At 40.3% G+C, this 60,948-nt stretch overlaps 1 protein-coding gene across 1 annotated transcript; it reads left to right on the top strand.

Annotated features, from left to right (window-relative positions):
• The first annotated feature begins 5,120 nt into the window (after positions 1 to 5,120).
• On the top strand, positions 5,121 to 40,514 carry CMPK1 (cytidine/uridine monophosphate kinase 1). The gene is made up of 6 exons (XM_040231226.1): positions 5,121 to 5,424; positions 32,009 to 32,155; positions 35,864 to 36,016; positions 37,309 to 37,385; positions 37,622 to 37,718; positions 39,429 to 40,514. The coding sequence occupies exons 1-6, from the start codon at positions 5,254 to 5,256 to the stop codon at positions 39,468 to 39,470; spliced, it is 687 nt and encodes a 228-aa protein (XP_040087160.1). The 5' UTR covers positions 5,121 to 5,253; the 3' UTR covers positions 39,471 to 40,514.
• Positions 40,515 to 60,948: the final 20,434 nt, after the last annotated feature.

Here is a 60,948-nt window from a genome sequence, read left to right as displayed (position 1 = left end):
TTTTTCCATCTGCAAAATGACAGCACTAACTTTGTTATGTGAACTTTATAAGGCAAGGCTGATATTCAGCCAACACACAACTGGTAAGATTGTGTTGGTGGTTAAAAGTTAATTATTTCCATGTGAGTTGGATATAGCTACTTCCCTGAGAACTTGGGACACCCAGGACTTCCTCATGATCCTACAACTAGAGGACTGATGCCTGGCATAGCAAATCCTGGCACAGAAATCGCAACAAATATTCTGATTTTATTAATTATTGAAAAGTCTGAATGTCATCCAAAAACTAAGTAATATAAGTGAAATGCTTGGCACATAGTGGATATTCAATACATATTAATTGAATGTATTTAATCTATGGATTCAATCTATGGATTTAGGTAGGGAATAGCTTCTACTAGGTGATAGCCATTTATTCAATATATACTCATTGGCACATATTCTTATTGGGGGTCTGATTGTTTGCATCAAGGGGGAACTCACTGAATCTCTGCCACCTCCAAAGATTAAGAGCACTGATATAAGGCTAAAGCAAAATGAATTCTTTGGGGACAAATTCAGGACTAAGGTGCTAAGAGTTAGACCTTTCACTGCGGACAAGCAGACAGGTTAAATGTTTGAGCATCAGAGTAGCAGAGTGTCTTTTATGAATGCTTGCCCCCTTGGCTTGGCTCCATGGGACCACCTGTAATAAACAGGTGTTTTGGAAAACCTCTTCCATGTGTCTCCTCTCTACCCATAGCACTACTCACACTGAACACTCTGGTCACCAGATGTGTGTGACATTTGGGCTGGGGGCAGGGTTCCCATACCAAATATTCCTTGTAATTCAGGGTTTGTTACATAGCAAAAGATAACCAGAGCAGGCCCAAAGAGACAACAAATAATAAATTGTTTTCTGCCTAGCCTTGTTCTATCTGGAAAACCCTTGGTAGAGATGCGTATCTAGGTTTCACTTTTTTAATTTCTTCTTTAATTTTCCTTAGTTGCCTAACATGGTTGGCAGGAGATGGGCAAGGTGCAAGATACTAAGTACTGAGCCCTTGTAGTCAAATTCTCCAGGGAGTCAAAGAAAAGTTACTACAAATTGCTATAAGTATACAATTAAGTTTTACACCCAGACTCCTTCCTATGTGGAATCCTTAGTTCTGGTGGTCTCTATCATGACAGCTAGAAAGATTATCTTTTTGTCTCTTTCCTAATGTATGTAAAAAGGGCACAAGGCCTTCATCAAAACACAAAGAATAGCTTCCTAGACTCTTTTCCATAGATCCCATCCCTTTAACATCTTTCAACTCTGGCAATTATACCAGATGAGATAGAGAAAAGTCATGCCCAAAGGAAAAGAGGCACATTTGCTTCAATATGGCCTTTTTTTGTACTCCTACCACCTCTTAATAATATGACCAGTCATTCTTATTTTCAGCTGACATATATCCTACGTCCTCCTCCCTGGCAGGTGGAAGATTAGGAGACTTCCTCTGAGCTTGAATTGGACTTTTACCACCAGGCTTTCTGCCAGGCCAGAGCGCAGCAACTATAGCCTGTGGGCACCTGTTTTGGTATAGACTTACACGCTAGCAGTGGTTTTTACATTTTTAAATGGATTTAAAAAATGAGAGAATAACATTTTGAGACAAGTACAAACTGTATGAAATTCAAATTCGTGTCCATTAAAAACAGTTTTTTGGAACATTATCACATTCATTTGTTTATGTATGATCTGAGGCTGCTTTTTACTATAATGGCAAAGTTGTGTAGCTAAATGGAGATGCTATGCCACCCAAGACCTAAAATATTTATTGTCTGGCTTTTTACAGAAAAAGTTCACAGATCCTTATGCTAAGTACCAGGACATACCTTCAAGAGGCACAGTAGCTGCAATTGGATAACTGTCCTTCTTCTCATCAAAAAACTAAACACAGGAGGTCATCTATACCAAGGCTTTCATTTCACCCTTCTCTCCATTTCCTAGTTGGAAGATGAAAAACTGAAGTTCCAAGATTAGCAGGAGTTTCCTAAGGTTACAGTGATTTATTGGTAGCATAGAGACTAAAACTTAGGTCTCCCTATTCTAAGTCAGATGCCCTTGCCTATTAATCTTCCTTGAGTCCTAATATTTACTGTACTAAGTGGGAAAAGATCTTGGACCAGGAACGTACTTTGTTACCTGTCACCATATGGTAACATGAAGACTTTGGACTTAGGAACTCTACCGTTCCTTTCAGCCTTGATGTTCTCTGCTTTTAAAGGAGATAATGCTGACACTATAGCAACAACAACGAAAACGTCAAGCTGAATTCCAGCTCCTGCTGCTTACTGGCCAGCTGTCTTCAGACAACTTTTGGCTTTGGTTTCATTTGCAAAATGAGTATAATAGTAACATCTATATTATTAAATCAATAAGGTAGTAACTATGATAGGGCTCAATAAACAAGGGGGAAACAAGGGGCTGGAGGGAGAAGGGATTAGAGAGGCAAAGAAAAAGGGTGGAAAGAAGAAATGGAAAAGAGAAGTAGATGCGGAGAAGGAGAGGAAGTCAGAAATGGGAAAAGAAGGGCAGGAGGATTGGAAAGAAGTAAAAAAAAAAAAGTGGATGAGATGGGGGGAAAGATGAAAAGAGGCTGAAAATAGTGTATGAGGGAAGAGGAAAAGGGTTGTACAGGGAGAAGGAGAGTGGTGGTAGCCAGACAGAAAGCTGTGCCACCATCCTCCCTTCCTGTCTGTATCCCTTCCTGGCACTCTGCCCTCAACAACTTAATTTCACTCTTGTAGTCTCTCTTCAAGCCAGTACTATCTCACTTAAACTTCTACCTGGATGATAAATTGAACACCCTGGCCTCTCAGTTCTAACAGGGTGTGTATCTGCTTCAGTCTTCCACTCCCATGGGCTCATCTCAGATCTCAGCAGCAGCCGAAACTCACAACCTCTGGTACTTCAGTTCCAAACATTCCACTCAGATCACCAGCTCATGTGCTCACGTACTCCACTGCCACCATTCTTTGACATCAGTACTTCTAGTATCTTGACCCCTTCCCTGGCTCCCCTCCACTTCTCCACTGTTAGCCCTCACATGCCACCATTTGCTTTTCTGCCTGATTCTGATTCTGCATGTGCTGTGCTGGTGCAGTTGCTCAGTTGTATCCAACTCTACGACCCCATGGACTGTAGCCTGCCAGGCTCCTGGGTCCATGGGGATTCTCCAGGTAAGAATTACTGGAGTGGGTAGCCTATCACTTCTCCAAGGGAACTTCGTGACCCAGGAATTGATCCGGGGTCTCCTGCATTGTAGGCGGATTCTTCATCTGAGCTACCAGGGAAGTCCTTGATTCTGCATAAACCATCATAAACATTCTCTTGCAAACATTCCCTTAGTCTTCTCTCTCTCTGTTTTACTTGCCTGGCAAAACCCCAATCCTGGATTAGCCCAACTGTTTGCCTGCCCTTCTCTCTGCCTGTACCTGAATAGTCTAATATCTTTAATGATTTTAAATCCATGATCTCAAAAAACAAATGGCTCTTAATACTTCCCAGAAGTCCTACTGATTAGTTTTCTTTAGAAAAAACACATTTTCCATTATCAAAGATGTCTATTTCATACCTTTTCTCTCCTCAGATATCCCTTCCCCTTCCCCTCAGGTAATATTGCCCTTTCATTACAAGAAAAAGAAAGTTATCAGACAGGAACCCTTCCTACCTTCAAATCTTCCTGCAACTCTACTCTTCTTGTTATTCCTGTTACAAATGAACATCTTCCTATCTAGGACTTTTAAGTCATCTAAGGTCCACCAGGTGTCTTAGATGTGTCCAAGTCCTTTGGACTTGCTCATCTGATTTTTCTTCTCAAGGGGTTACCTCTCTTTCTTTCAAATCATTCCTAGCCCCTTAAGTATGAGCTCGAGTATAGCATTGACCAGTAGAACTTTTTGTGATGACAGGGTTGGTATGTACGCTGTTTAATACAATTTCCACTAAACAAACACATGTGATTACTGAGCTGTTAAAATGTTGTTATTATAACTGAGGAACTGAAGTTTTAATTATTTTTAATGTAATTAATTTAAATAGCCATATGTGGCTAAGGGCTACCATATTAGACAGCATGGGTCCTATCGCCCATCCTAAATAAACTTTGTCTTGACCCTTATTTTCTCTATTATTTTCATTTACTCATCTCCTATCCACTCCATTTTCAATCAGGCTTCAAATTAGATATAATGTATGATTTGCTTGGGGCAGAACTCTTTGTAAGTCCCCCTGTTGCCAAATGCAGTTTTATCTGTCCTCATTTGTGCTTAACACAATGTTTACTACTACACCACGACAATCCCACCCCAAACACTCTCTTTGCTGGAACAACGTATTCTGGTTTTCTTCTTACCTTTCTGGCTCTGCTTTCTTGGGTTCCTCCTCCTCTCTCCAACACTTAAAGGTCTATTCACTAAGACTCATTCATTGAACTCTCTTTCTTCTCGAAAATTTTTCCTAATGCAAGGGGCAGGGAAATGGAGTTATAGTTAGAAGGACTTCCCACTGCAATTAGAATATAATTCAAACTCCTTTCCTTAACCAAAGAGCCTGACTGACCCGTCATCAGCCAAAACTCTTCCACCTTTCATTCCCTCCCTCGTTTCACGTAGCATTGATCTTATGGGCCTTTCAACTGCTCTCACAGTTGAAAGTCTTAGGGGTTTTGCAAAAACTTGCCTTTTTTCTCTTTGTGGGACACTCTATCTCAGTGTTTGCCTAGCTTTGCTCATTCCTATCCTTACGTCTTGGCTTATATATCATCTCTTCAGAAGTCTGACTACCATAATTACATTCATCTCTTGTTATTCCTCCGTTTGGTTCCTTCAAAGCCAATATTGCTATTTGCATTTATTTACTCGTGTTAATTTGTTCAGGTCGGCTGCCTACCCTCTGGAATTTAAACTTGCGAGCAGATACAATGGATCGTGCTCTCCCGCAGGCCATGTGCCAGGCGCCAGCACAGGCCCTACATGAGCTGGCTCAACACCCGCGGTCAGAACGAATGAATGAGCCCTCAGAGGGGCGGGGAGGACTCGGGCGCGGCCGACGAAAGAGCAGCGGAAGCCCCGCCTCTTCCGGCCGCAGCGCGGACGCCTCGGCAGCCACGGCGGCGGGGCCGCGGCGGGCGCCGGCTCGGCCCGCCCTCTTCTCCGCGCCCCGCCCCGCGCCAACGCCGGCCCGGCTGCTGTCAGCTCTCTCAGCGTCCGACCCAGCCGCGGTGCATGCTTAACGGCTGTGGCCGCCGGCTGCTGCACGTCCTAGGCCTTAGCTTTCCGCTGCTGACCGGCCGGCCACTTTTCCTCTTCCCGCATCGCTTCATGAAGCCGCAGGTCGTGTTCGTTCTCGGCGGTCCCGGCGCCGGCAAGGGGACCCAGTGCGCCCGCATCGTTGAGGTGAGGCCCGGGCAGCCGGCAGGCTCCCTGGGCTTGACCGGACACCAGGCTGGCCCGTCCCGCCGCGCGCGGCTGTCTGCGCCCCCCACCCCACCTCCGAACCGCGGACTACGAGTCCCGGCGGCCGGTGCACCGCGGATTGGGCGGTGGTCGAGGGTCCGCCGGCGCGCTGCATGTCGGGACTGGTAGTCCACGTCCGCCCGCCCCGGGGGCGCCCAGAAAGGAAGGGGATCGCTTGGGGTTGCTTTGTTCCTGCACCCCTCTTCCCTTACATTTTGGGGGCCAAGTTCGTCTCGAGAGTCGGCTGGGAGAGGGATCCCGGGAGGGTCCGCTTCCGTGGACCCCGAGCGCCTAAAAGGTCAGAGTACCACTGGTTGTGGGCGGGTGGCGGCTGTGTCGATTTGGGTTAGAGATCGGGGTGTGCCCACAGCTACCTCAGGAGAGACCGGTTTTTTCAGCCCTCCCCTTCCCACAGGTCCTCTGACCTCTAAACAGGTAACCAAACTGGTCTTTACTCTAGAAAGGAGCCCCGGGCGACGGGGCTTTAGGTGTTCTGGGATCTGCTGCTTGCTTTTTCTGAACCCGTTATGGTTAGTACCCAGCCCTAAAGCCCAACCCGGTTTCGTGAGGTTGGAAAAGCGTGGAGCATGAGATGAAACTTCAACCTCTGGCCCGGCTGCCAACTCACGCCTAGTCTGTGGCCAGGTCACTTCCTCTCTCCGAGTCTCCGTTGTCCCCACTAGAATATTAGAGGCTGTGCACGCAGATTTAAACTCAATATGAAATGCCTCCCAACTCTAAAATGGTGTTATTCTCCCCCTCTCCCACAAAGTGTGATAAGGTTACCGGTTCAATTCCGTTAACAATTTTCGAATAGATAACGCGATTAGCTGCAGTGTGGGTGAAAGACTTCCTGGAGTATCCGGGGAATGTTTGGGAGAGGAGGAAGACAAGAGATACCTAGAAACAGAAGAGGGACCAGTTGTTCTGAAAAACACCAGAGAATTCTTGTGAAACTCAGACCAAAAAGATTTTGACCCAGCACTTCTAGAATTATTCCCTCCTCTGTTCCAGGATATGGCTTTTATTCAGTTCGGTTGAGTTGCTCAGTCGTGTCCATGGACTGCAGCACGCGGGCCTTCCCTGTCCATCACCAACTGCCCGAGCTTGCTCAAACTCATGGCTTTTATAAGCTTTGGGATTTTACTCCTCTCTCAGGTTCATACAACCCACTCCTGTACTATATTTTATTCTCTAAAGACCATCCAGAAATAGTCGGATGGTAACATAAATATCTTCATTATGTGTTTTATAGCTGTATTGATAATTGTTGATCAGTTGTAGGAATATAAGTGGAACTAAATCAACCAAGAAATAGATAAAAAAAATTTTTTTCTGCTTATTTTTGTTGGTTCTTTTCACTTTTTAAAAGACATGACAATTTATTTCAAGTTTTTGTTGTACGTATGAAATAACTCACATGTAAATGGCATGATAGGGGAAGGAGAAAAGACTATTTTTGTTTGTTTTTGTTTTAATTTTTACTGGAGTATAGTTGGTTTACAGTGTTGTGACAGTTTCAGGTGTAGAGCAAAGTGAATCAGTTTTACATGAAGGACTGATGCTGAAGCTGCAACTCCAGTATTTTGGCCACCTGATGTGAAGAACCGACTCACTGGAAAAGACCCTGATGCTGGGAAAGATTGAAGGCAGGAAAAGGGGACGACAGAGGATGAGATGGTTGGATGGCATCACCGACACGATGGTCATGAGTTTGAGTAGGCTCCGGGAGTTGGTGATGGACAGGGAGGCCTGGCATGCTGCAGTCCATGGGGTGGCAAAGAGTCAGACACGACTGAGCAACTGAACTAATACATATATCCACCTATTTAAAGATTCTTTTCCCATACAGGTCATCACAGAGTATTGAGTAGAGTTTCCTGTAGTATACAGTAGGTCCCTGTTGGATATCTGTTCTCTAGACGTTAGTGTATAGCTCAGTTGCTCAGTCCTGTCTGACTCTTTGCGACCCCATGGACTGTAGCCCACCAGGCTCCTCTGTCCATGGGGATTCTCCAGGCAAGAATACTGGAGTGGGTTGCCATGCCCTCCTCCAGGGGATCTTCCCAACCCAGGTCTCCCATATTGCAGGCTGATTCTTTACTGTCTGAGCCACCAGGGAAGCCCAAGAATACTGGAATGGGTAGCCTATCCCTCCCTTCTCTAGGGAATCTTCCCGAACCAAGAATCGAACCAGGGTCTTCTGCGTTGTAAGTAGATTCTTTACCAGCTGAGCTACCAGGGAAGCATTCTATACACAGTAGTGTGTGTAATGTCAATCCTAATATCTCAGTTTATCCCTCCCTCATTCCCTTCCCCATTGGTAAGTTTTTTTCTATATCTGTGACTCTCTGTTTTGTACCAAATTTTTTAGATTCCACATGTAAGTGATATCATATGATTCTTGTTTTTCTCTGACTTACTTCACTCAGTATGACAGTTTCTAGGTCCATTCATGCTGTGGCAAATGGCACTGTTTCGTTCTTTATTATGGCGGAGCAATTCATTCTTTATGGCGGAGCAATACTGCATTGTATATATGTCGCATCTTTGTCATCCATTCCTCTGTCTTTGAAAGGTTAGGTTACTTCCATATCCTGGTGATTGTAAATAGTGCTGCAGTAAACGTTGAGGTGCATGTGTTTCTGAATCGTGGTTCTCTCCAGATGGGCCCAGGAGTGGGACTGCTGGATCATATGGAAGCTTTATTTTTAGTTTTTTGAGGAGCTTCCATACTGTTCTCCATAGTGGCTGTACCAGATTCCATTTCACCAACAATGAAGGAGGATTCCCTTTTCTCCACACCATCTCCGGCATTTATTGTTTGTAGATTTATTGATGATGGCCATTCTGACTGGTGTGAGGTGACACCTCATTGTAGCTTTGATTTACGTTTCTCTAACAATTTGTAATGATGTAGTGATGCCTTTTAGCCATCTGATGTTTTCTTTGGAGAAATGTCTGTTTAGATCTTCTACCCATTGTTTGATTGGAATTCTTGGGTTTTCTTGATATTGAGCTCCATGAGCTATTTGTATATTTAGGAGATTAATCCCTTGTTACTGTGTTTGCAAATATTTTCTCGAATTCTGATGAGCCATTTACTAGAATCAAACAAATGTAACTATTCCATTTACTATCACTTTAGTCCCAAAGAAATTGTTACTTTTAGCTCGGTTCCTCTGTAAAAAGGGAGAAGTAATATCTATCTGGTATGGCATTTGTGAATATAAAATGAGATAAAATATCTGGTATAAATAGATGCAGATTATTTTTTCCCTCTATTTTAGAGTTCCTGTTCTTAATTTATGAGATTGGTTATTTTTACTTTGAAGTACACTGTAGTATTACTTTTAAAAATTGGTTTATGATTGATGTATTTGAAAGCATTTAAGTATTTTGTTTCTGACTCATTATGTGACTTTAAGTGTCCACACCCAAGCTAATGATATCCATATTACTCCACTGGATTAAACATTATCTCTACATTCTGTAACTAGTATTTATTCTCTACTCTGTTTGATAATGGCTGGCAAGATTTTAAACCTGTTAAGAATTAGAAGATTTACATGATGAAATATGTTCTACAATATATTATCCTATTCTTTAAAATTTCAACAATTATATGAACTTAAACTCTTTTAAACTGTTACTTTTTATTCCAAATAGTTTATAATTTAGTAATTGCTGTCTTCTAGCAGATTAAACAATGGAATGCCTATGGTCAGTCCAGTCAGAGGTTTTTTGTTTTTGTTTTTTCTTTTGTGAGTCTATTGCATTTTGACTCTGCTTTATTATACAGGCAAATGTAAGCTGAATCCCAAACAATGTAATTTTTGGAACTAATTATTTTTCTGTAGGGAAAAAGTTATATAATAAAGGTTGAAGTCCCCAACTATCATGCCATTGCTAATTCAGCTCACAGGGTACCTGAAATGTGGCTGAAATAGAATTATTCCTTTGGGAAAATTAAATTAATTTCCAACTCAAGCCATCAGAAGTACTTCTTTGGGCCCTGGCCACAGAACCTGAGACTGTCTGGCTCTGTAATGTCCTGGGACTTTGGAATTGTGGTTGTGTCACAATTGTGACCCAATTGTGGTTGTTTTTCTGGCTGTGAATTCTACCTCTGCTTCTTGCTCTCCCAGACCTTGAGGAAGAAAAGGCAAATCTGATACAGTATCTTCTGAAAGTGTTGTGAACTGGGAAGGAAAGATTGGAAGGAGGCTTTGAGGTTAAATTTTGCCCATTTATTTGAACTGATCTTTTTCAGTTTTATTTTATAACATTGTTTCAAGTCTGTTTTCTCATCCTCATTTTGTTTATGAAGATTAATCATTTCCTAAATCAGTACAATCAAGACTCAGGTTCTCAGAGTGGAGTTATTATTATTGTGACTAAAGGGGACAACAGAGGATGAGATTCTTGGATAGCATCACCGACTCAATGGACATGAGTTTGAGCAAACTCCAGAAGATGGTGAAGCACAGGGAAGCCTGGTATGTGGCAGTCCATGGGGTCACAGAGAGTGGGACATGACTTAAAGACTGAAGAAGAACAACAAAAATCTGATGTTAGGATACCATGTCATTTTTTAATTTTTTAAATTAAGCTTTGTTTGTATTGTTTTGGCCCAAGAAAAATCATGATGCTATAACCTAAACTTGTCTAAAAACAGTAACCACAATTTTGCATCTGTTAGCTAAGATGTTTAAATCTACTGTCTTTTAAGGATGGTGAACATTTTGGTTAAATGAACAAATTATGCTAAAGCTTATATTCATGCCAAATTCCTTTATGAAGCACCCCAGAAGCATTTTTATCATGTTCTGTGTTATAATTTCCTCCAGGACCTCTATGAGTAGTTTATATTTTGTATTCTACATGCTGATCAGTTCAGTCGCTCAGTTGTGTCTGACTCTTTGCGACCCCATGGACTGCAGCACGTCAGGCCTCCCTGTCCATCACCCACTCCCAGAGTTGACTCAAACTTATGTCCATTGAGTCGGTGATGCCATCTAACCATCTCATCCTCTGTCGTCCACTTCTCCTCCTGCCTTCGTCTTTCTCAGCATCAGGGTCTTTTCCATTGAGTCAGTTCTTTACATCAGGTGGCCAAAGTATAGGAGCTTCAGCTTCAACATCAGTCCTTCCAATGAATATTCAAGGTTGATTTCCAGGATTGACTGGCTTAATCTCCTTGCTTTCCAGGGGACTCTCAAGAATCTTTTTCCAACACCACAATTCGAAAGCATCAATTCTTCGGCGCTCAGCTTTCCTTACGGTCCAGCGTCTCACATCACATATGTATGTGACTACTGGAAAAACCATAGCTTTGACTATATGGACTTTTGTTGGCAAAGTAATGTGTCTGCTTTTCAGTATGCTGTCTAGGTTTGTCATAGCTTTTCTTCCAAGGAGCAAGTGTCTTTTAATTTCATGGCTGCAGTCACCACCTGCAGTGATTTTGAAGCCCAAGAAAAGAAAGTCTGACACTGTTTCCATTGTTTCCTGCTGTACTTAGAAAGTTTTGGGTGATACTGACTTTTAAGTATGCATTATAGAAATCAGAAACTCTATTTTATTTATCTTTTTGTCTCTAGTGTTGAACATTGTGCCTGGTACATAATAGATGCTTAGTAAGTGTTCTTTGAATGAACAGTTATATAGCACACCAGTTTGTCTTGAGGATGTAAAAAATTTAAAACTCAGTCCCCAGGGGGCGCCCAAGTAGCAGTGCTTCCAGTTTCAGGACCATAAGTGTTTGATTGAAACCTCTTTCTCTGATTTCTCCTGTAACACTTCAGTTTACTCTCAGTGAGAAAATGGTATAGTTGTAAGAATCTGATGAGCATTCTAAAATTTTCAAACTCCTGATTATGAATCCCCAAAGCGAACTATTACTCATTAAAGAAACTAGGAAGATTCACTGTACAACTAGATTTTAAGTTGGTTTATTTAAAGTAAAGTTTAAATCATCTCTAGAGAGTCCATAGAATCCTCAACTCTCCCAGATCAGTGTCATCTCATTAAAGGTAACTGTAATGTGGAGTTTCTGTTGTCCTTAAGAATTTGGAGGAGGGAGAGTATGTTCAGATTATTTACTGTTCTTACTTTTGAAAACTTTTTTTTTTCTGTTTTAAGTTACAATTGTAATACATAGTTGTTGATGACTCTAACCTGAGGTCACCAGTGTTAACTGTCTGGTATTAACTCTTTCTCAATATTTTTACAAGTAAAAGTGCATATGTTTACCTTTTTTACCTCCAAGTGGGATTATTCTATTTTTTATGGACTGTATCATGGCTCTCCTCTTAGGTCTCTACACATAGACTTAACTCATTTTTATCAGTAGCTACAGAACAGTCTGTAATGTGGATGTTACGGTAGCATAGTTGTACCATTCCCCCACTATTGCTAGACATTTAGCATATTTTTCAGGAATTATTTTGCTGTTGCAAATAGTGCTTCAGTAAACTTCCTTGTGAAGATAATATTGCATATGGATGCTTTTATTTTTGCAAGCAAGATTCCTAAAAGTAGGATTGCTAAGTCAGAAGATAAATGCATTTTAATTTTAATTGATAATAGTTTGATTGCTTTTCAAAAACATTGTACTTAATTACATTTCTACAGGGGTGTATTGATTTTTTTTTTTTTTTACTAGCACTGGATAGTTATCAGTCATTTTAATTTTTGCACATTTGTTAATCTCTTCCTCAGAGTTTTCCTGAATAACTCATTTTTTTCTCAAGAAGTCCATTAAGGTGAAAGGCATAATTAGACTTAAAAAAAATTTCCCTGTACTTGTCATTTATTCAGAAAACAGTCTTTGCGAGCTGGGCACTATGATAGTTGCTAAGGTGAATAAGGCACGGACCCTGCTGTCAAAAGTTTACAATGAGCTGGGAGACATGAAAGTTAAACAGTGACTACTACAGGAAAGGAGTGGTAAATCCTATGATGGAAAGAAACCAAATAGACCGTTTAGATAAGGGACATTTAAATTACAGTTCATTTGGTCAGGGAAAGCTTCCTTGGGTCAGTGAATATGTATGAGCTGACTTTTGAAGGACAGCAGGAAAGAAGCAGCCAGGAGATGTGTTGTAGTGGAGAACACTTAAAGCAGAGTTACCCTTGCACAGAGGAGTTGGAGCTTTCAATTCTGAGAAAAGCCTAAGGAGAGTAAATCGATGCAAGTGAGACTGTCCCAGAAAACACTTCCTAAACTCAAACTATTTGCTCTGTGTTGGGAGATACCAACCTCTAGGGGCTCTTAATTTAGAGTGAAGATAGACATGTGCTTAATATAATTTCATGAGAAAGGATATGAAATATTTTTGCAAATATTAAAGTTTAACAAATTGTTTTAAAATTGCTTATTGGGAGTTTCCTGGTGACCTAGTGGTTAGGATTCTGGACTTTCCACTGCTGTAGCCTGGTTTCAGTCTCTGGCCAGGGAATTGAGATCCCTCAAGCCATGCAGTGTGGCCAAAAACAAAACAAACAAAAAATGATTTGTCTTTTAGTTTTGCCTCCCAAACTAGATTGTAACGTCTTCAAGGATAGGGACCCTGTCTTTTGCTGCTGCTCATTCTACTGCATGGTGTTTGAAAAGCCTACTTATTCTTCAGTTCTTAGCGTAATACGAAGATTCCCAAACATTCACAGTTCATAGTGTTCTTCGTGTCTCCATACTTTTTTTCACAAACACATTAGTTCAAAATAAATATATTTATTAAGTAATTATATTAATTAATTATATTTATCTAGTAATTAGATCCAAACAATGCTTAAGTATTTTCTAACAATCTAGTAGCTGTTTAAAGAAAAAGTACATATAAGCTAAAAGAAAAAGTAGCAGCTTTATTTCATTGTCAGTCACTTACTGATGGGATGTAAATGGCTGTTAGGCACTGCCCAGTTTCTCATACCTTGGAATCAGATTGGCCACTTCCATCCTCATTTCCTTTTCCACTTTAATTTTTATGTGGTACTTATTTTTATTACAGCAACTGCCCACCAAAAAGTCAGCATCACAAAGATGTGTCTTCAAAAAGAATATGCATGATCTAAGGTTGAAATTGTGAGCTACCCTGAGCTAATAGTTCACATGATATCTAATAGATGTTCAGTATTGCTCTATTTCCCTTAAAAATGTAAATCCAGGGCACTCTTATGAATTCGCTACAATGCTCCAGGGCACTGTGGCATACAGTTTGGGAACCTTGAGCTAAAAATGACTTCCTCAGTGAAACTAGCCCTCACATTTTTAGACTAGGTCAGATTTCTCAATTATGTGCTCTATCAGTTGTAATTCTTTTGTCCTTTATGATAGTTACCAGTTTTTAATTATGTTGTCCTTTATAACATTTATCAGTTTGCAGACCACCTTTAACTTTATGATTATTGGATTGTCTCCTCCATTAGACCTTAAGCTCCATAAAGATGAGAGCCTTAAGATTTCTAAATTTACTCTCACATCTTTAGTGTATAGTACAATGTCTGGCATAAATTGATGCTCAATAAACATTTGTTAAGTAGATTTTGAAGCCAGTCATAAAAGATTTTTGCCATTTTGTAAGTTACTTAAATTTTTGGCTCTTTGGTTTTCTCCTCTGGACATTTGTGATACTAATCTACTCTATAGGGTGATTATGAGGATTAACCAAGAGAATCCATGTAGTAAAATGTCTGGCACAGGGCCTACTTTGTGTTAGTCACTTCTCCTAACGTGGGCATCTCTCTCCTTTCCTGTTCTGTGCTTGCCTATCCATAGTCAACGAAGGAGATGTCTTGAGCAGTGTAAGTAGCTACACTTTGGTTGGCATTCTTAGTTGTTAGACTGAAGAAAAATGGACTTGAAAGGGCATGAACAAATGTCAGACTGTCATCCTAGTGTATTGTGCACTAGGCAGGATGTAGAGTTCAGACTTGAGAGTTAGACTGTCTAGGTGTGAATCTTTATTATAACACATGCTATGTGTGAGATCTTAGCAAAGGTTTAGTTTCTGTGCCTCAATTTCCTCATTGGTAAAATGGGAATAATAATAATATATACTATCTACCTCAGAATGGTTCGTGAGGAGTATATGAGCTAATGTATATAAAGTACTTAGAGCAGTGCCTGGTACATGGTAAGTCCTTTATAAATATGTTTATTATTATCATCCTCATTTTACTTTTCCTGTGTTAATTTTACCTGCTCTTCTGCCACCCCTACTGCTTCAACCTTCTTTTGATTGCTTAAGATTTTTTTCCCTCGTAATTTATTCCTTCCTACTTTGGAAGCTATACAGTCTCTTTTTAGTGGTTACACTAGAAATTTTAAGCACACATATTATTTAACTTAAGTCTAATATTAATATTTTTACTATTCTCTAAACAATATACCTTAGGACACTAGACTCTATTTTCTATCTTATTCTGTTTTCTCTTTTTTTTAGGATTTTAATTCTATATTAACTTTTTTTTTAATCCCTTCTAATGACCTGTTAATGTTTTATACAGATGTTTGTTTGGAATAATATGCATAATTATAATAATAATAAATTGTTATAATAAAAAATACATACCACTTTCTTTATTAACCATTTATTTTTGCACCTCAGACCTTCTTACTGAGATCATTTTCTTTCTTGAAGTATATCCTTTAGAAGTTTCTTTAATCAGTATAGGCTTGTGGTTAGGAAATTTTGCTGTTTTCTCTGCATGGTAGGTTCTTTTTTCCTAGGTCAAGCACCGAGGGTACCATGGTTCAGAGGTCCTGACTTTATGTGAAATTCATTGATCCAACCTCCAGTCCTACTTAGGCTCAGCCTTTGTCTCTTCTCCCTTCTTTGTGGCCTATTAAATCCTAGGCTCCAGCCCCTTGTGATTTGGGGATGGGGACGTCCCCAGGGCAGCCACAAATCCAGCACTCTCTCATTCGTCTGGACTTGTGCTTTCTTGATTTATATGAAGTTGAATTAGTCTTTTAATTTTTGGCCAGCTCAGTCATGCTTTGAAAGGTAGTAATAGTAAAATTATATGTTAATAACTACATGAGTGTGCTGTGCTCGGAGGGATTCTGAATGAATATTCCAGCCCCATCAAAATTAGACACCTCTACCTAAGTCTGCCCTAGCTCAGAACACCTCTTTAGTTCTGGTTGTTCCGGTATCCTTAATCCCACTGAAATATACTTCATTTACATCCTTCTGGTTAGTTTTTAGTGACGGCAGTCGATTAAACCCCACATTCTAGTTAAGATGCTAATAGGAGAGGACTGCAATCTGAAAGCTCTCCGAAAGTCACAAAGGAATGCAGTATTTTTTTTCTTTTTATAGGATTATAGTATTTGTAATGGTGTCCTTCTGAATTGAAATTCAGAGCATTTCGGAGAAACCTCTCTTGTAGTGAGACTTTTAGACCAGATAAGAGAAAAAGGGTGGAAGCAGGGGTTATTGTTCAGTCTCTAGGTCATGTCCTACTCTTTGCCACCCCATGGACTGCAGCACTAGGCTTCCCTGTCCTTCACTATGTCCCTGAGTTTGCTCAAACTCACGTCCATTGAGTCAGTGACATCATCCAGCCATCTCATCCTCTGTCACCCCCTTCTCCTCTTGCCCTCAGTTTTTCCCAGCATCAGGGTCTTTTCCAATGAGTTGGTCCTTCGCATCAGGTGGCCAAAGTATTAGAGCTTCAGCTTTGGCATCAGTCCTTCCAATGAATATGCAGGGTCGATTTCCTTTAAGATTCACTGATTTGATCTTCTTGCAGCCCAGCAGACTCTCAAGAGTCTTCTCCAACACCACAGCTTGAAAGCATCATTTCTTCAGCGTTCAGCCTTCCTTATGGTCCAACTCCTACATCCTTACATGACTACTAGAAAAGCCATAGCAGGGAGGTTTCCAGGGGATGACGGTCTTATTCTTTGTGTCATGTTAACTTGATCACACTGACTCTTCTTAGCTTTAAAGCCCAGTTACCATATGAAAATGTATTTACTCTAACATTTCAGTTAAATTAAGAACATATTTACAGACTAAACATGTGATAAGAGCATTTAGAATTTAATAGAGAACAGGTGTGACTGGACATACTGTTTGCTGACAGTTTGCTGCTGCTTGTTGAACTTTGGTAAAGGAAGAAGCCCCAGTTACTATGTTCCATTCTCAGAAACTTTGAGGGACTGGGCCCCCCAAAAATACAGGGTTCCATGCTTGGTTTCCATCAGCCATCTCCAGAAGTCCAGTAAGCTGGTTCTATTCATCTTTAAGTTATATTCTATACCAACAAGCAATTAAATATGCTCAATTTGGGACTACACAAAAAGACTCCTTCCTTGCTCATTTTTTGTTTGGAACTTCCATGACGTATTAGTCGTTGGTGTTTGTCCCTGGAAAGTTCTGTGTATTTAATTTGGCCTATAGGACTTACCTTTATAATTAAGTATAGTTTAGGCAGATATTGATAATAACATGAATTTTTTCCTCTTGGTGTCTACTGGGAGTAAAGAGAGCCCAGATATTATGTGATTGGGAATTGACTTGATGGCTAATTTAGTTTTTTATTTTTAAAATAATTTTCATTTATTTATTTTTGGCTAATCTGGGTCTTCATGGCTTTGCATGTACTTTCTCTAGTTGTGGTGAGCCGGGACTACTCTTCGCTGCGGAGCACGGGCTCTAGGTATGGATTTCAGTAATTGCAGCTCCCAGGCTCTAGGGCTCAGTGGTTGTGGCACACAGGCTCAGTTGCTCCAAAGCATGTTAAGTCCTCCTGGACCAGGAATCCAACCCATGTCCCCTGCCTTGGTAGGCAGATTCTTATCCACTATGTTACTAGGGAAGTCCTAATTTAGGTTTTTAAATTGGAAATTTTTATTTGCTACTTATTGAATGATTATTGGATGAGGCAAGTGGAAATGGTGTCAAGAGTGGGAAAAGGCAAGAATGAAGCAAATGAAGCAAGTTTGGTCAGAGTCTGGCTGAGTGGTGGGTCAGATATGCCTGACTCTGTGTGTGGATAAAGTTCCTGATCTCATCTCCCTGCTAGGATACAACAAAATGATAAAGTCCATCAACCTGAAGTCTCCATTTTAGTTTCCACTAGCAGATTCTGCGTAAAAGGCAATGGCAACCCACTCCAGTACTCTTGCCTGGAAAATCCCATGGGCGGAGGAGCCTGGTAGGCTGCAGTCCATGGGGTCGTGAAGAGTCAGACACGACTGAGCGACTTCACTTTCACTTTTCACTTTCCTGCATTGGAGAAGGAAATGGCAACCCACTCCAGTGTTCTTGCCTGGAGAATCCCAGGGACGGGGGAGCCTGGTGGGCTGCCGTCTCTGGGGTCGCACAGAGTCGGACATGACTAAAGCGACTTAGCAGCAGCAGCAGCAGCAGATTCTGACGTGCAAAGGCCACAGTAGCTTGATGGCAAGATTCTGTCTCCTTGTCTGTCACCTAGGAATTACCTCAGAGGTCCACTGTGGCGTAATAGTCACTGAAAGTCACAAGACCTGGGTTCAAGTGCCAGTTTCTGCTAATTAGCAAGTCAGCTTATCTCAGTTTCTCCTTTTGTAAAATGAAGAGTTTGAAAGTAGATGGTCTGGACAGCCAGCCCTAAAACAGATCTGTATACCGAGACTTCAGTGTTAGATAGTAGTCCTGTAATCTTATGTAGTCACATTCAGGAGGTATATTATTCAGTCACTATGAGTAGGTATATATTCTTTGCCATTGTATGCTATATGATTGGGAGCCCAAGGAATTGTACTTAATAAATTCCCACAATTTGTACTTAATAAATTGTACTTAATAAATTCCTTTTTTTTTTTAAAAAAGTTCATATTTACATAGAACTTCAGAATGGTAACAAAGTATGTGTAAAGGTGAGAAAAGGAATAGCTTTTTGAAATGGAACAATTGTGTATGCATGAATTTTTTAATTAAAAATATTTAAGAAATGGGATGTTGAGCCAACTTTCTTACAATATAGCATAGTATTAGAAAGAATGTAGACTTTGAAATCAAACGTTGGCTCAAATCTCAGTCTGACACTTATGGCCATATTGCTTAACTTTTCTGATTCTGTGTCTTCATTTGTAAAGTGATGATATTAATGCCAGCTTCACTGGGTTGTTATAAAGATGAAATACCATAATGCTTCTACTGTGTTCAGCACAGTACATGGCCCTCAGTAAAATGTGTAAAGAGTAACATTATTTTAGAAAGGGCCTGTGGTAAAGAGATCAAAGAGTAATTTAGATTAAAGTAGTTTGAGGAAGCATTGTATTCCCATTGTTTACTATGGCATAAGGAAATGATTACCCACACTAGTCAGTTTACAGATTTTTTAAAACTCAAGGTGGTATTTTAGTGTCTACCAAATATGAAAGGTCTTTCTACTTAGAGAAAATATTTGGAGTTAGCTTAGATTTAAAAATCCTAGAATGGGAAAAGCTTATAGTATAAATGCTCTTTATATTCAAAATAGGTTACTCGATGCCAAATGGAGCAAATGACCTAATGATTGGGTGTCATAAGCTAAGCCTGTATATATACCTTAACCATCCTCTTATTAACGATGCAAGTGCTTTTACTTTTGGTTACTTTTTAATTATACAAATAGTACACATACATTATAGAAAAATTAGAAAATACAGATGAGTAAAACAACAGTGTAAAAATCACCAGTAATCTTACCACCCAGAAAAGACCACCATTAATGAATATTTTGGGACATATATTTCCAGAGATTTTATTTTTTTTTAGTAGGCTGATACTCTAGAAACCTGCTTTTTACTTATAATATCACAAGCATATTATCATATTAATCAATGTACTTTTACCACATAATCTATATGATGATATCATATTCTATAGATTACCTACATTATTTAATTAATTGGTTCTTTGTTTTAGAAATTTTATTTCTGATTTTTCAGAAATCATATTCTGTGTTTTTTAAAAAATAACTTGGAAATATAATTTACATACCACACAACTCATGCACTTAAAGTGTACAATTCAAAGGTTTTGATATGTTATTATGTTACTAATTTTTTTTTAATCATGATAAAATATATCAAGGGCTTCCCTGCTGGCTCAGATGGTAAAGAATCTGCCTGCAATGCAGAAGCCCTGGGATCAGTCTCTGGGTTGGGAAGATTGCCCTGGAGGAGGGCATGGTAACCCACTCCAGTATTCGTGCCTGGAGAATCCCCGTGGACAGTGGAGCCTGGCCGGGCTATAGTCCATGGGTTCGCAAAGAGTCAGACACAACTGAGCGACTAAGCACACACACAAAATATATCATGAAATTTGCTATTTCAACCTCTTTAAGTGTGTAATTCAGTGGTATAAATTGTATTTATAATGTTGTGCAACCTTCACCACGATTTCTAAAACTTTCTCTTCACACCAACAAAGACTCTACCTTTAGGCAATAATTTCCCATTCATCCCTTCCCCCAGCCGCTAGTAACTTCTGGTCTAATTTTTGCCTCTGAATTTGCCTGTTTTCGTTACATTGTCTGAGTAGAATCATACAGTATTTGTTCCCCCGTTTTTTTTGTTTTGTTTTGTTTTTACAGCTTATTTCATTTAGCATAATGTTTTTAAGTTTCAGCCATTCCTTTTTATGGCTGTATGATGGTTCACTGTATGTGTATATTACGTATTGTTTATCCATTCATCTGTCGTTGGATGAGTGCTTGCTTCCACCTTTGCACTGTTTTGAGTCGTGCTGCAGTGAACATTGACGTACAAGCATCTGTTTCAGTCGTTTGGTTATATAGCTAGGAGGGGAATTGTTGGATCGTATAACTCTGTTTAACTTGTTTGAGGAACTGCCAAACTATTTTCCACAGCAGCTGTGCCATTTTACCTTCCTACCAATGAGGTGTGGTTTCTTTATCTTCACCAGCACTTATCATTTTATGTTTGTTTGATTGATTATCCCCACTCCAGTAGGTGTACAGTGGTATCTGATTGTGGTTTTGACTTGCATTTCCCTAATGACTTAATGCTGTGAGCATCTTTCATGTCTCACATGGCCTTTTTTTTTTGAATAGCCATCTGAAATGAAACTTCTGCAGTGACCACATAGGGAGAGGAAATTCACATGAATCAATTGCTTGAATCAAGGCGTAAGGAAGATAAATAAATAGCCGTCCTAATGGGTGTGAATTGTTATCTCATTCTGGTTTTGATTTGCATTTCCCTGATGACTGATGATGTTGAGCAACTTTCCCATACTTATTGGCCATTTCTATATCTTCTTTGGAGAAATGTCTGTCTGGATCATTTGTCCTTTTTCTTCCCTGCAGAATATTGCATTTTAAAAACTGTCTTTTGTAACTTTTAAAGCTGGGTGGTTTTTATTACTAAATTGTAAAGTTTTAAAAATATTTTTTTGGTATAAGTCCCTTATCCAGATATATTATTTGTAAATGTTTTTTTCTATCCTGTGGGTCATATTTTCATTTTCATGGGAGTGCCTTTGAAAGCACAGAAATTTTAATTTTGATGAAGTCTGATATCTTACACTTCTAGAACATACAGTATGCTTTCTATTGCCTATGGTGCAGAGATTAAAAGATTGATAGTGAGGCCAAAACTGTAAAAGAGGAATAATTGGTGAGTGTTTGTATTGTGCCTGAGACTGAGAGTTGAGGGTAGAAGAGAGAGGGGATAGTATAGGCGGAAAGGAAGAGTGGGAGTAATAGATTTGTGTTACTTCCTTGACTGATTCCAGGGCATAATTGGGTCTAAGCTCAGTTGGTAAAGAATCCGCCTGCAATGCCAGAGACCCCTGCATTCAATTCCTGGGTTGGGAAGATCCGCCGGAGAAGGAATAGGCTACCCACCCCAGTATTCTTGGGCTTCCCTTGTGGCTCAGCTGGTAAAGAATCTGCCTGCAATGTGGGAGACCTGGGTTCCATCCCTGGGTTGGGAAGATCCCCTGGAGAAGGGAAAGGTAGGCTACAGTTCATGGGGTCATAAGAGTCGGACACAACTTAGTGACTAAACCACTACCCACTCCAGTATTCTGGCCTGAGAATTCCATGGACTGTATAGTCCATGGGGTCTCAAAGAGTCAGACACAACTGAGCAACTTTCACCAAGTCAGACTAGAGAGGTGGGAGAGGTTGTCCATTTTACAAAATGGTTTCCAGCATTCTTCCTCTTGTGTAGTTACGGCAGGGAAGAAAGCTTTCCATAAAAATTACCCATAAACTTATTAGGACATTTCCTGCATGTGAAAAAGTCAGATTCTCATCAAGAAACAAAAATCCCTTACATTCTGTTCTACATTATATAAATGTGTACAGTTGTCTGTTCAGTTCAGCTCAGTCGCGTCCGACTCTTTGCGACCCCATGAATCACAACACACCAGGCCTCCCTGTCCATCACCATCTCCCGGAGTTCACTCAAACTCATGTCCATCGAGGCGGTGATGCCATCCAGCCATCTCATCCTCTGTTGTCCCCTTCTCCTCCTGCCCCCAATCCCTCCCAGCATCAGAGTCTTTTCCAATGAGTCAACCCTTCGCATGAGGTGGCCAAAGTACTGGAGTTTCAGCTTTAGCATCAGTCCTTCCAAAGAACACTCAGGGCTGATCTCCTTCAGAATGGACTGGTTGGACTTCCTTGCAGTCCAAGGGACTCTCAAGAGTCTTCTCCAACAACACAGTTCGAAAGCATCAATTCTTCGGCGCTCAGGTTTCTTCACAGTCCAACGCTCACATCCATACATGACCACTGGAAAAACCATAGCCTTGACTAGACGGACCTTTGTTGGCAAAGTAATGTCTCTACTTTTGAATATGCTATCTAGGTTGGTCATAACTTTTCTTCCAAGGAGTAAGCGTCTTTTAATTTGTCTGTTCAGTTCAGTCGCTCAGTCGTGTCCGACTCTTTGCGACCCCATGAATCGCAGCACGCCAGGCCTCCCTGTCCATCACCAACTTCCGGAGTCTGTAGTCAATGTTAAATCCCAGGCGGGGCTAGAATTTGATAGCTATACCATCAAAAATATGTATTTGTAGACTGACTTTAATTTTCAATTAAGAAAAATGTAATCATGAATGTAAATTTTATACCAAAGTTTTTTTAAAAACGTACTACTTTTTAAAGCTAAATACTGATTTTCTTCACACCTCCTATTAGCACAGGTTGATGAACTAAAAATGAAAATGATTCTTTTTTGTCTAAGCTAGACTGATTTTCTTTTTCTTAAAAAAAAAAAGAAAAAACAGTTGAGAGAGGTTGGCACAGTAAAGTCCTGAAAGTGCTCCAAGGGGTCATTCTGGAAACTAGAAGTAGTGTGGTTACATTGTCTGCCATGGTGGTGTCATTTCCAGAACATCCTGCTTATAATTTTGAACTCAAGTGCCTAGTGTAAGGCTTCACTGAAATATGTTTCCTTTTAAAATTCTGCTGCTGTGCCTTTTGGATCCTCTCAACTCAGTGTGTCTCTAAATTTCCATCTGTTTCTAGGCTGTAAAACTGGACTGTTTTCTGTCTCCTTCTATAACTCTTGACTTCATGCCCATGCAGTGTGTTTCTGTGTTGCTATATTATACTTTGTTTCTCCTTTGTTTGAGGAATGGATCACTTTCCAGGGAAATTTTTATCCAAACATTTGAATTGATTTTTGCTGCTATTCTCAACAGTGATTTAGTTTTAAATTCTAAATAAGTTTGTGATTGTGCAGGTACTGTTCTTCTTTTTTCATGAAATTGGATAACTTTTTATGTAGAGATATTTATTCCTAATGTTAGGCTATTTATTTTGCTGTTCTCTTCAGATCTGGTATTAATAAAACACTTAAATCATCAGCCTTACTTTGTGATAGTTGCCATTTAGAGATGTGTAGATAGAATATAACCTTTTTTAAATTAAAAAATTTTAAAGTTTATATGTATACATGTACTTTGAAGATTCAAACAGTTTGCAAGTATATAAAATAAAAACTGAAAGCTGTCTAATTAACCTTAGCTTATTCTCCTTATGTAATCACCTATCAGCATTTTTATATGTGGCTTTCTGGTCCTTTTTTGATATATTTATACACAGATAAAAATACATGCACAAATATTGCCTTTTGTTCCGTGCCATGCATTTCTTTGCTTAACAGGATATCTTGGATAGCTTTCCATATCAGCACATGTAGATAGCTCTACTCCATTCATAATATATACAATAATCTATTTAACTATTCATATATTTGTGGGCATTTAGATTTTCTGTTTACAAATGATGCTAACATAAACTGTCATGTACATGTGTCTTTATGCACATATACAGCTGTTTCAGTAGCACAACTCCTAGAAATGGCATTACTGAGCCAAAGGGTATACAAACTTATATTTTGTTAGACTCTACCGAATTGCCCTCTAAAAATGCTTAGGCAGTTTACACTCCCACAAACTATCAAGATGCTGGGTTCTCCCCAACCCCTGGTCCTTGCCATAGCCAGACATCTTTTTATTTTAATCAATCTGATGTGTGAAAAATGAAATTACTTTGCTTTAATTTGCATTTTTGTGATTACCGGTAAGGTTGAGCATCTATTCTCTCCTTTTCTCTGAATTGTTTGTTCTTATCCTTTGCCCATTTTTGTATTGAGCGTTTTTCTTTGTTAGTAGGATGTCCTTATATACAGTGTATATTACCCTGTCACCTTTGTATGGTGAAAATATTTTCTCCCAGTCTGTTGCTTGTTATTTGCTTATATCTATGTTATCTTTCTTTGTTCAGAAGTTTTTATTACTCATATGGTCAAGCATGCTATTTTGATTCTTATTTTGGAGTGCCTTTCTCTCAGTCTTATTTCCCCCGGTACTACCCTGTGATTGGGTTTTGTTGTTGCTGTTTTGTTTTGCTTGCGTTGTGTTGTTTTAGAACTTTAATTTACCTGAAATTTAGTTTTGCATATGATGTGCAAGAATCTGATTTTTTTTTCAGATGGTAGCCAGTTGCATAGTATCATTTATTAAATAGTTCATCTTTTCTCTGTTGATTTTTAGATAATAACTATCATTTATTGAATTCCCATTTATACTTAGGTCTGTTTTTAGACTCTGTTGAGTTTCATTGTTATGTTTGTCTATTTTTATACCAGTATCATACTGTTTTATTTATTTATTTTAAATTCATGTCCATTTAAAATCAAAAAAAAAATTGTTTTCATACTGTTTTAATTACTATAGCTTTACAATATTTTATGTCACCTGGTAGGACAAGTTCACATTTGTGTTTGTTAATATTATTTTTGAGTTTGGTCATTCTCTCACATTTACCCCTTCTGTTAAACTTAAGAGTCAACTCATCAAGTTTCATTAAAAAATACATAATCCCAGTTGAATTTTGATTGAGGTTGCTATCAATTATCTTTCTATCCATAATCTATCTATGCCTTCTTTTTATGATACTGATTTTAAATGTTTCTAGTTTCTCCATATAATTCTAACATATTAGTATCCCTAAATTTAAGTTTTTAGTACTGTTTAGTACTGTGTAGGATTTTTTAAATTGAGGTACAGTTGACTTGAATAGGATCTTTTAAAATGTACGTTTTCTAATTAGCCATCGCTAGCTGATTGGAAGGCTATTGACCTGTTTGTTTATAAGAAGAATGTAAGCAAGATAAACAGATTGTTGTAGGTTCTCATAGGTTTTTTAGTGTGCTTAAATACATCTATGATGCCAGTTTTTGGAGCCTGTGTGTTTGAGGATATTTGCATAGTGAATTGGATTCATGTATCATACTTTTCTTATTCTGTAGTTACTCTTTGACTTTGCACCTTTATTGGTATGTAATTTGTAGATTAGCCACTAGTTATCTTGGACTTTGCTCCAAGAATAGCCTATATAAGTTACTATAACTCTTCGGTGATCTGAGTACTCTCATGGTACGTCTTGAATCTAGTAGTGTAGACCACATTTCTAGGAGTGTGTTCTTCAGGAGAGGCTTCTGATTTTAACAGCTGACAACGATGTTTGGCAGTGGCTAATTGTGTATTACAGTATAGATATGATTTCTGGTAGTATAGATGTTATTTCTATTTTAGAAATGAAGAAACTGAGATCTAAGAAAGGTTAAATAAATTTCCTGAATTCTAGGCTCTTAGACCACCTGCAGCAATATTTGTGTTGTGCTGATGTGAGTGTGTTGTTTGTAGGCTCTGCAGTGACTGTAAGAATTGATCATTTAATTAATAAGATAAGTGCTTAAGATTAATAAGACCTCTGTGCCTATCCATTAATGTTGGAATTCAAAATATTACCCCTAATCTCCGGGAATCCCTGGAGGTTTCTGGGCCTCATCTTCCTTCATCTTCAACTGTTTTCCATCCCTTTCTGATATAGGGACTGTGGATTAATTCCAAATGGCTGAAATGACTTCAAAGAAATAAAAATACTGGAAATGACCAACTGGAATGAAATTGGAATGTGAAAATTCCAATTCACAGTTGCTATAGGGACCGTTTGGTATGTAAATCAGATGCCAAAGTCCTCAGTGTTCTGAGACGCCTCCTGCAAAATGTTAGAGGAATATTGAGGCCTACGCAAATGAAAGAACAGTCTGTTTCATAGCTTCTAAATCAACCATTCTTTAAGTTTTATTTATTGTTCTGTTAGATTGGTGCAAAAGTAATTGTGGTTTTTGCATTTTTGAAGTTTGCTATTTGATATTGAAATACATTCTTAAATAAATGTGGTTATGTTATACATCATTTTAATGCATATTTCTTTGCTTTATGTTTCTTAGCTAATGACATTACTTATTTTATATTTATTTTAGACTAGGGAAATGATGTTAAACAAAAAGCAAATTTGAATGATTTTCTTATTTGAGTTCAAAATGGGTCGTAAAGCAGCGGAGACAACTCACAACATCAACAATACATTTGGTGCAGGAACTGATAACGAACTTACAGTACAGTGGTGGTTCAAGAAGTTTTACAAAGAGACGAGAGCCTTGAAGATGAGGAGCATAGTGGCTGGCCATCAAAAGTTGACAGCGACCAATTGAGAGCCATCATTGAAGCTGATCCTCTTAAAACAACGCAAGAAATTACTGAAGAACTCAACGTCGACCATTCTGCAGTCATTTGGTATTTGAAACAGATTGGAAAGGTGAAAAAACTTGGTAAGTGGGTGCCTTATGAGCTGACCACAAATCAAAAAAATTGTCATTTTGAAGTGTTCTTTGAAGTCTTCTCTTACTCTGTGCAGCAACAATGAACCAATTCTCAATCGGGTTGTGATGTGCAATGAAAAGTGGATTTCATACAAGAACCAGCAATGACCAGCTCAGTGGTTGGACTGGCGAGCAGCTCCAAAGCACTTCTCACAGCCAAACTTGCGCCAAAAAAAGGTCATAGTCACTGTTTGATGGTCTGCTGCCCGGTTGATCTACTACAGGTTTCTGAATCCTGGCAAAACCATTACATATGAGAAGTATGCTCAGCAAATCAATGAGATGCGCTGGAAACTGCAGTGCCTGCAGCTGGCATTAGTCAACAGAAAGGGCCCAATTCTTCTTCACAATGCCTGAGTGCATGTCGCACAACCAACGCTTCCGAAGTTGAACGAATTGGGCAATGAAGTTTTGCATCATCCACCATATTCCCCTGACCTCTTGCCAACTGACTACTGCTACTTCAAGCATTTCAACATCTTTTTGCAGGGAAAATGCTTCCACAACCAGCAGGAGGCAGAAAATGCTTTCCAAGAGTTCTTCGAATTCCTAAGCATGGATTTTTATGCTACAGAAATAAATTTATTTCTCATTGGCAAGATTGTGTTGATTGTAATGGTTCCTATTTTGATTAATAAACATATTTAAGCCTAGTTATAATGATTTAAAAGTCACAGTCCAAAGCCACAATTACATTTGCACCAACCTACTAACCTTCTTATCATTTCCCAAGCAGACAGTGCTAGTAGAGACTGAATTCCTTAGGCAAAGTTAACGCAAATATGAAAAATTGACTTTATTAATTAATAGTAGAGCTCAACTCACTTTAAATATGTAAATCACCGTTACATCCTTTGTGAATATAACCTAAATATCTCCCCAAATTAGCGTTTTTGCCTGGCACTTTGTAGAGACTCAATAAATACTTGTGGATTTAAAATAAGTTCCATATATTGCCTGAACTAAGGTTTTCTTACATGAATAGCAAACATTGAGGAAAATGAAATAGTGCTTTAATTGTCTACAGTTGAATGGGTTATATCCCTCCTCTTTTCTCTTTTGCAGGATGTAAGCTTTTAAAATATCACTCTTTAATTAGAGAAAGAAATATGCTTCATGTTAATTTGGAGTCTGTCTGCTAAAGATTTTGGCTAAGAAAAGATTTAGCTTGGTTTATAACTTTCATAGTTTGTAGTTAATATGCCGATTTGTAATTAAATAGGCATGGTCAAATGTGATGTACATATTTGGAAATACAGTGAGGGCGAACTAAAAATGAGATTGAAAATCCGCTAGCAGTTTGATTCAGATACTCTTTTTAGCCTTTCTCCCACTGGATAGAGTTGCTCAGTCTTCTTTCCTTCCTTTCATCCCTCCTTCCTTCCTCTTTTCTACTCCCTCCCTTTCTTTCTCTCTATCCACACCTCTTTCTCTCTTTCTGACCTCCATATAATGGTGATGATAAGAAAAATCCTTTTTCTAACCCTCTCTGGGTAAAACTGGAAGGAACCCTAAACAGTTGACCAGTTTTAAGCATCTGAGCACTGTACAGCAGCTCTTACAGTCTAAAGTAAGTTCTCCAAGACTGGCAGATAAAGTTACTGAAAACTGCTAGTCATACACTTCAGTAATTGGAAGTTCTATTGGAAAAGCCTTTGAAGTAAATGATAGCCTTACACGAAATGTTGCTGGGATGCCCTAAGCTCTAAAGCTATTGCTTGCAACAAGTGCCAAATCGGTGAGTCTGAATGGCCCCAGGTAGCATTTCTAGGCGTTATGCTGAAGGTGCATTGTTCATGGTACAGAATCAGAACTAGATTTTTAAAGTTCATGAATCTTACAGGGAGTGCAGAGTCAACTTAGATGCTTCATACATGTGTCAGCTGTGTAAAGGACACCAACAGTTTTAACTCACTTGGTTGCTTTAAAAATATATCTGTATCTGCTATCTCTGCTGCGTTCCCTCTACTTTCTAATTGCCATACTCACAAGAGGAATTGCCTGGCATTTGGATTTCTTCCTGCCCCCAAGGACTTGCCATTTATGCATCATTTGTACCTTGAACTTTTTTTTTTCCTATTGTTTTGGTCTTGATTGTTTTTCTTGTTATTTTTATTCACATAGAATGACATTACCTGAATTTAGAAAGACGGAAAGAGAAGTTATTGAGATGATTTGAGATTTGATACTATGAAGTTGTCAATATTTGTCTAGTTGTAGTAACATAGGGTGCTATTCTGTACTTGTTGAGAAGTAGTGCTTTTTTCCTCTCTCCTAATCTTAGTGCCTGATTTGTAGAAGTTATTGAGTTGTTTCTCATCTTAAAGGAGAATATGAAAGTAAAAATTTAAAAGATTACTCTAATAAATGAATTGTTTATACACTTGTCACTAGAAAACTACTATTTTTAGCTGAATAGTAGCTTGTAATTGCAGTTATTATAGTTTATAGTATTTATAACCTGCTGTGGTTTGAATGTTGCTCTTAAGGCTATAATTAGTAACCTACTAGATTTTAATTACTAGGAAATTTCAGAGAATGTGAAAACGTTTTGATTAAGCCTGAGAAATAGCCATTCTTGCTTTCCTCAAAATTGGCATCAGTGACTACTTAATGACAGCAGAATGCTTTGAAAACATGCTGTTTAAAGTCTACCTATTATTAAATACCATAATAACTAGTGTGTAAGTGATAGTTGCTTTTTTGTTGTAGAAACTCTGTGGTAAGAGGAAAGCTTCAGCAAAATCCTTAAGAAAAATATAGTATAAAAAAGTAACTGGTAAATAGAATAGTTTTTGTAAATTGGAATGTAGATGAGAAATAGAAAGATACATATACAGGTTTGACATGGAAAAAAAAAAGATTATATTTCTTTAAATTGCTTTTCTCCTTGAACTTTGCAAATGAGGTTGTTTTTTATGTAGTTTTTTAAAAAACATTATTTGTACACTTCTACAATTTACAGCTAGTCTCTCTTTTTTAAAAGTGGCATACCAAAACTCATTATAATGTAGTATAAGCTTGCAAATTTGAGCTCTTCAGTGTGAGGAAACAAAAAGTGTGTATACTAATTTCTAAATTACTAGCTGGGTTTCTAAATGTATGTGTTGTTCCTACGTCCAAGCAATCTGTACAGAGCAGTCTGTATTGTTGGTGTTTCACTGAGTGTTTGCCATTATGTAGTACTGTTTGTCTCTGCATTTATTCAATATAACCATATGCTATAATCTCTAGACCAGATGAAAGCATCCGGCAAGCATAGACTTCCAAGTAGGAGCCAAAGTAAGCAGTGGGAAATGAAGCTGCTATAAAATTTTGTGGACAGTAGTTGCAAAATACTTTCTGAAATTTGTACATAGTAAATGGCAAAGTAGGTCACATCTCATTTTTTTCAATAAAGTATTTTCCATACTCATTTTTCAAAAGTATACTTGGTATAGCTTATACTTAGTGATAAAAAATCGGCATTTTAAAATGGTGTGGTGTGAAGATAATTTTAAAATAACAGTTTAAATAGGTACTTTTGTATTTATTTCCATTTTCTGTAAATGATGGGAGTGTTTTTAAAAGCCTGTTACAACAACTGAATACACTTTTGATCATTTCTTCTAATGCAAGGAGCTATATGCCTAAGAGAGGCATGAGCGATGCTGTGGTTTTGTTTATTCTCATCAAACTTTATATCCAATTTTAGTCAGCAAATAAGCTATTGAGAGTTTGTTTTCCTTTGCTGACTACCTTATTGTTAGCTTACTTTTTAGTAAACAAGAGCAAGTTTAGCCAGCAATTTTTGGAAATGGAAAAGGGGTAAAGAATGTGTGACTTCTGCAGTCCAAAAAAAGAGAAAAACAGAAAACTTGCTATAGCATGAATAATTGAGAGAGTTATTTTTTTGTAAAATGTATAGTAGAAACATTCTATTTTGGAAGGAGAATGTGGGAGTGTGAACTGTCTCAAATCTTAACATTGAAATTAAAGATAAAATTTATCAAATATTTACCATACATTTAATATGGATGAGATAAAAACTCATTTAGGGAGTTTTAAGAGTTTGGGATGTTGATGATTGTTGTAACTGAACATTGAATATAGATCTCAATATCCTGATATTTGAGAGTAAAAATAAATTTTAAAAATAGATTTTATAGCTCTTTTGATATAAGAAAAGGAAACATGCAAGTCCATGTGGGGGAAGAAGCTTTTCAGTAATTGTCTCTCAGATCTGTATTGGTTTCACATTCTAACCATGTAGAAGTGGCAGAATAACACTATATCAGATTATGTAATAGTTCAACTATCACCCTATACCCTGACCTAATACATCATTTGTAAATCCTCAGTAATATAGTCATCACAGTCATACTACTAGCCATACTACTACTGTACTACTGACCTTTTGCAATGTATTCATATCTGTTATCTCACTTAAGTCATTTGATTGGTCTATCTGAACCTCTAAAGTGAATACATATACATGCACACAAACATATATATAATAAGATGGTATGTATATACAGGACAAAAATGTTTGCAAATTATTTAAGTATCTTCATGATGGCAAGGAGATAATTGTTGGCATTTTACATACACCATCTCATTTAATCATCACTACTAAATTGTAAAATAGGTATCTGTATCCCATTTTATAGACGAGACCTTTCTAGTCACATCTAGAGAGGTAGAAAATGGACTTTGAGAATGATAAGGAAAATACTGGTCTAGATGGAGAGACAGTGATATTCTAAGACACTATTTAATTGTGTGTCCACTCTCCAGAGTGGTCAGGAAAGCTAATTTTGTGGAAGGGTCAGGACTTGTGCTGTTTACTGAGAAAGGGAACAAAGCAGAAGAATGGGGTTTGTGTAAGTGCTGACAAGTTCAGTTTAGATATATTGATTTTAAGGAAGGAAAGGAAAGATTTTACAGAAGGTGGGTACAGCCAACTGTGGTAAGATTTGGGGGGGGGTGCCATGAATTATATAGATTTTTTAGGCCTTTCTTTGAATACTCTTGATTACATTTAAACTTTGTATTTGTGAAGGTATATAATGAAATAATCCTTGAATAGTTATATAAATTTTGGGATGATTGCATGATTTTGAACATTATAGCTACCATGCCCTATGTAGGTTAAGGATATTTTTTAAGCAAACGGGATTGTATGAAATCTCTCTAAAATTTTTCCTGATTATTTATTTTATTATATCAGCAAAGCTTGTTTGTTGTAGAAAAATTAGAATATAGAAATTTCCATGAAGGGAAAAAAGCAATAGTCCTATCATCACTGGGTTGAATGTATTTTGATTTTTTTCTATGTGTTTTTTCTTTCAGAAATATGGCTACACACACCTTTCTGCAGGAGAACTTCTCCGTGATGAAAGGAAAAACCCAGATTCACAGTATGGTGAACTCATTGAAAAGTACATTAAAGATGGAAAGATTGTGCCAGTTGAGATAACCATCAGTTTGTTAAGGAGGGTAAGGAGTGTGAATGCCAACCAGTTTAAACCAACGAGGAAATGAGAAATTAAATCTTCCCTTTCTTTGAGTAATGGAAAAATTAGAGTATTGAATTTCTTGCTTGTGGAGGGTGGTCATGGTATTCGAGAATGGCAGAACTGGAAATTCTGCTTTCACCTGGGAAGAAATTGGACGTAGGAAGCATTCCCTACCTTGGTCTAGGATCAGCTACAACTCAACATTCATATGTGTGCACTTGACCCTTCCCAGTGTACAGACGGTCCATCCTCCTTCTGTTTCTGTTTCTCCTTCCTTCTCTCTTCCTCTTCTTCTCCCCCCTCCTCCTTTCTCTTTTCTGTTTCCTTCCTTCCTTTCTTCCTTCCCCCGTCCCTCCCTCCCATGACCCTCCCATTGTTGCCATTCTCTCAATTGTGATGTTTCGTTTTCTGGTACATTCATCATCTTCAGTGCGAAATGCTGAGACTTAACAGCTATCAGACTAAAACAGGTCCCATCTAAAAACCAGATACATTGGGTCTACATGACTCTCCACTACATATTCTCAAGATTATAGTCATTAATAGATATTTGCACATACAAGAAATGTGAAGGAGAAATGGGTAAGTGGGAACAGCAACAAATAGATGAAGGTTGATGGAAAAGAGATGTATGAGTTTCTGATTGGAACCAGAGAAACTTGAAGAGTGGCTCATTCACATACATTCTTACCTCTTGTCTCAGAGATTAGAGTAACGTGCTACCATTCAGAGTAACAGAATCCTTTCTCCTTATTCTCTGAGTGTAATGCCCTTTCTCTACTTTTATGCCTAGTTGTGAAAGAGTAGTCTATATTTTTTACTTTTTTCCGTTTCTGCTCTTCAGCTCTTGGCTCCAAGATTCTATTTCCATTTTCACTTAAACTATTCTGATGTTACCAGTGATTTCTCTATCGAATCTAGGGGATATTTTCAGTCATTTTTCTTTTAATTTACTGTCTTTTTGAAACTTGTTCCTCGTTTGTTCTCTGTGACACAATGTCTCTTGATTATCTTCCTCCTTCAGTGACTGCTATTTCTTAAGTCTCCTTTGATAAGTCTTCTGCAAACCATGATGCTTCTCAAGTTTCATCCTTGGTTCACCTCTTATTTTATACATTTCTTGCTTGATGGTGTTATCCATGCCCAAGGTTTTCCCTATGCTAATGATACCAAAATCTGTAACCTGCACAAATCTTTTTTTTCTGAACTCCAGATCTATGTTTCTATTAGGCATCCATCTGAGTGTCTCAACGAGTGTCTCAAAATCATCATGCCAAAGGCTGACTGTATCATCTAAAATGTGATCACCCTTTGTTTCCTGTCCTGGTTAATGGTTCTACCATCTACTCAGCTGCCCAGGCCAGCAATCTGGGATTTATCCTTTATTTCCACCTCTTCCTCACTTTCCCAAATCTGTTCAGTGAGTAGATCCTTTCAATTATCTTTCTCTTTGCCCTCTTCTATTTAGCATTTTTTCTTTATTACTGCTATCATCTTAATTCAGATCCTCTCTTTTTCTTACTTGGACCATCACTAGAGCCTTACCATTAGTCTTTTGCCTTTGATCCATCTTTGTCCCCTTATTCATCCTTTATGGTGTGGTCAGAGTTTGTTGGTTTTCTTTTTAAGGTGATGGGAACATGTTCTTCTACTGCTTAAAATTTCTCAGTGGTCCTCTATTGTTTGCAGAATAAGAACGAAATGCTTAGTGTGGTACAACAAGTTCTTCACTAATTTTGGCCCTACCCACTTTCTAGTCTAGCTTTACCCTTCTAATCTAGCTTCTTGGAAGGAAGGCTATGACAAATCTAGACAGTGTATTAAAAAGCAAAGACATCACTTTGCCAACAAAGTCCATATAGTCAAAGCTATGGTTTTTCCGGTAATCATATATGGATGTGAGAGTTGTATCGTAAAGAAGGCTGAACAGGAAAGAATTGATGCTTTCAAATTGTGGTGCTGGAGAAGACTCTTTGAGAGTGCCTTGGACAGCAAGGAGATCAAACCAGTCAATCCTAAGGGAAATCAACTCTGAATACTCATTGGAAGAACTGATGCTGAAGCTGAAACTCCAATAGTTGGGCCACATGATGTGAACAGTCGACTCGTTGGAAAAGACCCTGATGCTGGAAAAGATTGAAGGCAAAAGGAGAAGAGGGTGGCAGAGGAAGAGATGGTTGGATGGCATCACCAGTTCAATGGACATGAACTTGGGCAAACTTAGGAGATGGTGAGGGAGAGGGAGGCCTGGTGTGCTACAGGCCAAGGGGTCTCATGGAGTCGACATGATTTAGCGACTGAAAAAACAACTTTCTAGTCACATCTCCTGCCACTCTCTGCATGCATCCTGAGGTTCACCTCTGCCAGCTTATTTCAGATTCATCAAAGCTGGTATGCTTCCTCATTTCTGAGCCTTTAACATCCAGTTGACACATTCTGGAGTACCTTGATCCCTGCCTGCCTGCCATTTTATTATTCAGAATTCAGCTTCACTGCCATCCCTTCAGTAAAACTCTTTTCTGGCGGTTTCACAGGTAGTTTGTGCTGGCTTCTTGGTTTTATCACAGCATCCTTGCATACCTCAGTATAGAACTTAGCACATTGAGTTACACATATTTGTTAACCACTGGACTATAAGCCTTCCAGAGGCCATGACCTTGCTCTTCATGTTCCGTGATGGTTAGACCTTGAATGAGTGTATGTTGAGTGAGTAGAGTATCAGTGTGCCTCTTCAGATATCTTCTACTACCATAGTTGGGATAAAAATGCTATAGCAGGGACACAAAAGCATTCTGTGAAAGTTTTGTGAATATTGGAGATGCTAGAGGCTAGGATAAAGCCAACCCTAGATAAAGGACTTTACATCCTGACAGCCATTGTTCTTGAGGAACCAGGATTGTTTGAGCACTGAGGGAACTGGTTTTTGGTTTGCTTTAGAATAGAGAGTCCTCTGGAATTTGCCAAAGTCATACATCTGTGCTTATCCCATGGTGGTTGATAGTGAAAAGAATTTAGAGATCCAAGATCTGTATCTCCCATTCACAGATTTCCACATTCTACCTGAATTCAGACTTTGGCAGAGGATGGTGAAATAATTTCTTGCTATCTTTCTGAATGTATTGTTTCTCTTGCTACCTGTGTTTTGGGATAGCCAGTGGCATTTAGGTTTAAATTACCTTCAGTTATGAAAAAAAAAAAAGTATTGACTCCTACACTAATAATTAATGCTAACAATGTCTTTATATGTCCAAAGATTTTTGCAGTTGTACTTGAATTACTGCAGAGAATCTGAGTACCTATAGAAGCAGTGTACTTCCTACCATAGCTAAATGACTTGGGAAGAGGAAAAGGAAAGTAAGAATGGGTCTCTAGTGGCTGGAGCAAGAATATTGATTAATGCTCATTTTTCTTTTCTTGCTGTTCATAATTTCATGAAAATAATATATGCTTACTATATTAAAACTTTAAACTATAGAAAAAAAATTGTGTGTGTATGTGTATAAAATGGGAGAGGGATACATATCCATAACTCTTGCCGGCTGGAGGCAAACATGTTATTTCCTTTAAATTTTTTTTTCCTGTGTACCCTCCACATTTACAATTTAAAGAATAATAATAAAACATACTCTGCTTTAGAAATTGCATTTTGTTAATGTAGCATTGAATTCAAATCTTCCTTTTTTCTTAGGAAATGGATCAGACAATGGCAGCCAATGCTCAGAAGAATAAATTCTTGATTGATGGGTTTCCAAGAAATCAGGACAACCTTCAAGGCTGGAATAAGACCATGGATGGGAAAGCTGATGTATCTTTTGTTTTGTTTTTTGACTGTAATAATGAGGTAATGAAAATCTTCATCTGCCAACATGGGCTTTTAAACAGCTGGTGGTCAACTATTAGAGAAAAAGAAAGTGATTTATTTTACTTATATTTACATTTTATATTGGCGACAGTATTTTTTGAACTGGTAAGTTGGATGGACAGAACAGCACTATCTTACTGTTGAATTATTGAAAGCTGTTTGGCACCAGCAACCTTGTGGGCCTAAAATTTGCCTTATTTTCAAAATGACAAGAGCTTGTTTTGTTTTGAATTAAGAATTGACTCATATAATAATATTAGGTAATGAAGCTGCACTGTTACTTCTTGAGTAGACCCTATTATCAGAGAGTATCTTGCCTTAGAGTGTTGCTTAGTGGAAAAGAAACACATTTTGGGGAAGTTGGGAAATCTTTCTTTTTTAAAGAAACATCTAAGATAGCCTGATTTGTCTTTTAAGAGTGAAATGATACTGAAAAAAGCAGGAAAGAAGACTTTTTCTTTCTGGCACTTCTAATAACATACTCAGACATACTTTTGAATAGCTGAATGAATTTCTTGGAATCCTTTTTTTTTGGGGGGGGGATCATTTAATTAAAAGACCTGACTCTGTTTGACAGTTGTAATATAAACTTTATTAAATTAATGCCAACAGCCTGAAAGAATAAGAATCAGCAGTAGTGCCTTGAAGGAAGTTGACTATTCTTAAGTTGAATTGCAAATGTGCTTGTGGTGGAGAGACTTGCTGCAGCTTTTGAGTTGTTTTAAAACGTAACTCTCTTCTTCCAACCCCCAAAAATATGTTTTCACTTATTCTTCAAAGTTACTTTTAGCATGTTACCACAGCTTTATAACTAGGGAATGTTTATTCACGATTAACAAGGGATACTTTATTCAAATGCAAATATGTTGACTCAAATATTTAGATATTTATGGAATTATTGAAAATAAGCAAAAATGGAACAAAGTTTGAGGCATGTAATTCATACCTAATAAGTTAATAATATATCCTAGATGGAACCATACACATAGAGATCATCTTTTTATTGCGGTTTGAAAAAAACATACACAGGAAAAACTGAGTCATGAATGAATTCTTATTATGCTCTGTACTTATTTAACCTAGTTTATATAAATTGAACCACATGTTTCAACTTTGCATGTTGATTAATGAATTATACACATTGGGTTTAAAGCAAGGTTTTGTTGGTAATCTCTTCAAACTTTCTTCTCTTTTCAGGTTTAAAAGATTGCCAAAAGACTGCCAAATTAATATCTTTTAAAAAATAACTTTTTATGTATTTCTGTTTTTAGATCTGTATTGAACGATGTCTTGAGAGGGGAAAGAGCAGTGGCAGAAGTGATGACAACAGAGAGAGCTTGGAAAAGAGGTACTTTGCGGTTCTTACCCATAGCCACTGTGCCTCAGTTTGAAACTTGAGTAACAGATTCAACACTTAACGCATTTTGGTCCAGAAAAAGAAAATGTCATGCTTAAATATAGAATGGCTTGTCTAAAAAGATGATAAGGGAGGGTGTCGTTTGGATTTTATTCTGTATTGTCCCCTGATCTATAACCAGGGAGAGAAGTATACTTAGGACCTTGCAATATTTGGTTCTTTTGCAGAATTCAAACCTATCTTCAGTCAACAAAGCCAATTATTGACTTGTATGAAGAAATGGGGAAAGTCAAGAAAATAGATGCTTCTAAATCTGTTGATGAAGTGAGTACCCCTAGCCTGCCTAAAAGTAAAGTAAAATGTGATTTTGGGCGGGGAGGGAAGTAGTATGCCGGAGAAAAAGAAATACAATGTTATGACAGATTATTTTGCTTTTCAGAACACTGGAGACTGAAGGAAATGCTAAGGTTTTTCTTTTTTTTCTAATTGAAATATGTATGTTTTATTGATTTACAATATTGTGTTAGTTTCAGGTATATTTTTGAATAGAGTCTAAAGTGGGTTTTACAGTTTCTGACTTGTTCTTTGTAAGAAGTAGGTGGTTTATTATTTCCAACTTTTTTTGAGCACTGGAAAATTGGCATCTTCAGAGCTGTGATTTGGACCATGATCATTTTTTAAAAATCTGTAACATGAAATCATCTAGCTGAATCGCCCCAACTGTTTTCACCACTTCCATCCTTCCAGAGTATGTAGCTCCAGAGGTGCAGGCTTTCCACAACGCAACGCTTGTCTCTTCCTTCATGAATCAGTGGTCCCTGAACTGTGGTTTGCAAGCCTTCAGTGTTCAGTAGCTATTTTTAGTTTCTCTTAAGTTCTAGTGTCTCTGATTCCCTGAATCATCTTCCTCTGGACCTTTTTTTTTTTTTAATTTGCTTACTTTTGACTGTGTTGGGTCTTAGTTACGGTGCACAGGATCTTTCACTGGGGCATGCAGCGTCTCTAGTTGTGGTGCATGGCCTCTCTAGTTGGAGCTCATGGGCTCAGTAGCTGCAGTGCACAGGTTAGTTGCCGTGTGGCATGTGGGATCTTAGTTCCCCAACCAGGGATCAAACTTGTGTCACCTACATTGAAAGGTGGACTCTTAACCCCTGGACCATCATATAGTCATTTCTGACTTATTATCCATGTCCGCTTCCTATAAAGGTGAGTTAATAAAAGCAGAGATATTACTTTGTCAACAAAGGTCCATCTAGTCAAGGCTATGGTTTTTCCTGTGGTCATGTATGCATGTGAGAGTTGGACTGTGAAGAAAGCTGAGCACCGAAGAATTGATGCTTTTGAACTGTGGTGTTGGAGAAGACTCTTGAGAGTCCCTTGGACTGCAAGGAGATCCAACCAGTCTGTCCTAAAGGAGACCAGTCCTGGGTGTTCAATGGAGGGACTGATGCTGAAGCTGAAACTCCAATACTTTGGCCACCTCATGTGAAAAGTTGACTCATTGAGAAAGACCCTGATGCTGGGAGTGATTGGAGGCAGGAGGAGAAGGGGACGACAGAGGATGAGATGGCTGGATGGCATCACCGACTCGATGGACATGAGTTTGAGTGAACTCTAGGAGTTGGTGATGGACAGGGAGGCCTGGCATGCTGTGATTCATGGGGTCGCAGAGTCGGGCATGACTGAGCAACTGAACTGAACTGAATACATTAGAAGACATAGTGTTTTAGAATCAGAACCAGGAAGATAAGGCACTTTAGTTTACTTTCTATCATGTTATTGGTAGCCTGTTAAGAAGTTTGTTTTGTCCTAAAAGCACTAGTAAAATTGAAGCATCATATTCATAATTTTATATGTATTGTTTATGATATTATACTACTGTCTAAAGTAAAGCAGATGAAACTAAGAAATTATGTGTTTTTTAATGATTCATTTTGAAAATTAATATAAAATTTACTGTTTTAACAGGTACTTAGCCATATGATGTTTTAACAATATCTGCTTTTTAAAATTATTATCTTTTTTCCATTTTAGGTTTTTGATGAAGTTGTGAAGATTTTTGACAAAGAAGGCTAACTCTGAACCTGAAAGCATCCTTGAAATCATGCTTGAATATTGCTTTGATAGCTGCTGTCACAACCCCCTTTTAAGGCAATTTTAATGTTTCATAATTATATCTCAGTTAATGACTGGAAAGTATGTAGTAAGACAAATTAAATTTTTTATCTTCAATTAAAAAAATTTTTTTTTTTTGGTCACGGGAGTAGACAGTGAATTTGAGTCTATATCTTAGCTATCGTGCTCACAAAACAAAGAAGGGTATTAACTAGTTCTTTGTTTTTATTCAGAAAGAATATCCCTATATAGTTTGTGCCTTTTGTGAGCAAAACTTTTTAGTATGTGTGAATATCCCTCTAGTAATTGCAATATGTTTGAATTAGGGATTCCCCATGTCTTCTTTCCCTTGCAGGTTTTAAATTTCCAACCTGCGTAAGTGAATTTGTGGACCAAATTCCAAAGGAACTTTTTGTGTAGTCAGTTCTTGCACAATGTGTTTGGTAAACAAACTCATAAAATTAAGTCTTAGAAGTGTTTTAGTATTTATCAAATAACTGACTGTTTCCTATAGAAAGGTAAGAAAATTTAGACTTTGTTTTACTACAGCTTGTACAAAGTTGTGTGACAGGGCATAGTCTTTGCTTCCAGGATTGGGATGGGAGCACTAGGGGTTCAAAGCCTGGTAGAATTGTCAGCTTTATTCTGATATAAATTTGAGGGTATTGGTCAGGGATCACATCTAACGACATGTGTTCCTTTTGCTCTATTATATAATGTTATTAATGATTAAACTGATCTTAACAAAATTCGTAGCAGTGGAACCTTGAAATGCATGTACTTAGATTTATAAAAGTGATTCGGTTAGTGTTTTAGTAATACTTCAAAATGTTTTTGTTTATTTTCTAGATTAAGTATAGGATTTAGTACAAAGCAGAAGAAATTTAATGGTTAAATTTTCCATTTGTATTTTATTGTCTTGAATACTTTTTTTCATAGTTGTTTAAGAAGATTTAAAAATCATTGCACTTTGGCCAGAAAAATAATAAATTTATCTTGTAAATGTTTGATTCCCTTCCTGGCTACTTTTATTCAGTAAATTCTTTTTTTTTTTTTTTGGCATCATGTTGAAGAAAAAGGTAGAGAATTTTTAAAGAGCTATACAATCCAAAGGAATTTTCTCTTAAGTTTATTCTTTCTTTAAAAATTTCTGAAAAATTTGTTTTCTCCTTATCTTTTTCTACCATCACTAATGCAGAGTGGTATCCAAGGTTCTTAATATGAGATTTATTAAAATATTTCTCATTTTCAGCACTTATGATGTTTGGTATATGGGGTTAAATTGGGCAAGGAATTTAGACTTTGTATAATTAGATTTTATATTTAAAGTCATTGGGAATAGTGAGGACAGTTTATGAATGTTCTTATATTGTAATAGGTTTATTATTTCTATTATGAAATTTACTTTATTAATGATGAATTTGCAACATACCATAGAAAACAAAGTATCCATGAGTACTGTAACATATTGGCCACTACAATCTGTGTTAAGATTACCTTGGTTTCTTGGAAGAGACTGTAAAGAATTCTTATCTACTGATTTAGTCTAGCCAATACTGAGGATTTTATTGGTAGTTCAAACATCTGTAGTCTGAAGCAAGAGTAAAGACTTAAGATTTTTGAGACCATTCCTACTCATATAAGTGAAGAAATCCCCATCTGATGGGAATCTAAATATTTATATTGATATTGTGAAAGCAAACTAAGGTTTTTAAGAAGACTGCTGAGACTAGGTGCTTTACTTCCTTTCATTAAATATCTTTCTGTGGCATTTAAGAACAAAACCCCAGAAACATGGTAATTAAATTACTGGATTATGAGGCTTTGCTTTTCAAGTAGGAAAACATGTTAGCAATATTGAGTTTAGGAGCTGATTGAGATGCATCTGACTTCACTTGTTTGGTCGTTCCCATTTATTAAAGATAGTTATCAAGACCATTTTGACTTTAAGGATCCCAAAGAAATCCTTGCTGTTTTTTAAAAAAATTAGCCAACATTATTTTCATTCAGTGATACTGGCTGTGTATGAATTAGTTAGTGAGTAATCCCAATAAATTTTGTGCTATGGCCTTTGCCTTTTGCTGGTTCAGATTTCTATTCTCTCAAGCATATTGAAGATCAAGAAGTATCATATTTAGCATGTGAGTCCTCAAAGGAAAAGCAGAGTTCAGAATCCAAGAGAATGTTCTGCTCTGTGTGTTATGCTTATGTGTCTTGAATTAAACAGAAAGCATGACTTTATCCTGTTCTTTCAAGACGTAATCCAGATTGAGGCACAAGTAGCCTAATTCATTACTGGCCTGCAATATCAATTGCTGTCTCTTTGAAGGGGAAATTGGCAGCAAGCAACATATATCAGGATGCAGGGTTTTTTGTGGGCCTATAGCTTTGTCCATGTAATTTAAGTGGTTGCCTGACATTCCAGTGGTCCCTGGAGATAATAGTGGCTGACAGTATTGGCCAGACAAGGTCAGTGTGTTTTCCCTGGAGGTTTGGTGCTTCATCTACAAATATTTACTAATTGCTTGCCTGGAGAATCCCAGGGACGGGGGAACCTAGTGGGCTGCCCTCTATGGGGTCACACAGAGTCGAACATGACTGAAGCGACTTAGCAGAAGCAGCAGCAGCAGGGCATAGTGCTACAACTTATACTCTGTCTTCCAAGAGTTTTCTGTATGAAACTAAGACTCTGATATGGATAGACCTTCAGATGTTTTCTGTTGGCTAACTTGTCATTCTTATGTAGCTTATTGCAGTTTTCCATAGCCTGCTTTCATACTTCAGCTTAATTAAGTACTCCTTAATTCTGAACATTTTTTTAAATGAAAGAAAGGAAGTTAATTTATTGTACACCAAAGGAAAAGGCAAAAATGGTCCTAGTCACTTATCCCTTTATTTCTTCATCTCTGATTTCATACTCTCTTGGATTTAAGTCTAATTTCCTTTGAAAAGGTATGGTTATTTTGATTGTGATTTTAATTCTGAACCCTGGCTAAGTTCTGCAGGTCACCATCTTTCCTGTTCTGGGGAGAGCTGAAGGAGTAAGTTGAATTTCTGGCTACTATACTATGCTCTATGTCAGCCATGTCAGCTGCAGGCTGTCACCAGGGCTCAGACTTTTATGGGATCCCTGCCATCTCATTCATTCTTTAAGAGGCTTTTATGACTTTGCCTAAAACCCAGGCATAAGAGAAGAGTGCTCAATTATTTTGTACTATTGAGGGAGACAAGGGTAATAAATCAGCATTTCTCTAGGTGGTGAGGTTCTTGCAGTCACAGGAAATTGTTTTTTATTTTGTGATACATTTTGAGGTAACTTCATGCAACTTCCTAACACTGACTTTTGACACCAACTGTTGAGGTCCTTTAATGGACCGGAACCTGGTGGTCCGGAGTCGACCGATAAGAAAGTAAAGGAGAGAGAAAGAGGCTGATATTCCTTGGTTTACACAGAAAGCCAATAAAGCCCCTACATGGGGCTTGCTCTGTTCATGAAGGCCTCGGGTGCCCTCTCGATGGGGTGAAGGCTCAGAGCGCCTTCTCGAGAGGGTCTTAGAAGCCTGGGCAGGAAAGTGTACTCAGAGAGCCTCTGCACTCCAGGGGATCAGCCTGAAAAAAAGAGAGAGGGAGAAAGAGAAAGAAAGACACGGGGTCCAGAGCTCTGATGGAGCAAAGGTGTTTTAATCACCATGGTGTGGGCATATATACTGTCTTACAAGGTAATTATTCTCAGCAAAGATAAAGATTAAAATTCTAGACTTACAAAACATAGGCGATCGATATCAAAGAGAAAGAGAATTGTAAACAATCACTTCTACCATATGGTTCACGAGAAAGAGGGTACTTATCACTGTATAGAAAAACTAATGAAGGAAATGCCTGGATTCTTCAGCCCCTGGGAGAGGCTTGCCTCTCTTCTTAATTCCTGAGTATTCAGGAATTAATAAGGAGCAGAGAATTCCTGACAGATCCAAAACACCACACAGGAAGCCTCCTGTTAAATGCTTCCTGACAACCAACCAGAGGAAAAGCAGGTACTATATCCTAACATTAATGGGAGATAACCCTAAGAAACTTTAAGAGCTGTCTTCTCCACAGTGAAATCAAGCAGTTAAGCAGCATACTGTGGAAATAGTAGATATATTCTCATTTGGTTGATTAACCACATTTAAATAGAAAAAGTAAAATTCAAAAAAAGCCATGTATGGGACTTTTCTGGTGGTCCAGTGGTTCAAGACTGTGTTCCCACTGTAGCGGGTGAGGATTCAACCCCTGGTCAGGAAATAAAATCCTACATGTTGCACCAACCAAAAAAAAAAGCCATGTATGTGAGCTTTGGGAAGACTCATATAGTTAGTTTTAAAAGGCTCCCTGGAAGAAATATACTATCAGTAGCAGCGTCTATGAAATTAAGGGGGGAAAATTGCTACAGTGGACTCAGGATGGACTTCCAAGAAAACTCCTGAATTGGGTAAGTTTCCTTCAGTTTAGTTCAGTTCAATTCAGTCGCTCAGTCATGTCCGACTCTTTGCGACCCCATGAATAGCAGCACGCCAGGCCTCCCTGTCCATCACCAACTCCTGGAGTTCACTCAGACTCATGTCCATTGAGTCCATGATGCCATCCAGCCATCTCATCCTCTGTCATCCCCTTCTCCTCCTGCCCCCAATCCCTCCCAGCATCAGAGTCTTTTCCAATGAGTCAACTCTTCGCATGAGGTGGCCAAAGTACTGGAGCTTCAGCTTTAGCATCATTCCTTCCAAAGAAATCCCAGGTCTGATCTCCTTCAGAATGGACTAGTTGGATCTCCTTGCAGTCCAAGGGACTCTCAAGAGTCTTCTCCAACACCACAGTTCAAAAGCATCAATTCTTCAGTGATCAGCTTTCTTCACAGTTCAACTCTCACACTCCATCCATACTGGAAAAACCATAGCCTTGACTAGACAGACCTTAGTTGGCAAAGTAATGTCTCTGCTTTTCAATATGCTATCTAGGTTGGTCATAACTTTTCTTCCAAGGAGTAAGCGTCTTTTAATTTCATGGCTGCAGTCACCGGCTGCAGTGATTTTGGAGCCCCCCAAAAATAAAGTCTGACACTGTTTCCACTGTTTCCCCATCTATTTCCCATGAAGTGATGGGACCGGATGCCATGATCTTCGTTTTCTGAACGTTGAGCTTTAAGCCAACTTTTTCACTCTCCACTTATGCTTTCATCAAGAGGCTTTTTAGTTCCTCTTCACTTTCTGCCATAAGGGTGGTTTCCTTAGTAGTGGGTAAATCCTTGCAACCCTTTGGGGACTACAAGTAGAACTGGCCGTCCCACAGCCAGAAACCAAGTTAAAACAGCGGTATCAAAAAACCCCTGGCCGCAAGGGCTTCCTGAGCCAGAGGGGAAAGACATCGAATCGGTCCAGCAATTAGTGCTGAAAAGCACAGAGCTGTTGAGCGTGGCTCACCCTAGGTTGTTTATTAGTTTTATAAAGAAGCATTTTCATAAGTGGCTCCAAAGCAGCTGCCAGAACTTGGCCAGAGTACCTATGAGCATTACAGAGCTGCATCAAAATGGCTTTGTCAAAATACGCAGACAAGCACAACCATTGTCCTGTCCCCATCTGGGATGGTGGTCAAAGTGAACCCATTATTTACATTATTTGAGGGGGAACATGCTAAAGTTTCATGGGTAACTTTTAGATTGAGTTAATATTCCCACATCAAGATGACCAAGTTAAAACAGTGGTATCAAAAAACCCCTGGCGGCAAATGCTGCGTCAGAACGTCTTTGTCATATTCAGTATCAAACATGGTTGAGCAGAGACTGTATCTGTATTCCTTCCTCTGTTTAGGGCCTTTATCTAGGTCTGGTTAAATACTGTTTAGAGAGGGAGCTGACTTGAGGCTGTTGTTACCGTGTGCTAATGGAAGATTCACAAATTTAGAGGATGGGCTAGGAAGAGGGTCAGGAGAATAAAACCATTTGTATAGAGAAGTGGAGTTGATTGAGCCCTGTGCCAGGAGAAATATCAATAAACTCAGTTATGCAGATGACACCACCCTTATGGCAAAAAGCAAAGAACTAAAGAGCCTTTTGATGAAAGTGAAAGAGGAGAGTGAAAAAGTTGGCTTAAAGCTCAACATTCAGACAACTAAGATCATGGCATTTGGTCCCATCACTTCAAGGCAAATAGATGGGGAAACAGTGGCTGACTTTATTTTTCTGGGCTCCAAAATCACTGCAGATGGTGATTGCAGCCATGAAATTAAAAGATGCTTACTCCTTGGAAGAAAAGTTATGACCAACCTAGACAGCATATTGAAAAGCAGACATTACTTTGTCAACAAAGGTCTGTCTAGTCAAGGCTATGGTTTTTCCAGTAGTCATGTATGGATGTGAGAGTTGAACTATAAAGAAAGCTGATCACTGAAGAATTGATGCTTTTGAACTGTGGTGTTGGAGAAGACTCTTGAGAGTCCCTTGGACTGCAAGGAGATCCAACCAGTCCATTCTAAAGGAGATCAGTCCTGGGTGTTCATTGGTAGGACTGATACTGAAGCTGAAACTCCAATACTTTGGCCACCTGATGCAAAGAGCTAACTCATTGGAAAAGACCCTGATGCTTGGAAAGATTGAGGGCAGGAGGAAAAGGGAATGACAGGATGAGATGGTTGGATGGCATCACCGACTCGATGGACATGGGTTTGGGTAGACTCCAGGAGTTGGTGATGGACAGGGAGGCCTGGCATGCTGCAGTTCATGGGGTCGCAAAGAGTTGGACACGACTGAGTGACTGAACTGAACTGAACTACTTCGAACATGTTGGCTTTTGTAGGAACTTACTTATTCCACCCATAATCACCCCTACCAACAACCAATTCTTAATCTGTCAAGCAGTCTTCCTGATCATAAATTTCATTCCCATTCCTCTCCATGAGTATCCTGTTAATGAAAATGGGTTTCAGTTGTTAAGGTGATGCCTTTAACACCATCTGTCTGTTTACTTTTAACTTGTGGTTTGAGTAATTTCATGATGTTTCTGAGTTTAGATTGTGTCTTTGACTTAAGGAAGCAGCCATTTTATAGTCATCAGCTAAATCATTCTTTTATATGATAATACACAAATTATGGCCAGTTGCTAAAATAACAGATGTAATAGGAGGCATTATTACAGTGTCTGATCGCATTCATGCCAGTGTCTGCCATCTTCATTGAGTTAATTGATCACATAGCAAGCCAAATTTCAGAGATGCTAGCCCTGTGCCTGAGATCAGAGAGTCGGTTAAAAATTTGGTTGTCCATTCCTTCAAAATATCTTTGAGGCAGACTTGTTAGGAATACAGTATACAACCTCTAGTTTCTAAACTGTGTTCTGTTTCTATAGAGTGCTTTTAATTATGGAAAACCTTTTTACCTCTGATCTAATTTTGTTTTCCCAACAAGGCAGGTTGTGATGATTCACTTACCAAGCTGTTTCATGGGTGATTAAACTGAGATCTCAGGAGCCCAAGTCAGTTGCCCCATGATCTTTACAGCTTGATAGTTTTGAGTCTGGAGCTGGAGCCCAGACCTCTGGACCTTGTCCCATCTGCCTCCTGTCTCTCTAGTAGTCCCTGCTGCCCTGTTCTTAAGGCAGCACTCCTTAAGGCACACTTCCCAGTTTTGAAATGTGACTCTAGTAGCTTACCAGACTTCCTCTGTCACTAGCCCATTACCCTCATTTATCTTCTCTATTGCACATATGCACAATTTATGAAGTTTTCTCGGTGTACTTCCTGTTGATCTATGCTAGATGGTAAGTGCCAGGAGAGCAGAAAGGTTGTCTGTCTTGTCATCTCTCTTTTCCAGGACCTGCACATTGTTGTCACTCAATAATTAGACATTATATAATAGTTCTTGATAAATGGAGTCTTTGGGAAAGAAGTCTCTAAAAGGTCTTAGTTGTATTTCTTTATTCTCTTAACTAACTTGGCACAGAGTATATTCTTAATAGATTTTATTATTAATACATTTTATTGGTATTGAAAGAAAGAAAGTGTCTTCCTCAATGCCCCCTGCCTCCAGTTACTTAGAAGCAGAATTAGGCCTAGAATCAGCTCCCATTGCTTAACACCAGTATGCTCTTATCCCCGTCATTACTATCAAGGACTTGGGAAAGCAAGCGATTCATCTTGTGATGCACCAGAACTATACTTTTTAGTAGATTTCATTCATGTGCTTCAATTTTAGTCAATGTCTTTTAAACCTTTTTTTTTTTTTTTTTACCAATGCTGGACTTCCCTGATGGCTCAGTGCCAGTACAGGAGATATGGGTCCCATCCCTGGTCTGGGAAGATCCCACGTGCCATGGAGCAACCAAGCCCATGTGCCACAGCCACTGAGCCTGGGCTCCAAAGTCCAGGAGCCACAGCTGCTCAGCCCTTGTGCTGCACCTCGTGGAGCCCGCGTGCCCTAGAGCCTGTGCTCAGCAACAAGAGAAGCCGCCGCAGGGGGACGCTCACTCATCACAGCCAGAGAGTGGCCCCTGCTTGCCACAACTAGAGATAAGCCCGTGCAGCGTGAAGACCCAGAACAGCCAATAAATAAATGAAGTTATAAATGAACTCTCGAAAAAAAGAAAAAACAATGCCTCAGACTCCAGAAATTCTGATTTAAGGGTTCCCCAGGTGAATCTAAACCAGTGGTTCTCAAACTTTCAAATGTATCAGAAGCATTTGGAAGGCTTGTTAAACCCAGTTTGCTGGCCCACACCCAGAATTTCTGTGGTTCAGTCTATTTGAGGTATGGTCCAAGAATTTGCATTTCTTTTAAAGTTCCAGGTGATGCTGGTATAGGTACTCTGAGAACCACTGTGCTGAGCAGTGGCCAGAGGCGATACTGGAAATTCCCAGCCTTGCTTCTTTACAGGCAAGGGACTACATGTTCTTCTTGGTCTTTGTTTCTGTAATGCCTAGCTTGGTGCTCAATGCGTGACGAATTGACAAATTGATAACAACCTTAATGGAAGCTTACAGATCAAACATTTGCCTAGCCTGCCATTCCTGAAGCTCATGGGTTTAGGGGAGAGAAATAATTTGAGAAAATCACAAATGGTCCCCCACTAAAGAAGTTGTCAAATGAATGCCAACTTGACATAGTGGAGCTGCCTTCATCTCACTTAGCAGCTGTCACTGTCTTGAAAGTTCAGGTGAGCCCAGGAGGCCTCTGTCACTTTCTTTAGCCTAAAGAAAAATGGAGTAGCTATGTTTAGTGTGGGCTTGCGGGCAGAGCAAGGGCACCAGAAGCAACGTAAGGAAGACTTTTGAAAGTCAGAGCCACCCTGTGGTTAACTGATCTGCTTGAGAATTTAATGAGTTTCCCATCACTGGAGGAAGTAGAGCTTAGGAGCCTGCTCTGCAGGATGCTTTAGATTCTTCTAGCCCAGCAATTTATTCACAGACCATCCTGTTCAAGTTGTAATCTCAGTCTGAAGTCCACCTGAACCCCAGCCACATTCTCTGATCTCTCGTGAAACCCAGGACACAGAATAGCTCTCTGTCCATAGAAGTGGGGAGGAGAGACTGAGAAATGAGACTCTGCCTTCACATAAGAACTCAAAGAGAAGTTTCCCTAAACTTCTATTTCTGCCTCCCAGGGCCCCTTCCCAGCACCTGGGATAGGTACTCAATGAAGTTTGCTAATGGTAATACTGCTGGTGGTCAGGACGTAGGTACCTGGTTTGCACTGGAGGAGAGAAGTGTGTTTCAAGAGAGGGAAAGAAACAGCACTAGCCAAGGATGGCAGTGAGACTGTGCGAGGGGCAGGGGAGACTGTTCCAAACAACAGGAGATGGGAATATGCAAAGAGAAGGCAGGGAAATAACAGTGAACAAACCATAAAAAAACGAAAAGAATACAGATTTGTCCTGTGTCTGTTTAGCTGCATCCAGACCAGAACCTGGATAGCTGCTAGGCTGGATGAGCTGGTGTGACAAACGCTTCTCAGATTTTGGAGGCTGTACTTTTCCTCCCCTCACCCCTCCTCTTTATTCTTCTGTCCCTCCTCCTCACTGTAAGCTGTCCCTTGAGTTCTATTCTGAACTCTTAATGGTTTTTCCATCTCGCTGGGGACAGTGTGCAAACCCTCCTTGGCTTGGCCTGGGTTGGGGCTGGGCCCAATGCCGACTCAGGCAAGCCGGAGAGAGGAGGTGGCTCCCAGCAATAAGCAACCCACAGAATTGTGTCTGTTATTTAAGAAAAAGTTTCTGGGTTTTCGGCTAATTGCAAAAATACATAATGGATGCTTTTCGCATCTGCTAGTTATTCTCAAACAGGCCTGCATCCAAGAGCAAACTTTAAACAAACAATAAGATTATGGAGCTTAACTATTTCAATGTGTGACAGAAAAGAAAGCCAAGGCCCCAAAATTTGCGTTAACACACATGCTCTCAGACATGAGCAATGGGACAACAGATACATATACAAGTATACAGATGCACAACCTCGCAACAGTGCACACAAATGCATGCGTGGGTACTAGCACATACATGCCTGCAAAACTCAGAACATGTGCCAGTCACAGGCACCAACTCACATGCTCAGACACATAGACAAACGCACTTGCATGCACTCATACGGGCTTCCTTGGTGACTCAGATGCAGTGCAGGAGAGCCAGGTTCGATCCCTGGGTCAGGAATATCCCCTGGAGAAGAGCAAGGCCACCCTCTATAGTATTCTTCCCTGGAGAATTCCATGGACAAAGGAGCCTGGCAGACTATATAGTCCATGGGTTGCAAAGAGTCATGTATATACCTACACAGTTGGGCAGCACAAGCACACAGACACACAACCCCAGATATTAATGCAACAGGTCGCCTTCCAAGATGGGTGAGTGGGTCCTCCCTGTCCAGAGGTAAGTGAAATACTCAGCTGGGCACCGGCTATGCCTGGGTTATCAGGTGTAGTTATTCAGTGTGGCCACCAAGGGGCACCCAGGATCCATACTGCATCCACTTTTTTAGCTGGTAATGTCCCCAGTCAGCTTTTTCTATACCTACAAGCCTGCACCTTCCTGTATTCATTCTCACCTTGTCCCTGTCTCAAACCATGGAAACAAGCACGTCTCCTTCCCTCCTCCCTCCTAGCTGAATGCATACTTCAGAACCCCTGCGCACACGTCTCCTTCCCTCCTCCCTCCTAGCTGAATGCAGACTTCAGAACCCCTGCGCGGTCCTCAGAGTGCTCTTTGGAGAACTGGATCTGTCAGATCTTGATCATAATGTGACCTCTATCAAAACTTCTCTCCCAGGAGCACCTGTGAAAATCCCACCTACTTTTCAAAGTCTACTTCAGCATCTCCCTGTGTAGGACAGCCAAAGTTAACCACGTGTGTTAAAATAATTGAAGGGATGAGTTAATGCCCCACTCACACCTGACTCCGCCTCTTCCATTGACATCAGCTGGAGAGGTCACTCACCGTCTAGCACCTGCCTCCAGGCTTTTTGTGTGCTTTTATTGAAGGGATCCCAGCATCAAAATGCAGTCAAGGCAGAAAGAACCCAGATGTCATGAAGTCAACGCTTTCCGGCACCCCCTGACAGGTAACTACCCTACTAATAGAACTTACCCTTCCCTGAGCAGCCCCCTCACTGGGTCTAGAAAGTTTCTCTGTGTTCTTCCTTAATAAACATTCTCAGCGCTCTTTCTTCATGACGGGCTATGGCAGGCTCCAGACAGACCGGGATTTTGCCTTTCAATGAATTAGCAGTCTCAGTTCAGTTCAGTCGCTCAGCTGTGTCTGACTCTTTCCAACCCCATAGACTGCAGCATGCCAGGCTTCCCTGTCCATCACCAACTCTCAGAGCTTACTCAAACTCATGTCCATCGAATTGGTGATGCCATCCAACCATCTTATCCTCTGTCGTCCCCTTCTCCTCCTGCTTTCAATCTTCCCCAGCATCAGGGTCTTTTTCAATGAGTCAGTTCTTTGCAGATGGCCAAAGTACTGGAGTTTCAGCTTCAACATCAGTCCTTCCAATGAATATTCAGGACTGATTTACTTTAGGATGGACTGGTTGGATCTCCTTGCAGTCCAAGGGACTCTCAAGAGTCTTCACCACCACAGTTCAAAAGCATCAATTCTTTGGCACTCAGCTTTCTTTATAGTCCAACTCTCACATCCATACATGACTACTGGAAAAACCACAGCTTTGACTAGACGGACTTTTGTTGGCAAAGTAATGTCTCTGCTTTTTAATATGCTGTCTAGGTTTGTCATAGCTTTTCTTCCAAGGAGTAAGCATCTTTTAATTTCATGGCTGCAGTTACCATCTGCAGTGATTTTGGAGCCCCCCAAAGTAAAGTCTGTCACTGTTTCCATTGTTTCCCCATCTATTTGCCATGAAGTGATGGGACTGGATGCCATGATCTTAGTTTTCTGAATGTTGAGTTTTGAGCCAACTTTTTCACTCTCACTTTCACCAAGAGGCTCTTTAGTTCTTCATTTTCTGCCATAAGGGTGGTATCATCTGCATTTCTGAGGTTATTGATATTTCTCCTGGCAATCTTGATTCCAGCTTGTGCTTCATCCAGTCCAGTGTTTCTCATGATGTACTCTGCATATAAGTTAAATAAGCGGGGTGACAATATACAGCCTTGACGTATTCCTTTTCCAATTTGGAACCAGTGTGTTTTTCCATGTCCAGTTCTAGTAATGGCTTTAATCAGTACAGTATGAGGCATGCAATAGTACAGTAAGTACAAAGTACAGGAGAAGATGTAATAAACTTTCCAGAGGCATGAGGTGGGGAGTCAGGGAAATATTTATAGAGGGAGTGAGAGCTGAACTGAGACTCACAGAGCGAATAAGAACAATCATCATAGTTCTGTTTACTGAATGTTTACTGTGTTCATGACTGCTCATCTTCACAGAGGTGAAATTCTAATTCTAGGCCAGGTCTGTCTAGCTGCAGTCTGAGAGCCTGTGGGCTAAAACACCTCTTAAAACATAAATAAACTAAGAGTTTGGGGGAGGCAGGGAAGGGAAAGGCATGCCAGATGTCTTCATTTTCTATTGCTGCCTAATAAATCATCGCAAACTTGGTGACTTTAAATGTCACCCACTTGTCACCTCACAGCTGTATAGGTAAGAAATCTGGGTTCTCTGCTCACAGTATCACAAAGCTGAAATCAAGGTTTCATTTGGAGGATCAGGAAATAATCCACTTCGAGGCTTCCACACTGTTGGCCAAAGTCAATTCCTTGCAGTTGTAGGACTGAGATTCCTGTTTTCTTGATGACCGTTAGTCATGGGACCCACTTAGGGCTAGAGGCTGTGCTCAGGGCCTTTCCATGTGCCCCCTCCATTTTCCAGTCAAGAAAGACATAATCTTTCTCATGCTTCAGACTCCTGACTTCCTCTTCTGTCACCTGCTGGCCTGTCGTCTTTAATGCTTTGTTTATAGAAACATCCCCAAACTCAGAAACTAATAAACTGCTTTGCATGTAGTTGTGCTAGCATCATTCATTGAAGAGGTAGTAATTCCTGGAATGCGTATTCTATCTTATACCACTTTTTCCCTTCAGATTCCTAACTGCCCCTTAGCTCTCCCGTATACTTATCCAGTCTCTCTTTCACCCAGTTCCCCTCCCTCCCCAGAGACTTCCTTCCAAGGCCTTCTAGTCCCATGCTCTGTCGTGCTCTGCTAGTGTCCAAGCCTTCTGGACATCTCTCACTTCCTTTCACAGCCTTCTATGTGGAGTCCACCCTTTTCTGAAACACAGTTTCTTCTTTCATGGTTTATGTCCACGTTTGTCTAGAGCACATCCTCTAAGTAACCCTGAGGAAGATTGCATAGGACATGAAAATTCTGAATCCTGGCATCTCTCTCTGTGTCTTTACTATATCTGTATACTTGATGGTTCATACGACTCTATTCCTTCAGCACTTGGAGGTATTTCTCCACTAACTTCTAGTATCCTGTGTTACTGCTGAGAATTCTGAAGTCACTCTGATTACCATTCCTTTGTGATCTTTTCCCCTGTTTTTATTTTTCTCCCCTCTGAAAGGTTTTATTTTTTTTTATTTTTTATTTTTTCTGAAAGGTTTTAGATCTCCTCTTTAAATCTGTGTTTAAAAGTTTCAGGATATGGTATCTGAGTGCAGACCACTTCACTCATTTGGGGGGCACATATTGTGCTCTTTTAATATGGAGGCTTGGTGTTTCCTTGGTGGTTCAGTGGTAAAAAAAAAGAAAAAAAATCCACCTGCCAATGCAGGAGACACGGGTTAGATCCCGTGGAAGATCTCATATACTGTGGGAAACTAAGCCCGTGTGCCACAACTATTGAGCCTGTGGTCTAGAGCCTGGGAACCACAAGTATTGAGCCCACAAGTCACAGCTACTGAAACCCACGTGCCCTAGAGCCCATGTCTGCAACAAGAGAAGCCACTGCAATGAGAAGCCCGCCCGCTGCAACTTGAGAGCAGCCTCCACTCGCTGCAGGTACAGAGAAGCCTGTGCAGCGATGAAGACCCAGCACAGTGAAAACCAAATAAATAAAGCTATAAAAAGTACGGAGGTTTTGTGAACTTTGTTTATGGGAAATTTTCTTAGGTGACTTTTAAGTAATTTCTCTTCTCCATTTTTATCTGTTTTTGCTAGAATTCCTATCTGTTGGATTTTTAACTTCTTGTATTGGTCCTTTGTGTGTCATATTTTCTCTCATATTTACTACCTCCTTATCTTTTTATTTCACTCTCTGAGAAATTTCAACTTGAAAACATCAAAACCTATTAAAATTTAAAATATATATTTACATTTTCAAGAGCTCTCTCTTTTACTCTGGTTGTTTTTTTTTTTTTTCATACCATCTAGTTTTTATTTCATGAATATACTATCTCCTTGAAACTCCATGAGGATGCTATTAAGAGTGTGAAACTTTTTTTTTTTTTTAGTTCTTTTCTTCTCCTTGCATTACTTTAATTTCCTTTGGACTCATATGTTTGTCTTACTCTCTTTCAGTTTGGTGGCTTTCCTCAAATGTGTGGCAATCTTTGGCTATCCATTCATATTTACAAATGAAGTACTAAAGAGCTGCTAATTAGTCTGTATGCCTCAAGTTGATGGGGCAGTCAGTCAGTCTATAGCAGTGGACTTCCTCCACTCCCAACCCTGATGCTAGAACATGGGAATGTTAGATTGTTCCAGAACCCCCCTGGTCCCCGCCTGGAGAGTAGACCCTGATCTCTTGGTGCTCTGTGCTCAAAGTTAGGGAGATACTGTTCAGTGTAGACTTTTAATTAATCTGCAAGTCAAACTGCCTCATTCCTTTACTGTATCTTCCCCTCCGTGCACTCTGTCCTAAGGCCTGCTCTGCTCACTGCATCACTTCCCCCTCCATCTGCTTTCCATTGTCCTGAAATTTGTTGTAATATCTGTCTACTAAGGTTACCTCACCCATTACCTTTATTGTTGTGGGTTTACCTGCTTTGTATTCCTTAATAGTCACTTTAAAAGTCTCTCAAGAAAAAGGGGGATAAAATAAGCAATCAATTTATCATCCTCAGGGATATGTCAGCCCAAAGCTCTTTCTCATTATCTAGCTGATGATAGCACTGACCCAGCTGTGAGGTGCTCCAAGTATGTCTCCTGTGCTCTCTCTCTCCTCCCCTGGCCCCAGGCCCCTCTTTCTTACCTTTCAAGGCTCCTCCTTAGGAAAGGACTGTAAACCTCAGAGTACTGAGGTAGCCTGTCAGAACTTCGGAGAACACAGTCCCATTGGTTGGAACCTAATGTTGGGGGACTTCCCTAGCAGTCCAGTGGTTAGGGTTTCATGCTTGTGCTGCGAGGGGCAACAGGTTCAATTCCTGGTTGGGGAACTAAAATCCTACATGCCTTGTGGTGTGGCCAGAAAAAAAAAAAAAAAAAGGCAAGTAAATGGTGGGATCTCAGTTCTAGGACTTAGCTTAGGGAAGCTGTATCTCAGGCATAAGTATGTATCTTCCATGCCTTGAGGTGCTAAAATGATCCCACTGGTGATAATAGCACAGATGTATCTCTCCCGGAGAACTGAGGGCTTCCCACCTTTGGTAAAGAATCTGCCTGTCAATGCAGGCTACATAAGAGATGTGGTTCAATCGTAAGTCAGGAAGATCCCCTGGAGGAAGAAATGACAACCCACTCTAGTATTCTTGCCTGGGGAATCCCATTGACAGAAAAATGCGGTGGGCTACAGTCCATTGGTTTGCAAAGTCGGACACTCCTGAGTGCGTGTGTGCGCATGCGCGCAGGTGCGCGCACAGAGGACTGAGACCAGCCAGCTATGGCTGGACAACGGCTGCTACTTCTCTGCACTACACCCCCTGCCCCCAGGCCTGGATGCGCAGCCTGTGGTGGCCGAGGGGCTGTTGTTGTCCCAGACTTAGAGACTGTAAAGCCAGGTTGCCCCGGAGGTGGCTTTGCATCCCAGGCCTCCCCAAGGAGGACTCCCTAAGTCCTGGTGTGCTCCAGCTGGAGGAACCCCTGCAGAACGAGCTGACCAGCCAGCCTGGTTTGCACTGTACTGGGTGGCTCTCCAGATGATTTTCAGCGCTAAGACAGGAAGGACATGCGCAAACTGGAACAAATTGGTCACCACACCTGCAGAGGACGGCTCCCTGTCCCAACTTGGGCTGGTTTCCACAGAGGAAGGCCTCACCAACTACTCTAAAGCTAATTGCCCAGGGACCCACCCAGGCCCCTCCCATCAGCTCCTCTTCCTCCTTACTGAGCTCCAAGGGGCAGTCCGTCTTCTCCCGAGGCAGAAGCCCTTCTGCAGCCTCCCTCACGGGGCCCCTCAGCTCTGCCTGTGCCCCCAAAGGTGGAAGTTGGGCACTCCCAGAGGCAGCTATGTCCCTCACAAAGTGCTTTCCTGACGCGTCCCCTCAATAGCCTCAGCAATGATGTCAGGAACCACACATAGCAAGCTGGGTTTCTCTTCCTCATCTCAATAACATGATAAAATAACGATGATAAATAACACAGACCACTTACTATGTGTTTGGGTCTCATACTAAGCTCTTACTAGGTATCATCTCATTTAATTCTCAGAATGAACTTAGAGCCAAGTTTTATCATTCCTAGTTTACAAATGAGGGAATTGAAACTCACAGAGGCTAACTTGCTCAGAATCACATGAAAAGTGAAAGTGAAGTCGCTCAGTCCTATCCCGACTCTTTGCGACCCCATGGACTGTAGCCTACCAGGCTCCTCTGTCCATGGGATTCTCCAGACAATAGTACTGGAGTGGATTGCCATTTCCTTCTCCAGGGGATCTTCCCAACCCAGGGATTGAACCCAGGTCTCCCGCACTGTAGATAGATGCTTCACCGTCTGAGCCACCAGGGAAGTCCCTGAATCCAGAACCTGAACTCAGACCTAGGAGTATCTGGTACCAAAGTCTAAGAGTTTGAAATGATTTTGAAATGTCCAATTTAAGCCCCACCTTCTCCAGAAAGTCTTTCCTGATCATGTTTGCTTCTTGCTTTGGACTTTGACAGAAAATCCAATTTACTATGGCTTAAGCCTTTAGAACATTATTTATTTACTTAAGTCTAGAGACTGTGAGGTAGCTCGTAGGTAACAAGGACCATGACTCTTTCCCTCTTCCATATAATCATCCTCAGGGTGTGGGTATGGCAGATTACATTTTCCAAAGATGGAAGCAGTAATATCTTCCATACCCCTTGCTCTTCTGCAGTCTGACCCTGCCATGTTTTCATCAAGAGCTGAAAATGGAATATTACTCAGCCATAAAAAGGACATAATGCCATCTGCAGCAACATGAATGGACCTAGAAATGATCATACTAAGCAAAGTAAGTCAGAAAGATAAAGACAAATATATGATATCACTTCTTTGTGGAATCTAAAATGCACCACAAATGGACGTATTTATGAAACAGAAACAGACTGACAGACACAGAGAACAGACTTTTGGTTGCCAAGGGGGAGGGGGGTGAGGAGAGGGAAGGACTGAAAATGTGGGATTAGCAGGTGTAATATATATAGGACCTGGCTCCTATATAAACTATTATATATAGGATGGATAAATAGCAAGGTCCTACTGTTTAGTTCCCTACAGGAAACTATATTCAATATCCTGTGATAAACCATAATAGAAAAGAATATATATATATATTATAGTCACTTTGCTGTACAGCAAAAGTTAATTACACAACGTTGTGTATCAACTATACTTCAATAAAGTTTAAATAAAGAGATGGAGTCTAATTCTCTTCCACTTGAATCTGTGCTGGCCTTAGTGACTAGTTTAACCCATAGAATGTAGCGGAAATGACATTTTGAACTTTGAAGTTTAGGTCATAATCCTTGCGGCATCTGTCTGGGCCTCTTAAAATGCTTAGCTAGTGCTTGAAACGCTCGCAGACATCCACACTGGGAGCCACCCAGGCCCCATGAAGAGGCCCTGTGCAGGTGTCCTGGTCAGGAGTCCTGTCTGAGCTCTCACTGGACATCCAGCAACAACCGCCAGCTATGTGAGGGAGCCATCCAGGACATCTGGCCCAGGTGAGCCTTTAGCTGCCTCCTGGCCTAGCCTCTGCCAGAAGAGACCTCAGGTGAGAACCATCTATTCGAGCCCAGCCAACCTACCAAATGGCGGGGGATAATATGAAACTGTTGTTTTAAGGCTCTGAATTTGGGGAGGTAATTTGTTACATAGCAGAAGAGTTGGTTTCCCTCCTCCAGCCTGTTGCCTCAAGTTATAAGGTGGCTGCCTCAGCCATGAGCATCATTGCAAACAACCACATCTAAACGCAGACATGACGGAGTGAGAATAGAGCAAAGCCTTTCTCCTTGAGTGACTTGGACTTTTATCTACCCAGAAGTCCCCCAGCAGAATCCCCCATATTCTCCGTTGGCCAGAACTGGATCACACAGCCTCTCCTAACCACAAGACAGGCTGGGTATAGCCTCTTTAGCGGGAGGCCAGCAAAAGAATAGGAGGCTGGGAATCACTATTGTGTGGGCAGCCAACGGTGTCTGTTCTACTTGTTGATGTGATGGTTGTTCTAGGAGAAAGAAGAATCAGGTGGGGAGATGACCCTATTCTAAAGAAGGAGCCCTCACTGTTCCTTCCAGAAGTTGCCTCAGTGGGTACAAGCTTATCGAAAAATCCTTCCTTAGATGGAAGCATGGTGCACTGCCTGGAGACCTACTCTGGGAGGCAGGACCTGGCTCTAGAGCTTGCTAGTGGTGCAGTATTAGTGGATGAGTTCCCCATCCTGTGCTTCAGTTTCCTCATCTGCACAATGAAAGGATTCCTTCCAATTCCTTCACGCCAGGAGAAGCCAGGGCAAAAGGGAAGTGCTGGACGCTTGCTGTGTGTGGAGGCCGTACGCTGCCCAAGTCAAGTTCAGCAGAGCCTGCCTCTAGCCACAGATGTTGGGATTTGCCAAACAAACCCTAATCATTTAATGAGAAATGAAAATGGTGCCTGGTTCCTCCACTTAATTGCCCCTTTGAAAACAACACACGGGAGATTTACAGTAATCACCATAATCGCCTCGTAAAAACCCAAGAATTTGAGGACTGACACGCCTCATTTCTGGGAGGAATTAGAGGCAAAAAATTAAGGCAAGGAATTCTTGGCCTGCCTTGGCCTTGGCTCCCTGGAATCCAGGACCGTGCCCACAGAGAGCCTGCCACCCTCAGCAGCCTCCTGGCCCAACCGAATATCACTCCTAGTGCCTGACCACAGTGTTTCCTTGAAAGCCTGCTCCCGCGCCTCCTTGTCACTGGTACTGCCTGAGGAAGGCAGGCCAAGTGCCAGAGGGCCCAACATCCCCGAGGCTCAGCTGGAGGACCCCAAGGAGGAGAGAGGAATCTTGCTGTGCCCACTGGCAACATCTGAGCTAGAGGACAGGAGGGGAGGCGAGACGCCAAGGGGGGAATACAGGCAGGCCCTAGCTCATGGAAAGCCACCTCTAGACCCGCTAAAGGCAACAGGACTCCTTGACAAGTGGGCAGCCGTCAGCAAACTGGGTTCAAGTCCCCGCTCTGTCTCTTTGCGGCCACTCACCCTGGGGCAGGTAACCTCAGGGCCAGAGCACTAGGTTCTGTTGAGTGAATGAACAATGGGGAGACAGCAGCGAAAAAGATAATAGCCCCTCCGCTCATGGGACTCAGAGTCTGGTGGCAGAGGCAGACATTAGGCAAATGGTCACCCACAGGGCGGGCTGCTCAGGTGGCTCGGTGGTAAAGCATTTTCCTGCCAGTGCAGGAGATATAGGAGATGTGGGTTTGATCCCTGAGTTGGGAAGATCCTCTGGATGAAAAAATCGCCAACTCACTCCAGTATTGTTGCCTGGAAAATCCCATGGACAGAGGAGCCTGGTGGGCTACAGTCCGTGGTATTGCCAAGAGTCAGACATGACTGAGCACGCAGGCACACGCCTGTAGGACCGAGTGACACAACTGCAGTAAATGCTGGTGAGCACGTGGCGGGTAGAGTGGGGGCGACTTCACAGAGGGCCAGGCAGACCGATCGGCAGAAAGCTGGCATAAAAATTCTGCTCGTGAGAGTATTGGACATGTAGCGTCATGAGGATTTGGGGCATGAAGCTTTGGGAAGAAAAGGTGCTGGAGAAGCTCGGGGTGCCACTTCTAGACCCTCTAAAGATGACAGGATTCCATGACAAGAGGGCAGCCATCAACAAACTGGGTTCAGGTCCCCGCTCTGCCTCTTCACAGCCACTCACCCTGGGGCAAGCCACCTCAGGGCCAGAGCACCAGGATCCACGTTTACGTGCTGGAGAAGGGACAGCTAGGCCTCTTGGGAGGAAGGGAAGAAGTGCTGGTCAGAGCTGGAATCTGTAGGTGCTCAGCAAGTCCAGCTCATCTCTGGCCCCTTTCCTCTTTGTCCAAACTTTCAGCATCCAGTCTCTTTTTCATGCGGCTGCTCCGCCACCTCTCTGGGCCACTCGCAAGCCTTGGGGAGCAGTGTGAGGAAGGGAAGCATCTAATTAATCTGATTGTCAACTGCAGGTTAACAAAGATGAACAGGATCTTTGGGGGCATCATGTGACAGAAGATTAGGTTGATTTCTGCTGAGCCCCAGCCCCACCTGGGCTCTGAGCCAAATGGGGTTGGCTCTGAAGCTATTGACTACGTCTTCCATCAGCCTCCAGGCCTGATGCCTGCTAGCCCAACAGAAGACCCTGTGACTAGAATGAAGCTTGGGGCCAGGGGTGGCCACCATAGCTAGCAATGCAGCTACTGCTGCCAACTGCCCTGCTTTAGGGGGAGCCCTCCTTGACTGACAACCTAGAGAGAGCTCCCAGCAGAGACCCATGCACACATACACATGTGCACACACACGCACGCACACATAGCCCCACACAGCTCCCAACTCTACAGCCCTCCATGGGAGGACGAACTCCCTGCTCCCTCACATCTTGCTCTCTCTC

The sequence above is a fragment of the Oryx dammah genome, unplaced genomic scaffold (genome assembly GCF_014754425.2).
Source record: "Oryx dammah isolate SB20612 unplaced genomic scaffold, SCBI_Odam_1.1 HiC_scaffold_28, whole genome shotgun sequence".
Lineage (NCBI taxonomy): Eukaryota > Metazoa > Chordata > Mammalia > Artiodactyla > Bovidae > Oryx > Oryx dammah.
Note: the sequence above shows the minus strand (reverse complement) of the source record. Positions and strands in the feature narration are given on the sequence as shown.

What these genes read in the sequence shown, in the direction of transcription:
- CMPK1 (XM_040231226.1), top strand. Translation starts at nt 5,254, where the DNA reads ATGCTTAACGGCTGTGGCCGCCGGCTGCTGCACGTCCTAGGCCTTAGC. An exon ending in CCATCAGTTTGTTAAGGAGG is followed by an intron (nt 32,156 to 35,863) that starts GTAAGGAGTGTG and finishes CTTTTTTCTTAG; the next exon opens with GAAATGGATCAGACAATGGC. An exon ending in TTTTTGACTGTAATAATGAG is followed by an intron (nt 36,017 to 37,308) that starts GTAATGAAAATC and finishes TTCTGTTTTTAG; the next exon opens with ATCTGTATTGAACGATGTCT.